Source organism: Varanus komodoensis, unplaced genomic scaffold (genome assembly GCF_004798865.1).
Source record: "Varanus komodoensis strain SLA01 unplaced genomic scaffold, ASM479886v1 scaffold120, whole genome shotgun sequence".
Lineage (NCBI taxonomy): Eukaryota > Metazoa > Chordata > Lepidosauria > Squamata > Varanidae > Varanus > Varanus komodoensis.
The window spans coordinates 594370-666458 of record NW_025335350.1 but is presented as its reverse complement, the minus strand read 5'-3'; the positions used below and the strand labels follow the sequence as shown (position 1 = coordinate 666458).

Sequence of the window (72089 nt, the reverse complement as noted above, 5' to 3'; positions counted from 1 at the left end):
TTAATCAGAGAGTGATTAATATGGCTCTGGCCAATACTCTAGAGGCCTTCTTGAGATTTCTCTTGAAACAAATAAACTGCAAAATCAAGGGCAATATCAGGAGATGACATGCCTTGTTCCTGAGAAACTGGCTGTGTGCAACACCTGCAGTGCTCTTGAGGACCTGGGCTGAGGCTCAGGTCAGGCAGAGAGATGCAGGGACTGTGCCCATGTGAAATTTAGAAAAGCCCCCTTTGGCTCAGATAAGAGTGCATCTGTGGGACTGCAGGGTCAGAGATTTCTGGTGGAGCTGGGTCTGCGGGTGAGAAGAGTGGGCACATAGGGCATATGGGAACCAAGGCAAGGTATCCCAAGGCTGGCGCTCCTGCTGCTTCTGTGGTTTCTGAGATGCAGAAGACAAAATGTATTGAGAACTTGTTTATAGAAGGAGCATCCAATTATTATCAGCCAGGAGACTACCTGATCAGTGGGTTTGTTTCCTCACAATATTTTATGCATTACCAACCCTATGTCTTTGATGAGTCACCAGCCAAACAGAGGAATAGGTAAGACATGATGCTTAAATGCTCCCCAACCTGCACTCTAGTTTTCCCTCTCTCCAGAAGACAGCCCTTAGTTCTGGTCCCTGGTCATTCCCTTGGAATTCCTGCACTTTATTTTACCCTCTTGTCCATTCTGAAGGAAAATTGGGAGCATGCAGAATAGCAGGCCCACACATGTCTGGTCACTGCTTGCATGGTTTCAACCTCAGGGAGAAACATTTGCTTGCTTTAATCAGGATGGAAGAACCCAGGCTGGAGCAAAGGTAGCTTTTCTTTGGGGTTGCCCAAATCACATTACCCATCTCATGGCTCCCTTTGCCACATCTGCATCACTGCCTATTACACAGCAGCAAATCAATAAAATAGGATGTCTCTGTGTTTTAGCTCTTCTAAATGAGGTAGCATGAAAACCATTGTGAACTATCTGTGGAGAAGTCAGAGAGGGTGAAGGCCAGTCAAGATTCCTTGGCATGAGGATGGGGATGTTTCCTTCAATTATTTCCACTTGCCATCAGGGGAGGAGAGGAGATATTTCTTCTCAAGTCCTTCCCTGACATACCCTTCCGGAAAAGATCAGCCAGATGAATCCATCTCTATCACTACTGTGGTAAAGATGAGAAAATCATATTTTTTTTCTGTTGGAGAGGAAAATGAATGTTAAAGCCTATACTTCTTGGGTGAAATGCAGATCTTTCCTCTACGCTCTTCTGCAGCAGTAGTTTGAATTAACTTTGTGTCTGTGAGTGTTCTACAGTAGGTGCAAAGTGATTTCTGTGACTCCTTCAGGGACTGTGGCACACCACCAGTTGGGACTTCTCATCTAGTTTTCAGCATCCCAAGAAAACATGAATATAATGAGAGCCATGATGCATGGGACCAATAGTCCTTAAAGATCAGCATTTAGTGTATGCAGTAGGAACCCAGTGCCAGTAGGAATCCCAAAAATAGTAAGGAGAGGAGAAAAACCTATCCACTTCTTTTTCCAGCTAGTGGTGTTCATATGATTCAGCCACTTATAGGGATGTGTGAGCAACTGGGGTGGGGGGATCCATCATATACCTTGGGCTTGGCTCCCCACACTCCAACTTGCTTTGCTGAAGCCCAGAGTCCAACTTGCTGGTGAGTGTGCCCAGCATTTGTGAGGAACTCTCCAGGAATTGAGCCACACATGTTGAGCAAGCAGCACCCCCTCACACACAAAGTGCAGTTGCCCTTTGAGTGGCAGCATCTGATACTGAAGAAGGCAAGTGGTTGGAGGCTCACAGGAAATGCAGCCCCATGACTGCTGGCAGCATGCCCCTCACAGGCCAGGAGTAGCTCCCTTTAAATGGGCACAACTAAGATGGAAACTTGCATAAGTGGGTGTCTACAAGCATTCATGGACTTCTTCTCAGGTCCACATAGTTGCATAGACACATAGCAAGTCAGAAGGGGTATGCTGGACTATCTCATTTGATCCCCAACTCCAGACAGCTCCACTCTTGTAATCCTCAACATGTGGATGTTCAATGCTTCCTTGAACACCCTCACTAATGGGTCCTCAACCACCTCCCTTGGAAGCCCATTTCCTATCCTGGGGTCCTAACCATCAGCAAGTACTTCCTGAAATCCAACCTGAAGCCTGGTTCCTTGACCTTTGGCCAATTGGAACACATCCTGCCCCCACTGCAGGAAAGAACAGGTAACAGCCCTCCTCCACATGAAAATCTGGTGACATACCTATGAGTCACAAAAAGATCCCTCAGAGTCTTCTCTTCTCCAGGCTGAAAAGATCCAGTTCCCTCAATCTCTCCTCATAAGTCATCCATCCCAACCTGGTTACCATCCTTGTGACCCAGCATTGAACCAATTCTAACCTAGCTATGTCTCTCCTAGAATGTGAACTGCAGAACTGGACTCAATACTCCAGTTTTGAGTGGACCAGAGTCATGTAGAATGGTATTACCACCTCCCCAGATCTGGAAGCCACTTTTCTGGCCTATACATCCAAGGATGGTGTTTGCCTTCTTAACTGCCATGTCACACAGCAGGCTCATGTTCAGCCTTCAGTTGACTAGCACCCCAATATCCCTTTCACAAGTGCAGTTCTCCAACTACTTGTCCCCTAACCTGTACTTATGACACCCATTCCTATGCCCCAAGTGCAAGACCTTGCACATATCTGCATTGAACACCATCCTGTTTTTCCTTGACCAATTCTATAGTGTGTCCAGATCCTTTTGCATCTGGAGTATCTGCTCCTCAGTTGTGGCCACTGCCCCCTTTTTGTATCAGGTGCAAATTGGATCAGCAGACTGGTCTCCCCCTCTTCCAGGTCACTGATGAAAAGATTGAACAGGATCAGTCCCAGGACTGAGCCCTGGGGGACTTGATTCAGCACCAGCTGCCATCCTGAAAATTCCCCACAGATATTCCCCCTCTGGTTGCTCTCTGTTAGCCATGTCCTAATCCTTTGGACTAGGTGCATTAATCTTTCTCAAAGTTCATCAGTTTCTTAACCAGGATATCATGCATTACTTTGTCAAAGGCCTTGCTCAGATACAGGTAAACCACAACCTCCTGGAAGACCACGCTGAGCCCAAGAGGAAGCCTGCAAATGCTTTGAGGATGGATTCTGGGAAGTCTCATTCTGGGTTGGTCTCATCCCAACCCCAGCCTTTGATAACAGAGGCAACAAACAGCAATCAGAACTGGTCTTATTCACTGGACTTATTCACTCCTTAAACCAGGAGTTTGACCTGTTGAAGCCATCTAAGTTAGTGACCCTGACTAGGGTTTGCATGAACCCATTTGAAATCTACCCCTCTAAAACCTGTTGACTCCTTAACGTCCTTGGCCCACTCTTGAAAAGTAAGGTGAGTCGGGAGGAAATCTGCTGCTGTCAGTGGTGGGCATGGAAGAATGGTACTGATTGTGCAACACATGGGACTCTATTCCTGTGGAACATCTTGCAAATGCGGGGTGTGCTCATCGGGAGCTCTGACTCTGAGCTGATATGAAGAGATAATGAATCAGGGAAGCCAAAACCAAGGAATACAATGAATTTTCTGCACAGCCCTAGCCACAGCATTAGCGTCTGGTGCAAGTGAATTCCAGTATGTGAATGAACCCTTCTCTTCATCCATCCAGAATTTTCATCATAAAATGATTTATTTATTTATTAAAACTTTTGTATGCCGTCTCTTATGCATGACATCTCAGAACAGCTTACAATCCTTAAAATCAAAATACAATAAACAACCATATCTATAAATAAATAACAGAATGCCAATAAAAATTTAAATCAAAATCCAAAGTGACTGATAAGATGTTAAAATACTATTTTTTAAAATGATGATTGAATAAAAAGGTTTTGATCTGGTGCCAAAAAGCATATAAACTTGGTGCCAGGCAAACCTCTCTGGGGAGCACATTTCACAATCTGGACTCCACTGAAGAGATATAGCCCAGTTTCTGTAATTCTTGCATTGCAGCTTCCTTCTTCTGGGGTACTGGGACATATTATCCTTCTTATTTTCCATCCATGAGATAAACCAGAACCACAGCCTCTTAACCAACATCAGCCTGGGCTATGACATCTGTGAGAGTCATTTTGATGCCAGGATGGCTTCCTATGCCATGCTAGGTCTGCCTGCTGGTAGGGGAAGCCACCTTCCCAACTTCAGCTGTGGGAAGAAGAAGAACCTGCTGACCATTCTTGAAGGAATTGAATCAGACATCTCCACTCTTATTTCAGCCATCTTGGGCATTTACAAGATTCCTCAGGTAGGCCCTGGGAGGGGAAGAAAGGCCAGGTACACCCACATGCAGCTGGCACTGACTTATCTCAGTCCTCTTCCCAAAGCATAGTTGCCCACTGAGAAAGCATGTCCTCTACTGAAGGTGTTACATCTGGAAACTGGTGCTTTGAAATGGGAGGCAGTTACAAACTGACAAAAAAAATGCCCTTGAAATACAGAAAACCAGCAAAAGCCTTATTGAAGGGATGCCACCATTTCAAGTTGTTCCATACAGCTGAGTGCACATGTGGAAAGCATGTAGCAAGGGAACAAGTTTCCTCACACAGAATGAAAAGTTGCAAGAGTTCGATCAAAATGTATTATGGTCCTAATACAGTATGACAATGTGAAAAATACCTTGATGAAAACTTAGAGAAAAACTAGAATTTAGAAAAGTTGTGAACTGAAAATGTGGCCCTAGCCATTTCAAGTTCCTTCTTGGTCAGGGGGCTACAACAAATCTGTAAAGGAAAATCCTGTAGGGATCAAAGTCTGAGCTTCTGGAATGTCCACAAGGTAGTATTTTGAAAGGGAAACCATTTCACCACTTGGCCTGAGCTTGGAGGGATAAATTGTTTGTTGGATACATAAACAAATCCAGCTATATCTCTCACAGGGTATTCCTTCTGGGGAACAAGGGAACTGTGCAACCAGGATAACTTCCATGAGGTTTCTCACTAGCTTCCTGCTTTTGAAAAAGGGAAAGAGGGAAAGTTCTGATTTCCCCTCCCCCCTCCTCCTTCCAACTGCTGTCCCCTCTCCTCCCCTCAGAAGACTGACACATCCTTGAGAAAGTAGGTGATTCTTGAGAAATTTTGACCTTTGCTTCTTCCTGCACTTCTACTTCACTTGTGATGGCTTTGGTTGGAAATTTCATGTTCATATGCTTCTGAAGTTCATCCAGATTACAAGAAAGTGCAAACTACGAGTCTTTTCATCTCTTCTTTAGGTCAGTTATGGCTTGGATAACCCTGTTCTGTAGGATCATACACAGTTCCCATTCATGTACCAGTTGGCCCCAAAGGAAGAAACCCAAGACTTGGGCATCATCCAACTGGCTGTGAGGTTTGGTTGGACGTGGATTGGCCTTTTTGCCCCAGAAACTGAGAGTGGGGAAAAGTTTGTGAGGTCAATGATCCCATTGATGAACAGTCATGGAATCTGCATTGCCTTCACAAAAAGGATACCATGGGAAAATGTAGTCAGAATGTCTCAAAATGTGCTCCATGCTTCATGGGAACAAGTGAACGTAGCTGTTTTCTGTGCAGACTCTCACTATGGCTGCAGTCCTATTCTCGCCATGCAAGAGATACTTTTAAGGGAACAAATTGGAGGAAAGGTCTGGATCACAACCACTGTGAAAGACATTAACATGAATTTTATGTTGCAACCTGGTATCTTTCAGTTTTTCCATGGTTCTTTGTCCTTCATTATGAAGAGCCCCCAAAAGGCAAGATTTGATCCTGGAAATCCATATTCTAATGCTACTATATGGTTTTGGAATACTGCTTTTCACTGTTTCTATTCAGAGCATATATTTTCCTTGAAAAGATGGTCAAGTTACAGAGAAAAGGAGAATCTGAATATACTCCCCCAGGAAGAGGTGGAAAGAGTCTTTTCACAAGACAGCTTTCTTACTTACAACACTGTCCGAATCATAGCCCGTGCCTTAAACACTGCATCTTCATCCCAATTCAAGAGAACATTGACGGTTGGAAGAGGAGACAGACTGCAAGGGCAGAAGCTGCAGCCTTGGCAGGTACCCTCCTTCTGGTTTCATGGCAAATGGCAAAAGATTAAGAGTTCAGTTGGGCAAATCCATGTTACAGGACTTCATCTTGACTATTGCATGGCAGCACAGAAGATGAAATCAATCCCACTCTCTTGCCTTTGCTCTCCTGCCCTCAAAATGCTCTCTGGGCAAGGATTCTAAAATATCCTGGGAGCATTTGCACTTTCCTTGGAACCCCTCAGGTGCACAGTGTCCTGTTTCCTGAAATTACTTTTAAAGTATCAAAAGTGCCTTGGCATGGAAGCTGATGTCTCTTGGGACCAACATCCTGGGGTCTCCAACACCAGATCCAAGACAATCTCCTTCAGCTCAGGCAGGGAGTCTGTTGGGAAAAAGGGTGCACAGTACACCAACAGAATCCCTAATCTGTCTGGATTGCCCAGCACCAGGTGCAAACACTCAAGACCTATACTTAAGTGGACAGGAAGCCTTGTGAGGGAGATTGTATCTCCATGAATTAGGGCTACAACTATACCAGATACCTAGGTGGTCACAACTTAATCCAGCTCTCCCTGCTTTTCCTACCCAGTTGGTCTGAAGCAGCTTATACACTTTTGGGAAAATAACCATGAACTGCAAAATCTTACCCAATTGAAAAATCATGACCCCACATCCTGGATCAAAGATTCATGGAAAAAGTTCACCCAGCTCTTTAACACAAGTCCAGCTTGTGATGCTTCAGTGGAGGTCCAAGCATCTGCCAGCTGTGGCTTTCTGTGGTCATTCCTTGTTGTCTGAGGAATATAAAGCCAGATTAGGTGCAGTAAGATTGTCCTCACTGGCAACTCTCTATCTGCTGACTGCCACTTCATGGCCTTCCAATTGTGGAAAAGACCATCCTCACAGGGTTTCCCTCAGTCAGGGGAGTATTGCTTGAACTATCTGTTTGATTCACAGAACTTTGGGGCATAAGGTGGGCCTCAGAGCAGTGCCTATATACTGTGGATGTTCTGATAATGAAAAAAGACTGCAAAATAGCATGTGGGTTTCTCTTGCACGGTGGCATTTTCCCTAATGGAACAATGGGGTGCATTGCATACACACCACTCAAAAGTGAGTTGCCTGCAATTTAGATCCCTAGAGCAGGGCAGGCATTTCATCTTCTGAGAATCTGCATACTGTCTTGCAAAATGTTAGGTCTGAAAGAGATAGCCTTGAAGATTGTGATCAGATGGAACTGGTGTCTGTAGCTCTGCTTCTCAAATTAATTTTCACTGTGTGTGTTGAGGGGTCATGTTGAGCCTTCGTAAAATGACATAAGAAAACAATATGGTGATCAGTGGTCTTTGGGGGAGCATAACAGGAACCTGGAGGGACCAGGGCAGGGTGCTGGATCATTGTGCAAGGGGAATTTCTCTACACAAAGTCACTGATTCTGCTCATCTGCAAACTGCTAAGGGAGAAAAGAAAGGCAATCAGCTCTGAAACACCTATGATGGCCATCTACTTTGAATGCAGATAGGATGTGGTTCAGCTTCAGGTCATTGAAGATCAGATCAAGTATGGCTAAAACATTAAACCTCCTTACATGTTATCTGGTTGTCTCTCTGCCACTCTAGTTCCATCCTTTCTTAAGGGAAATCTGGCAATCTAACACTACCATGGAAAGACTGCATTTGGATGTGCATGAACATCTGGAAGCTGACTTTGATATTTTGAATTAGGTGCTGTTTCCCAATCGTAGTCCTGGAATGGTTACTATTGGGAATTGGACAGGAGGGACATTCTCAGGGAAACAGCTCAGCATCAGCTCAGAAGCCATGGTGTGGCCCAAAAATTTGAACAAGGTGGAGAAAATAATTTGTGTCCTAGTATGGCTCATGGTGTGTGTTAAGATGTATTAATCTGTGAGATAGTACATGCAAGGCATCCACTGCCATTCAGTGCACACTTTTCTAGGGAAGGAAGGACTCTTCGATGTAATGGGTCTTTTAGTGATGTAATCACGGGCAGGATGGCCTTGCAAAGGGAAGTTGCTCTCAGGAGCATGGACTGGGGAGCATTTTGGTCTACCTACCCTTCCTGTTTGGGGGTTTCCTTCTGGTGTCTCAAAGCTCATAAGGCTGCAAAACATTCAGTCTAACCCAAACTTCTGAAGAAATCAGTCTTCAACCTCTAGAAACATAGACCTGGTATAGCCAAGAACTAACAAAAGTGGAGTCAAATATTAATCTGTACAGAGAAGAAAAATGAAAGGATGACTTGGAATGAAGTAACACGATCACATGGAAGAGGGGAAAGGGCCATGTGGGGCTAGGCCTTCCAGCCAATGTCGGAGAACAGAGGTGTTCTCAACTACTGCTGTGGCGTCTCATCATATCCAGCTTCTGGTTCTTTGGTCACTTGCCTGCGGGGTGCCACAGAATACCTTCTCACTCCAGTGCTACTTCACTGCTCTGTTCAGCTGCTGGGGTGACATCTGAGAATTCTAGAGCAAGGTGTCACTAGGCTGCTGCAGATAGATGGCTCCATTTCTGGATGCCACCAGAATCAGGAGATGGTAGTTATGCTCAGCTCCTGTCTCTGGGTGCTCCAAATATGGCCAATAAAGTGCAAAAGCAGGACTGCAGCTGATCATCAAGAAAATACAAATCATGACTACAGAACTACAGAACCATATTGTTAACAAGGAAGAAACTGAAACTGTGACACATTTCACATACCTCAGCTCACTCATCAGTTCAAAGGGGGATGGTAGCCAAGAAATTGGAAGAAGGCTGAGACTTGGAAGATGAGCAATGAAGAAATGAGAGATTACCAAGTGGAAGAATAAGTGACTGGAGAGCAAAGCCAAGATCATCCGCACTATTGTATTCCCAGTCACGATGTATGGGTGTGAAAGCAGGACAGTGACGAAGAAGATGAATGAGTTTGAAAGGTGGTGTTTGGGTAGAACTTTCTTAATTGACTCAAAGGACAGAAAGACAAATAAGTGGGTTCTGGATCAAAGCGAGAAGGAACTTCCCTTGGAACCAAAAATGATTCATGCTTTGGACACATCATGAGAAGGCAAGGCACATGGGAGAAGGCAATAATGCTACTGAAAATGAAGTAAGGAGAACAAAAGGAACATCAAGTATGAGGTGTCTGAATACAGGAAGGAAGCCACAGGCTTTTTCTTAGAAAAGCGGAACAGGGATGCCATGGATACAGCTTTAAATAAGGTTGCCGTAAGTCAGAGATGACTTGAGAGAAGGTAACAACATCAAAAGGTCCCTAATTCTTAGAGAAGTTCCCCAAAGTCTCCTGTATTGCTTTGTTGTTGTTGTTTAGTCACAAAGTTGTGTCCAACTCTTCACAACCTCATGGACAACAGCCCCCTAGGCTTTCCAGTCCTCCATCATCCCCTGGAATCCACCCAACCATCCAACCCAACCCAACACCCCAGTGATCCCATCCAGCTGCCTCAACCTCTCCCATCCCCTTCTTTTGCCTTGAATCGTTCCCATCTTCAATGTCTTCTCCAATGAGTCTTTCCTTCTCATTAGGTGGCCAAACTATCTGAACTTCAGCTTCAAGGTCTGTCCTTCTAAAGAACAGTCAGTGTTGCTTTGTATTGCTTACTCCTTGCTATTCTTTAAGGGCAACAATGCTCAAGACAGAATATCCGATGGATTAATCAATGTGCTGCCTGGCTCACCTTTTACTTCCAGGACCTGGGCGCTGAGAAACCACCAACAGCACTTTTCTGAGTCTGAAGGTAGAGTTTACCTTCCATGGCCTAATATATTGAAGGCTTTTCTGCTTCCCCAGGAAACTGTGCTTGGACCCAAAAGAGCACATGTCCTGCAGTGCATGAGCCACAGAATAGAGAGCATTGTAGATGTTGTGGCTGTGACTCAACATGCTCATTTCCAGCTTGTGGAAAGGCAGTGCCTTGAGATTCTCCTTCCCACTGCACTTTCTTGCTCCCCATGGAGAACTGTGACCTGAATTCGGAAACTTACAGCAAAAGACATTTTCCCACCAGACATGGAGAAAGACGTCTCCCTGGGGTCAGCGGGGACATAAAGCCAAAAAGGCAGCTTTGAATTCTGCTAAATCCTTTCTGTGGAGCCTGAATTGCAAAGCACCATGCAAGGTATTTATAAATGCCCCTGCCAAAGGTGTTCCAGCCACAGACAGTTCCCAATGGGAAGTCAGGACCCACACTTTCCCAAATGATCTTTTCATTTTTGACTCATGAGCAGCCAACAGCTTTATTAATTGCATGATAAGTACAGACTCTCCAAAGACAATAATCACTTGAGGCCCAAGCCAAGAACGAGTAACAGACCCCTTTATAAATAGCTGATGATTCCTGTCTAATCAATGCATTGACAGTATCAGTGAAGCCACACAGATGTCCTTCTGCTTCAACATCAGTGTCAGTGTCTGGATGAAGTTTTCACCACTCTCATCACTGGAAGAAAACAGCCCAACCCAGTTCCAGTGGAAACGTAGCAGAAGCTGGACTAAGCCAACATACTGAGGAATTTCATTGGGATTGATCTGGTTGAAGGAAGGAAAGAGGCTCTTCTCTCCCTTACCACGGTTCAACAAGCCATAACCGACCTGAAAGAAAGAATTTCCTGTCTGTCTGTTGCACCAGAATTTTAGGACACCATCAAGACTAGCAGGCTTTCTGTGGCATCTGCCTGATGCAGTCTAGAACTGAATTTAGAGGTGCAAGGTTCCATCCAAAGGGAAAATACCAAATGTACCTCTGCAATGTCTTGTAAACTCCCATTCTCATATTAGCCCTGACATAACATACTGTGCATGTTTTGTAGGATTTCTAGTTCAGAAATATGACTCCTTCTTCACATGCTGCTGCATTTGTTATTTCTAGTAAGACATCTCCTATACAAGAGACCCACTGCTGGATGGGATTCATTCTACAAGATTCACCCATCTGGGCAACCATCAACATGTGTTTGTGGCAGAAGGCACCCAACTCCCATCCTCTAGAATTCAGGCAATACACCCATGGCACTGAAAAAAATTTTCTTTCCAGCCTAGTGTAACTGAGTTCTTCAGCTCCCCCACTTTGTTCCCCACACAATCCCCCATACCTGTGGGATCTTGTAGTTGCTCATCAAGGATGTGATCTGCCAGGAAGACCTGGTGTCGAGACCTCCAATAATAGAGAGCAGTTTCTCCTTCCTGTCACATTTATACTGTGGAAATATCCATCCCCGTGTGGAAAGCAAAGACAGATTGTTCCAGTACATCAGCAAGGCATCGTCCTTGTGCTGATAGAGGCAGAACCCAAGTGTTATGTTGGGGAGGAGTGTCCGATCCTTGTTGATCTCAGTGATGGTGAATGCAAATGCCAGGAAGTACTGATAGTTCCTAAATATTTATTTATTTATTTATTTATTTATTTATTTCGATTTATATCCTGCCTTTTTCCTACAAAGGGCTCAAGACAGCTTACATCTCCTCCTCCATCTTATCTCCACAACAACAACCCTGTGAGGTAGATTGAGCTGAGAGTCTGTGACTGGCCCAAAATCACCCAATTGGCTCCATGGCCAAGTGGGGACTAGAACCCAGGTCATCTGTGTCCCAGTCCCATGCTCTTAACCACTACACCACACTGGTTCTACATGGTGCTACAAAGAAGAGAGAGAGGTTAGCAAGTGGCCTGGATCCCATGGTAGAGATGGGAACTGGAGGCTTGTGAAGCCTGTGTGGTTCAACTATCTTTGAACAAACCTTCTAGACCTAAGAGAACTCCAGGTACAATTCACATGGAAGTTTTGGTTCTCATGTTGCTGCTCTGAGACACGTTCTGGATTTAGGCTTTGCAGAAGAAGATCTAAGATTCTTTCTGGGTCTCACACCTTGAGTCCCCAGAAACCACACACACCTATCCTCCCCATCATTTAGCTAAGAATGATGGGAACTACACCCCTGACATATGTGGGATTTCAAGATTGCAAACCATACCATGATGTGACAGCTTTCAAGACTGCATGATCTACTGAAATCCTATAGGCCACCAGGACAACCCCCAGGCAGAGCATGGTACTGAACAGGCAGGGCTGAATCAAAGTACAGCAGTTTGAGATCACGAGGGCTGCTTGAGCTGAAACTGAACCCACAAGCCTTGGACACACAGCAGGGCTGGTGGAAGTCATTTCTCTGCTTTTGTTGCACCACTAATGTTTGTTGATCCACCACATTTCATGCAGTGCTCCAGCGGGCGAGCCACGTCCAGTTTCTCACCACTGGCAGAGATGTGCAGGGCCAAGGCATGGATGGAAGAGGAAACATTCCTTTGCAAAACCCCATAGTAAACATGAAAGAAAATCCACAATCTGGGGTGCCTCTGCTTCTTGAGAAACTCCACAAAAAGGAGGGAGAAAAAAGCCCCCATTTCGCCATCCTACTGTCAGGTCAAACCCAGTGATAAGAAGACTCTGAGAGTCAAAATGGAGATTATGAGCATGGGCAGCACTGAGGAAGCATATTCCTGAAGAAGCCCTCTCTCCTGAAAGCTCAGCAAGCTACATCTAGGCCAGCATCCCCTTGCAGAAACTTACTTTGGAAGAAGGTAGTTCTCTAATGGGACTGAGCTGCAAAAGTCTCTGGTGTTCTTATACTGGTAAGTACCAAGCGATAAATTTACACCCACAATGAGGTCTCTGGGCCTGTAATACTCTTCTGCTCCACTAGACTTCTCCAGGAAGCAGTTGGTCCTCAGCATGCCCTGGTAGGCCTGCAGCAGGATCCAGAACAGAAGCAAGAGCAGCAAAGACAACAGTGCCTTGGAAACCTTCTTTCCTAGGACAATGAGACAAAAGAGGAAACCTGGGGAAGCACTGACTTTACATGACACAGCAAGGAAATTAGAATATAGCAAGATCACCAAACACCACTCAAGGTTACACAGAATGGCTCAGGGAGCACTTGCATGACCTTGTTGTGTCAGGATTTCTTCATTATAGACTGTCTACACAGAGGTCCCTGGAGGATTCCTTGAGAATTAGCCTCATTTGGATAATTTCAGGGTATTAAAACAGCAAAAAACATCTGAGCCCTTCCTTGGAAAGGAAGGCAGGGAAAAATAGGTTTTCATCACCCTTTCCTGCTGCAGGGCCTTGTGGGTGTGATTTTGGTTCTGACCTTTGACCTGTGTGAAACTGTGTGACTAAATTGATGTACTGCTAGGAGGAAAGTTCCTTGGCCTGGGTTTATAGTTGGGAAGGGGAGGATTGGGTGTTTGGCTGTATCAGTGCAGGGCTAGGCAAGAAAGTATTCCTGGATGAAATGGCAACACACAGCTTGATGGCCAGGGACAACTGGAGATGCTGAGCTCAGTGTCTGGGGTCAGTCATAAGCTGAATAATGTACAGTCCACTGAACCTGAACCCTGGAGTGGGATGTCCTGAGGGTACCTGGTTCTCAGGTCCAGGAGCTGGACTCCTTCCCTTATCAGGATGGGAGTTGTGCTCCCCTAAAAGATGATGTTCATGGGCTTGGAGTTCTCCTACATCCCTGTGCTTGACATCACAAATGACTGTGATGGCTCAGAGTATCTTCAGAACCTCTGACTACTTCACCAACTGTGGCCTCTTCCAGCCAGGGATAGCTTGGCCACAGTAGTAGTGGTGCTTACAACCTCAAGACTGGATTGTGGTGAAGTGTAAGGTCGCCCTTCAGGCCATTCCAGAACTCAGAGCTCATGCAAAAGGCAGCAGCTCCCTGGTTGTCAATAGATGCCTACTTTACATGCCCCTTCTCTCCTGAAGGAGCTGCACAGGTTGTCTCTCCACTGCCAGGACAGACGTAGGATTCTGGCACTACTATGCAAAGCCCTGAACACCTTCAAGAGAGGTAAGTTGGAGAGATCATTTTCTCTTGTGCTAGCCTGCCTGGACACAGATGTCCTGCACTACATTCTTCTTGGGGTTTGGGGCACCTGGACTTGTGGGCTTATGGTACAAATGGAGCCTTTCAGGAGAAGAGCCTTCCATGAGGTGGCCCAATTTTGTTAACATTCCTGCCTTTAGTGGTTGTTCAGGCACTCACTCCATGCTGTCTCTGGAACCTGCTGAAGACATCTTTGTTCCAAGCCACATGCATCATTTCCACCAACCCCAGCAGCAGTTCAGGAGATGGCTCAGTGAATACAGACATGCTATGTACCCATATATATTTTATGAATGGCAGAATATATTAGTTTCATTAGAGGAAAATTATGCAGAGACTTCCATAAGACATGGGGAGATATGGCACTGCAGGACGGACAAGCCAGTATGAGAATAGCATTGTGTCCTCATTGTGTTGTCCAATCAAGCTGTTCCAAGTGGTTTGAGTCCTTTTTACATCTTGCCCCCAAATAATTTAATTATTTTTTATATATAACACTCATTTTATCTGCCTTTCAGGTTATTTTAAATGATCTAATATAATGAATGTTTAATGATATGCCCCCTCTTATATCTTCTTATCTTATCCTACTTTAGCTTGTTTTATTTTACTTATTGCATTCATTGCCTTTATTCCTGATTGTTGCTTGCTATATTTTATTGTGATGTGGATTGAATGTGTTGTTTTAGTTGCTATATCATATGCCATGAACTTCCCAAAGAACCTGTGGGGATGGCATACAAATCAAAGAATGCATAAATACGTAACAACAGGTATCTAAATATCCATAAACTTGTTCATTGGTATATTACATCCGAAAAACACCTGTCTGAACTAGGAGGTCATCAGGTCCTCCACCACTGAGGTCTCGCAGATGGTGGTTTAGCCTTCCCTTTTGGTAACATTTATCTTTTAGCTTTCAAAAGGTTGATGTAGACCTTGTACTATGTTCCTGGCAATGGGCAGAGTTAAGACAATGCCTAATCACAACTACACATCACAGTCCAAAACTGCTAGTTCCCACTGAAAACCTCTTTCTAAAGTGACATGTGATGGAGACAGGTATCAAAACTCATTTTCACAGCTAAAATCAGCAGTGTTTGCTATCATTGGATGGATGGATGGATGGATGGACCAGTTGCTTGCTTTCTTGCTTGTCATGTTGCCTCACAGATGAAGTACTCTAGATAATGACCAACAGTAAGGGATATAGTGAAATACAGAATGAAGCAATAGAACCTCATAAATAAAAAAATATCCACAGTTTAAAAATATTATTATTAGTAGTATTATCATTATTATTAGAACATTTCTATGCCACCCCTTGCCGAGGCCTCAGGGTGGCTTACAACACAATACAATACAATACAATACAAAAATAACAATATAAAATTAAAATTAATAATATAAAATAAATAAAAAATATAAACGATATAAAAGGGGTTAGAAAAGTTAAAAGAAAAGAAAAGAAAAGAAAAGAAAAGAAAAGAAAAGAAAAGACGTCGCCCTGGCCGGATAAATAAGTAAATATTGTTAACAATTAAAATGACGTTTAAATAAAAAAGGTCTTCACCTGGCGCCGAAAAACAAATAATGACAACGCCAGTCAGACCTCTCTGGGGAGCATATTCCATAGATTGGGCGCCACCGCAGAGAAAACCCTCCTCCGAGTACCTACCCTCCTAATTTCTTTCACAGAGGGTTCCCGGAGAAGGGCCTCTCCCGCAGATCTCAAGGGGCAGTCGGGCATATATGGATGTAAGCACTCCTTCAGGTAACCAGGTCCCAAGCCGTTTAGGGCTTTATAGGTCATAACCAACACCTTGAATTGGGCCCAGACTTCAATGGGAAGCCAGTGAAGCTGTCAGAGGACTGGAGTCATGTGAACATAACGCCCCGTCCCCATCAGCAACCTGGCTTTTAAACCCACAATTCATGCACCTAAACATCTAAAACCAGTCCATGCTGCCAGTCATGCTGAAAAGCAGCTGCCCCCATGCCACCCCATGTCCTTTTTCCTAAAACTGCTTAGCATAACATGAATCTAACAAAGAGACAAATGCATACCAAACCAATGGATGACAGAATAGATTTATTTTCAGATGAAACAAAAATGATACCTCGAGTCTTGATAAATGTGATAAAGAAATGGAATGTATACACCATGAAATTCAGATGCTAATCTTTTCTCATCATGGTATGGGGCCTCAGGAGAATATGGTAGCATTTCAGGAGGAAGATGCAATCCAGAACACCAGCCCCAGAAGCCAGGATGGAGATTTCCATGGCCCCCATGAACTTCCATTTGGTGCTCAGGCAGGTGGGCACAAAGGACACCCACTCACTATAAAACACCAGTATGCTGAAGGTTATGAACTTGGATTTGTTGAAGCTGTCAGGCAGTTTCCTAGCTCAGGAAGCCACTCAGGAGACCCATGTAGCCCCCCAAAACGCATGAAATATGTTGACAGAGCCTTCACTGTATTCCACAACAATCTCCCTAGTTAGGGAATGTGAGTCCAAATTTGGGAATGGGGGAGAGATGAGCAGCCAGCTAACACAGATAATCAGTTGAATGGGGGGACAGGTCAGAACAACCAAGTTAGACAGTTGCTTCTCCAAGAGTTTACTTGCCATGTTTCACAGCTTTGGTGGCTATGAAGGCCACAGCCACCAAGACTGTTTTGCCAACATGGAAGTAATAGCAAGAGAGAAGGTGATGCCAAAACCAGCTTGTTAGAGGTGTCAGGTGACATTTGTGGATTGGCCAACCAACATGAAGGGGCAGAGGAAGCAGAAAAGGAGGGAGATGAGGAGGATGTAGGTAAGGGCGCACTGTTGGCATTGATGATGAGTCTATTAGGATGTTTCATGAAGCCTGCAAGCCCAAGAAATGAGATCAGAGGAAGAGAGCAAAGGAAGCTAAAATATGCCCCATGTCACTCCATAGGAAAGGAAGTGCAACTTCTTGGAGATAAAGTGGTTCAAAAGAAGGAGAGAATCATTCTCTGGCTGGGGATGAGGCCAGAGCAGAAGCATAAAAACGAGGTGGCAGCAATCTTGACAGACTTCTGCAATTCAAGTTTCCCGTTAGAAAATGGGGAACACCAGCAGAGTTTCTCATGTGCGCTCCTGGAATTGAAAGCAAAGGCAGAAAGCATCTGATCTGGAGCTCCTTTGCAGAAACATGCAAAAATAGCTATGAAGAATTCCGATGATGAGACTGAGATATCAAAGTCTTGTAGTATAGAAATAGAGGGAAAGGGGGTAGCCCTCCAGGGCACCTAAAAGGTCCACTGTTTGCCTCAACACCACCGCCCCAACATGTCTTCATGCTCCCTCCCAAGCTTGCCTCATATTGATCTCTCTTCATGTTGGAGGCCAGAAGAGCAAAGCCAGAAGGGCAGAGGAACAGGAAAGCACCCCAGTCTATAGGAGATCCCATGTTTTTGTATGACTCCATCAGCAAGTCACAGGAAATTGAGTGGATTAATTAATGCCTAGAAACAGCAAAGTTATTCTTGGAAATATTCAAGAGAAGAATTTCCATTTTGAAGGAAGTGGTGACAGTTATTCAACGTTCTTAGTGGAATAATCCAGCTTGGACACGCTGATGATGACCAGGAAAATGACAATCATACTGAATATATGCATGAGCTTTTTCCTCTTGCAAAGAATCTGAGGCAGCATACCGAGATCTATTTCAGTTAGGGTGCCACAAGGAAATCCTAACACTGTAAAACACCAGGCTGCTGAGTTATTAGTTGGTCCTTTTGCCTCAGGAAAATAGACAATTAATTCTGATCTCCTACAGTCCTTCAATATTCACATGCATTCTGTTGACAGAATAACCCTCTCCGGATTCGGAAAATTGCTTAGCACATTTAATGCATCAAGGCAAACAGATACAAGCACAAAAAACATGAATCAATGCAAGATTGGAATTTCCTGTTTATTTTTCAACAAAACCAACCTGGCTACATGAATAGCAGCCTTGTTAGCTAAGGGACAGAGGTGCAATATACTGGGCTGCGCAAGAATTAACCAGAAATGTACTGAAGTAGAGGACCTCTGCCTTATGCTTTTCTTTGTAGATTGTCCCTGCAATTGAGATCTGGCCTCAGGAGAATAATGTAACATTTGGGGAGGAAGATGCAACCCAGCAGAGAAGCAGCAGAGGCCAAGATGGAGAAGATCTCCACAGCCACCATGTCTTTTCCCTTGGTGCTCAGGTAGGTGGGCACAAAGGACACCCACACACTGCAGAAGACCAGCATGCTGAAGGTGATGAACTTGGTTTCGTTGAAACTGTCAGGCAGTTTCCTTGCTGGGAAAGCTACTGTGAAGCAGGTGAGAGCAAGGAAGCCCATGTAGCTCAAGAGAAGGTAAAACATGGTGATGGAACCTTGATTACATTCTATAATGATCTCTCCAGCCAGAGAATAGAAATCCAGACTTGGGAATGGGGGCACAGTCAGCAGCCAGACAGCACTGAGGATGACTTGGAGGAGCACACAGGCCAAGACAACAGAAGCTGTCAGTCGTCTCCCCAAGAGTTTTCTTGTCATGTTCCCTGGTTTTGTGGCCGTGAAGGCCAGAACCACCATAATGGTTTTTGCCAACACACAGGAAACAGCAAGAGAAAAGGCAATGCCAAAAGCAGGTTGTTGGAGTACACAAGTGACCTTTGTAGGTTGACCGATGAAAAGGAAGGAGCAGAGGAAGCACAGGAGGAGAGAGATGAGGAGGACATAGGTCAGGTCTCGGTTGTTGGCTTTGACAATGGGTGTGTCATGGTGCTTAATGAAGGTTGCTAACACCACACATGTGAGCAGAGAGCAAAAAAGAGCTAGAGAAACTAATACAATACCAAGTGTCTCTTGATAGGAAAGGAAGTGGAACTTCTTGGGGATACACTGATCTTGATTCCTGTGTGGTTGTTGATCTGGTGGGCATGGAGCACAGTGAGCTGCATCTGGAATGAAGAAAAGCTACTGAAATGTACCAAAGTTGATTGAAACTATTGTTCTGTGTGGACTAGTCAAGCTCTAAAAAGTATATTCTCAAGCTTTTATGAGTGCATAAGCTTCTGGTTTTCAACTGTAATGATAAAAAGAACCAAGAGAAACATGGCCAAGGAATGCAGGGTTCAAAGAGTGGGCATGAAAAAAAATGCAATCTAATGCAGACTATTGATCCACAGAGTCCTCAAATGTACAGGAAAAAGATTCTGTGGGAGTTGGGCAACTCCTGTACTTGTTCATGACCTTTCCTTGGGGAGATCCTTTGGAATTGGGGGTACCTGTAGAGGTAGAAACCATTCCTTCGGCACAACGGTCACATGTGTAACAGCAAACTGGCTTCCCCTCTGGAACTCTTTTTCTGTAGCCTGGAGAGCAGTGCTCCACACATCTTGCAACTGGCATTTTCTGTAAATAAAAGAGACAAAACTATGCTACTTAGGGGAGATATGCCTGGAAGGGCTTCATCTTCCTTGACAGATTTTCCTTTACAAGAGCTTTGTAAATGTGTGAAGGAGAGAATCACTTAACCACATGTTTTCAGTGACTGTTCAGAAACCAGTCTGAGGCTGGAATAGGAGGCTTGGAAGATGACTTCTACTAGTTAGGTATTGGTGCATCTTGCCCAACCTTGTCTCGACTGACTGGTGGCAAATCTCAAGGGATTCTGGCATAAGGCTTGTTTTAGACTTAGCTGAAAACTCTGCAACAGAAGACTTGGTATAATTCACATGTATGCACTTTACTGTATGTATGAACTCATTCCACATGCTAGCAAATTAATGCTCAAAATCCTACTAGCTTGGCCTCAGCAGTATGTGGAACAGGACCTCCCAAAAGTACAGGGAGGATTTTGAAGAGACAGAGGAACTAGAGATCAAATTGTCAACATACTCTGGATCATGGAGAAATCTGGGGAATTCCAGAAAAACTAAGATCATGGCATCCGGTCCTCTCACTTCCTGGCAAATAGATGGGGAAGAAATGAAGGAAGTGACAGATTTTATTTTCTTGCACTTCAAGATCACTGCAGATTGTGACTGCAGCCAAGAAATTAAAAGATGCTTGCTCCTGGGGAGGAAAGCTATGGCAAATCTAGACAGCATACTAAAAAGTAGAGACATCACCCTGCCAACAAAAGTGTCTATAGTCAAGGCTATGGTTTTCCCAGTTGCCATGTATGACTGTGAAAGTTGAACCATAAGGAAGGCTGAGCACTGAAGACTTGAGTCCTTTGAATTGTGGTGCTGGAGAAGATTCCTGAGAGTCCCTTGAACTGCAGAGAGATTAAACCACTCAATTGTAAAGGAAATTAACCCTGACTGATCTTTAGACAATTCATCACTGACTGCCAAATACTGAAAATGAAACTCAAGTACTTTGGCCACCAAATGAGATGGAACAACTCACAGGAGAAGACCCTGATGCTGGGAACAATTGCTAGCAAAAGAAGAAAGGGATGGTGGAGGATGAGCTGGCTGGACTGGGTCACTGGGGCAGTTGGTGTGAGTTGGGTGGACTCCGAGGGATGGTGGAGGACAGGAAAGCCTGGAGAAATGTTGTCTATGGGGTCGTGATGGGTTGGGTACAGCTTTGTGATTAACAAAGAACTGTAGTGCAGAAAGCCCAAACTCATTTCCATACCACAGACTGAATAGCTAACTAAATATGCAGAATTTACTCTCAAAGACAGAACTTACACGCATGTGTTTCACCATCACCACAGCCCACCTTTGTGGTCCACACAATTCCCGCTGAGTGAATGGAGAACACTTGTCCTGGGGGCGCACCCAGATCAACTGATCCAACTTTCATGGTGTACAAAGAGCTGTTAGGGAAAAGTACCCAGTTCAGGATATCATATCTCTTCTCATTTCCAGTGAAATAAACTTCCTCTCCAGCGCTATTGTTAAACCGAACATTGGTCAAAGAAGCGAGAACCTGAAAGAGGACAGAGACTCAGACAATGTGGTAATGGTTAGTGGGTGGTGTTACCCTCTTACCTGATCCACCTTAGCTAAAGTTCAGTGCCCAGCTAGTGTATTCATATGCTAGCATATTTTCATAGCTATGCAGGAACTGCTTTAAGTGACGATTGTTTGAACATGCTTGCCCAGCTGCTCTTTGCTCACTACAACACTCCCTATAATCATGCAGTGGGAGATGCAGCAAGGTCATTCCAAGGAGAAAATGACCAACATCCTTTAGTGGCCTTTCAAGAAGGGCAAAAGGAAGGAGCACATGGCTGCTGTTCCCTTCTGGAGATCATTATTTGATGAGTATGGTAATGAGATGGAGGGGCCCAGCCTGATTCCTTCTTTCCCAATCTACATTTTTGCAAATATATCAGTATTCCAAAAGCACAGTTTGTCTATCTTCATTTTGCTCAGTTTTGAATAAATATTTGGAGAGATTATGTCCATGGAAGGGCAGCCATGAGGACTTCTTCTCTTGTGTCTTTGCAATTGGAAAACATGACTTCTCCAATGTTGGCCCTATCCTTGCTGAAGAGCACCTCTAAGAAGCCATGCAGGACGCTTTCAGAGGTTTGCCAAGCCTGCATGAGGACCTCACCTTCTTTTTTTATAATAAGTTTTGTTCAAAATTATAGTCCTAAAAACAAAGAAAAATTAAAAACAACATCAATCATCAAAAACATCAGGCCTGCTGGGTCAGCCCCCAGATTTTTTTCCATTTACGATAACTTAGAACTGTATTTAAATCTATATGAAATCCTGTTTCTCTAGCCGATAATAAAAAGAGTCCCAAGTAGAAATAAGTATCTTCTTTCTCCTTTAATGACAAAGTCAATCTATCCATTTCTGCACAATCTATCCAAGATCTTTTTTAGGATCAGTTCATCTCTGGGTGGTTCTTCACTTTTCCAGTGTTGAGCAAATGCAATCCTTGCTGCAGAAATTACATGTAAAATCAAGTACATTTCTTGTTTTCTAATATCATCAGGTAAAATGCCTAATAAGAAAACTTCAGGTCTAAAAGCTAAAGATTTTTTGTAACAATTTTTCAAGCCATTTATGTATTTTAATCCAATACTTATTCACTTTATCGCAAGTCCACCACATATGATAGAAGGTACCCGTTTTATGTTTACATTCCCAACATCCATTTGACTTATTTGGAAACATCTTAGCTAATCTATTTGAAGACAGATACCATCTATAAAGCATTTTATACAAGTTTTCTTTATACGAAGTTGCTAATGTCACCTTAATATTTCTCTCCCACAGTTTTTGCCATTTTTCTAATTCAATATTATATCCAAAGTTTTGTGCCCATGTTATCATAGTTTCCTTAACCTGTTCATCTTCAATTTTCCTATCGAGTAAGATATTATATAGCCTTTTAATCATTTTCTCTTCTGATTTAAGCATCACCTGATCAAATGCTGTTAAATCCTTATAAAAGCCCTACGTTATTTAGTCTTTAACATATCTTGATTGTATCTGCACCTTATGCCACCAAGATCCATGTTCTTGTGTGTCTTGATTCAATTTCAATCCTCCATCCTTATCCAGAATGTCATCATATCTTATGATCCTTTCAAAGTTCAGTGCATTTGGATATACAAAAGCTTCCATAGGTGAAAGCCATCTTGGTAATTTATTATACAATTTTGTCCTTAACATTTCCCACACTGACATTAATGATTTCCTAATATAGTGACTTAAAAAAGAGCCATGTAGCTTAGCCTTTTCATTCCACATATAAGCATGCCAGCCCATTTGCAAATCATGCCCTTCAAGATACAAGATTCTCTTATTTCTTAAAGTTATCCATTTATTTATGTATTTATTTAAAAAATTTCTATGCCGCCCCATCTCAACAAAGCCTCGGGGCAGCTCACAACACATAAATACTAAAATTATACAATAAATAAGGCAATAAATAACACCCCCCCAGTGCATTCTCAGCTTAAAAAAAAGAAAAACCTAGTTAATATATAATTAACAGTTAAAATAAGTTTTAAATAAAAAGGTCTTAGCCTGGCGCCAAAAAACAAATAACGATGGCGCCAGGTGGACCTCTCTGGGGAGCACATTCCATAAATGGGGCTCCAACACAGAGAAAGCCCTCCTCCGGGTGCTCATGCTCCTAATCTCATTCACAGAGGATTCCCGGAGAACGGCATCTGCTGCTGACCTCAAGGGGTGGGAGAGCATACATGGGTGCAAGCGTTCCTTTAGATAACCAGGTCCCAAGCCATTCAGGGCTTTATAGGTCATAAAGAATACCTTGAATTGGGCCCAGACTTCAATCGGGAGCCAGTGGAGCTGACCGAGAACTGGGGTTATATGAGAACAACGCCCAGTCCCCGTCAGAAACCTGGCAGCTCTATTCTGCACCAAATGAAGTATCCGGACCGTCTTCAAGGGTAGCCCCACGTACAGTGTGTTACAGAAATCTAATCGGGAAGTTACCAGCGCGTGTGTCACTGTCGCCAGACAGTCATGCTCTAGGAAGGGACGCAGCTGATGTATCAGCCGAAGCTGAATGAAAGTGCTCCTCGCCACCGCCATCACCTGAGCTTCCAAAGACAGCTCAGGGTCGAGAAGCACTCCTAAGCTGCGAACCCTGTCCCTCAGAGGGAGTGCAACCCCATTTAAGACAAGGCCAAAGTCCCCCATCCCAAGGTCTGATCCACCCACCAACAGGACCTCCGTCTTGTCTGGATTGAGCTTCAGTTTATTGGCCCTCATCCAGCCCATTACCTCAGCCCACACCTCCTGATGACCTCTCCCAGTGGTTTCATGTAGATGTTAAACAGCAAAGGGGACAAAATGGACCCCTACGGTACTCCATGGCATAGCTGCCATGGTGCAGAGCCATAGTCCCCCAGCACCACCTTCTGGAATCAGCCGTTGAGATAGGAGCAGAACCACTGCAAAGCAGTGCCTCCGACCCCCAATCCCGCCAGCCTATCCAGAAGGATACCATGGTCGATGGTATCAAAAGCCGCTGAGAGGTCCAGGAGAACCGACAGGGACGCACTCCCCCTGTCTTTCTCCCTGCACAGGTCATCATACAGGGCAACCAAGGCAGATTCAATGCCATACCCGGGTCTGAAGCCGGACTGAAATGGGTCCAGATAATCACTTTCATCCAAGAGTGCTTGAAGTTGTCCCGCCACCACCCGCTCTAGCACCTGGATGAGGAACGGGATGTTGGCCACCAGTCTATACTTGGCGGCCACCTCTGGATCCAGGGATGCCTTCTTTAGGACTGGCCAGACTACCGCCTCCTTTAAAGGGGCAGGTACCCGGCCGTCTATTAAAGAGGCATTGACCACTTCCAGGATCCAGGTCACACTCCTGTCCTTGGCTTTCTTAAATAGCCAAGATGGGCATGGGTCTAGTAAGCAAGTGGTAGGTCGTACTTGTCCAAGCACCTTGTCCACATCATCAGGCCGCAACAACTAAAATTCATCCATTAATTGTGGACTTAACGGCGTCAATGGCGTCTCCCCAGTAGAATCTGATCCAATAGCCGAGTCAAGCTCGTGGCAAATCTGAGTGATTTTCTCCCTCAAATGCTTGGCAAAGATGTCACAGCGGGCCTTCGAGGGTGGCACAAGATGTATCTTTGGGCCTGGATGTATTAGTCCCTGCACCACCCGGAAGAGTTCCGCCGGACGGCATTATGAGGAGGCAATGGAAACGGAGAAGAATTTCTTCTTCGCCATCCTCACTGCCACAGCATAGGCCTGATAATGGGTTCTCAAGAGTGTTTGATCAGAATCACCCCTTGATGTCCTCCACCTACACTCTAGCCGTCTCCCAATGTCCTTCATCACCCGTAATTCAGGCGTATACCATGGAAATGAATGGGCTCTGCCTGGCTGGAGAGGACGCTTGGGAGCGATCATGTCAATAGCCCTGGTCATCTCCTCATTCCGCAGTTCAACCAGGGCATTGACAGGAGCACCAACCTTGCCAACCGGAAAATTGCTGGCTGGAGGAATAACCAGAAAGAGGGACAAATGTTAACCATCTGTCCCTGCTTCTTCTATGCAGACCCATTAGACCCCCAATGGCGTAACGCCCATTGCACATCACCACCCCAATGGCGGCGGCCCCACGTTCCCCAGGCAACATCCTAATAAGCACAAGAATGCACCAATTAAAACAATCTAAAACCAGCAATTAAAACCAATTAAAACATGGCCCCTGGCCAGCTCAGCCCCCTGCTCGGCCCCCAAATGGCTCCCAAATGGTGGCGACCACCCTTTGGCCACCGCCCTTCGGCCGCTGGCCCCACTCGTCGCCGGAGCTTTATGGGCTGCAGGGTCCTCCCTGAGCTCCGCCCCTTCCCGGGGCGTCTCTCACCCACACAGGGGAAGCAGGCCGGAGCCGGGTCCTGGATCCTGGGCCGGTGGTCCTGGGCTCTGGCAGGGCGGCGTGGCAGCTGGCGGCCGCAGGCAGTGTTGCAGCAGAGTGGCAATGCGATGGTCTGGGCAGCGCGGAAGGAGGTGGGCCCCGTCTGGCGCCCCACGTTTTAGCCACGTTAAAGCAGAAGCTTGATAGTACAGCATCCAATCAGGGAGACCAAAGCCCCAATTCAATTTAGCCTCCTGAAGTATTTTTAGTTTTATTCACGGTTTCTTCTTTCTCCATATAAATCTTGAAATTTGAAAATTTAAATCATCAAAAATTTTCAATCAATTTTTATGGGAATCATTTGGAATAGAAACAAAAGCTTTGGTAATTTATTCATTTTAACTAGTGCTATTCTTCCCAGCAAGGATAAATGCAAATTAGCACATTTTTCAAAATCATGCCTAATATTCCTCAATATTTTATCATAATTGTCTTCTTTCAGAGTGGTACACTTAGCTGCAAGATAAGTTCCCAAACATTTAACCTTTTTAACAATCTGCAAGTCTACTTGTTCCAGCAGAGTTTTTCTCTCGTCCTGTATAAATTTTTTTACTAACAATTTCATCTTTTCTCTATTTATTTTCATCCCAGTAACCTCGCCATATTCTTCAATCCTTTGTAGGAGTTTAGGCATTGTTACAAAGGGTTCCTCCGTTATGAAAACTAGATCATCTGCAAATGCTTGCAGTTTATAGCTTTCAAGGACCTCACCTCCCATGGCTGAATGTTCCAAAGCCTCTTGCCTTCCCCCTTCACTGAACCTTTTCGTCCTGATAAGGACAGGGCATGCAGAGCATGTGCCACAGTGTAGACAGCATTGTACATGCGGTGGCTATGTCTGTCCATGCTGAAGCTGAGCCAGTAGGAATTTGGATCTGTGTGCAGCTCCTTTCCTGTGCATTTTCTCACCCACGATGGAAGGGACATGCCTGGTTTCAGGAAGTAACAGGAAAATGCAATTTCCCACCAAACCTGGAGAAAGACATCTCCTTGAGGTTGGAATGGATCCAAAGCCAAGAAAAAATCCTTGTATCCCAGCACTTCCCTTCTGTGCACTCTCAACTGCAGAGCACCATGCAGTATGTGTAAGTCCCACATGTCTTCATTGGAATTTCCAGCAATAAATTCTGAATGGGATGTCAGGATCCAGACTTTCAGTAATGGCATCTTTGTTTGACTGCTGAAACCCAAGCGCTTTACTAGTTGCTGTGATGCACTGGAGTCTCCAAAGAAAATAATTACTTCTGCCTCCAACCAGACATGTGGAATAATTCCTGAGTCTACTTCATGCTGATGTGTGACATCCGTTGTCTTGAATATTTCGGTGAAGGCCACACAGATGTCCTTCTCCTGAAGCATTGGTATCAAAGTCTGGAGGAAATGTTCACCACGATCATTATTCTGAACAACCAGTCCCACCCAGTTCCAGTGAAAATGGAAGAGCAGCTGGACCAAGCCCACATACAGAGGACGTTCTGAGGGATTAATGTGGAAGAAGGAAGGAAATTCCCTCCTTTCTCTCTGACCCTGTTGGAGTAAGCTGTATCCAAGCTGAAAGATGGAATTTATGGTTAATCTCATTTGCCAAGATATGGTGACATTTAGAAGAGCAAGAAGACTAAGGTATTTTCTTGGCACAAACTTTCCTGGAGAATTACACTCAGTTTATCTCTCTCTCTCTCTCTCTCTCTCTCTCTCTCTCTCTCTCTCTCTCTCACACACACACACACACACACACACAGAGAGAGAGAGAGAGAGAGAGAGAGAGAGAGTCAAATAAACACACATTCATACACAGCCAGGAATATCTAAGCAGATTGGATTCCCCAGGCTCTTCTGTCCAGGCTTTAGCTGGCTTTGCACTGTCCTCTGCAAGCAGCATCTCTGTTCCAAGCCCAATGCAGCCACTGCTGACTGCACCTGGTGGAAAAGCATCTTCGTGAGCAGGGCTGCCAGGAATGTGACTAACATGTCCCCTTTTCCACATCCTGCAGCTTCAATTTGTTCCCCTGCAATGTGGAAGATTCCCAGTTGAACAGCCAAGGCTCTGTGATCTTCTGGAGATTTCGTCTCAGCTTGGCTTTGCTGGACTGTCCAGAACCAAGAGGAAGTTGACCCAGTGCAATGAAGAAGTTTCTTCATATTCTAGAACTGTGATTGCTCCTATGCATACAGGGGGCTTTCTGACTATAGTCCTTCCATGAAGACAATGCCTGAGTTAACTCCACTTTGTGTTAAAAGAAAGGAAGACACTTTAAACAGACACAGAGTTATTGTGCTTTAAACAAAGTCTGAATGTGTCCCCATCCAGACTCTAGATTTTCGCGTCCTAAGACATGTAGCTGAAATGCCATCCAGATGATCTGGGAGAAAGAAAGAAATCTTCCATGGACCCTGCTGGATCAGTCCAGGTTTGACTGAACAAGTGTCACTTTACAGTGGTCAACCAATTACTTACAAAAAGCCCATCTGGAAGATGACTGCCAATGTACTGGAGCCACAGAACTGATTCACATGAGCACACTCATTTTAAGCCTTTTCTATCTGTGCAAGGGAAAAACCATGGGTGTGCATGCAACCAGCTCTGGTCCTGCTCCACTTTTGATTCCAAACTCCCTGTGTTCTTACAAGTGCAGGGCATATTGTGAGAAGTCAGGACTCCCAGGACAAGACAATCCTACTAGGGAAAGTTTATAGTAGAAGAAGTGGAAGGCCAAGTATGGGCAGGATGGATTCCCTGTAGGAAGCCCCAGGCATGGATTTACTGGTGCTGCACAGGACTATCATGGACAGAACATTTTGGGGCATTCACTCAGAGAGTGGCCATACTTGAGTGTACAGGAGAAGAACACATTTACTCTATATTATTGGAAAGAGATGGATCTTTCATCTCAGCGATGTTTGAATACAGCAATCGTTCAGGCATACCTATTAGGATCTGTTAGAACAAATCCCCTTACCTGAGGGATCTTGAAGATGCTCATGAAATATGCAATCTCCCTTGACGAGATGGAGTCAAGACCCCCCAAAACAGAGATGAGTTTCTCTTTCCTGTCACACTTAAAATTTGGGTACATTTGGCCCCGACTGGAAAGCAGAGAGAGACTGTTCAGATGCATGAATATGGCTAGATCCATGTGTTCATAGAGGCGGAAGCCAAGTGTTGTGTTGGGCAGAAGAGTTGGATCCTTGTTGATCTCTGTGATGGCAAACACCAAGGCCAAGAAGTGCTGGTAGTTCCATATTAAGCTTCTGCAATGGTAAGAGCAAAATTAGAAGATGGTAGATAGTTCTCAGAAAAAGGACAAGAAGCAGAGGGTTGAAAGGTCCATCCAATGAACCAAACTTAAAGAAATACCCATCTTTCAGGACCACTGATGTCTACATGATGGATATGCAGAGAAACTCAGCCTGTATTGTCAACACACTGATACAAATCTTACTTGATGCTTTTCATGAGATAAACTGAAGAGCCCAACTGGATCACAGATTGCAAGCACAGTCCAATATTGTGCATGGTATGTTCCATCCAGTCATCTCCAATGGATGCAGACTGTATGAATGCAAGTCCTCCTAAGATCCCTATCCATGAGAGCACTGCTCAGTTCATGATTGGTCCCACTGCTCCTAAAATGCAGTCTTTGCAGGTCATTGTCTTAGATTCTGCTACAGAAATGGAGGAGGGGAAGTGTTGGAAGTCACAGCTGAGTTTCCGTGACCAAAGGAAATCTCTGAGAAGCAGACAGGTTCAAGTTCTGGGGGGAAATGTAGTGAGGAGCTTAGACAGAGTGGGTGGACTCAACCTTATTACTCAAATCAGCTATGAGATTCTGAGGTCCCACCAAGCACAAGGCTTTTGGGGCAAGTTATCCACAAGCAGCATCAGCCCCCTTGAAGGTGGAGTCATTGTTCTGTGGTTGGGAAGGGTGGAGAGGTAGTCAGGGTGAAATCAACATTGTGTTGCTGAGTCACTTGCCCTAATGGGCAGTTTTCTAACTATGCTTGGGTCTTTTGTCACTGACTTCCACTATGCTCTTCTATCCCAAAGTGTGCCTAGCCAGTTGGATTCAGCACAATCAAAGCCTGTGTTAGAAAACCAGCTCATGATAAGCTGGTCCAGGAGATCCAGATGAACCGTCACCATTCCTTTCCTAGTGAGGTTTGCTTGGGGCAGGGAGCAGGAAACATTTCTTCATCATTAATAGAGCAGCAGCATGAAAACAAATAGGGGGTTAGCTCTGTCTTTGCCACTTGTAACCACCCCAACCCCACCTTCCAAGAATGAAGCCTAAGAATTCTAAGAAGTCTAAAAATGAAGACATTCCTGACTCTCAGTATCAGATGAGGCTCTTCATGATGAGCCTCTGAGAATGAAATACAAAACTTGGACATTGCTTTGAATGAGCAGCAAGCGCAATGCATCCCCCTGGAAGAAAACATCTAATCAGAGAGCCATGCAGACAACCTTCTCTCCCAGATCCCACTTGTAGAAACCTACTCTGGAATGGAAAAGAGCTGAAATTGCACTGCTTTATGAAAATCTTCTCCCTTTCTGTACGAATAGCTGGCGAGTGGTAAATTCCCACCAACAAGGAAGTCTCCTGGCCTGTAATTTTCTGTTCCCTGTGTGAACAGACGTGTCGCAGCACACCTGGTCCTCTGCATCATCTGGGTGGACTGGGTAGACTGCAGCAGGAGGCAAAGCAGTAGCGAGAGCAGCAAAATCATCAGTGGCACAGGGAGGTCTTTTCCTCCAAGGACAGTGATAAAGGGAGGAAGGATTCAATCATAAGAGATGGGCAGGTGGCATCCAATTGGAAACAGCAACAGGGAAGGGCACCCGAGGTAGCTATATTCCATGTGGTTTCTCCAGGATTTCACTACTCTTGGCTTGCTGGATTGAAATCTATGGAGAATTCTTCAAGAAGTTCCATGATTTGCCTAACTGCTGGGTTGTGAAACAATTATTGGCCAAGAGCTGAGGAGGCAGAAAAACAAGTTTCATCACCGGTAGCTTCTTGGCAGGACTTTTCAGTGCTTGCCCTCTGACCTTCATCACACTAAGCGCCACAATGCAGTGTGGTGAGCAGGATCAGGCCAACCTTTGTAATCAATATTCCTGGCTCAGGAAGGAATCGTGGCTCCTGGTTACAGCAGCACGGTGCTGTTACAGGATGAACTGCCTGCTCTCTCTGAGGTTGGAGCAACTGAGGCTCATGATAAGCTGAGGCTGGAGCATCATTCAGGACCTGTCTGAAGTCCACCTGCCAGGACAGATGCAGGTGACTGATAGGTGCATTCATTTGGCATGCTGCTCAATTTGCTTGTCAGGGATACACTCCCCTGCAAAGAGGTGTTTGTTTAAGCTTTCATGTATTATTTACCTATTTGGAGCCTTTTATCTCACCCCTTCAAAGTCTAGGATGGAGATACAAAGCAGTAGTGGCAAGATACAATACAATATAGATCTAATAAAAAACAAATTCAGTGACAAGCTCATTGGGGCAAGCTCTCAGAATCCTGTACACTAAATGATTTTCACTTCAGGACTGGCCAGCTGGTCTTCTCTCTCAGGGAAGACTCATATCTAGACCCTCTGTCCAAATGGAGAGCATTCCTCCTCCTGGTAGTTAAAACTAGGCTCTTGAAATCCTAGTGGAGTACATGGTGTGGGTTAAAGGGGCACATTACTTGCAGTCACATTCATTTTACAGGCCTAATTAACCATGGTGTAATGAAGCATTCTGACATGTACTGGGGTGCTAAGCCCTATGGGGGTATATAGGTTCAAAGCTGCACCTCAGTGCAGATTCAGAAGCATGCAGGAAGCCAGTGCAGACTTAGTCCTAGAGATCTCAGGTATTATCCTGCCTTCCACCCTTGGCACAAGCTGCAGCTTCTGAACCATCTCCAGGAACAATCTCATGCAGAGCACTTTTCTGGAATCTCTCTTAGAACTGATTCTGAGCCAGGCTCTCTATGTCCAAAGAAGGGCATAGCTGGGCCACAAACTGGATCTGGCAGAAGGTGCCCATGCCACTCAATCTACCTGGGCCTCAAGTGACAGAAATGACCCAGAGCAAATCCCTCAGCTGTGAACTTGCTCTTTCAAGGAGAGTGCAGGTGCATCTAGAAGAGGTTTACCACCTTTCTCCCCATCAGAGGACCCCCCCCCCACAGTAAAAAGCATCTCAGTCCTCCATGGATTGTGTTTCAGGCCATACCTCTCATCCGGTGCATTGTCTCAGTCAGGTACCAGTGTAGCACATCTGCAGCATCACCTGCTCAATGCGGAACTGAGAAACAGAGCAGTGTGTCATCAGCATATGATGTTAACACACTCTAAATCTCAGGAAGGCCCACTCTGCAGTTTCATGTGGATGCGAATTAGCTTGAGAGAGAAGACAAACTCCCAAGAAGCCCCATATTGGAGCATCCAAGCAGCTGATATGTTAAGATTGTCCCACGGTTGAGAAGGGGTAGAGTCCATGAAGCCCTCACTTGTGCCAGATGGCCTTGGCATGGATGTTGCTGTGCCTCAGGACCAAACAACCAACCATACCTCTGCCAAGCTTGAGAGGGAGATATTGCAAACCCTTCAGTTCCCATAGTTGGATGTGCAGGGACCGTGGAGGGGAAAGATTGGATTTTGTAGGGCAAGGCAACATCCCTTCCCTGACCTTCAGGTTTTCCATGATGCTGAATTATCTACTTCCTCTTTGTCCACCCAGATTTCAGTAACTCATGCCAGATCAATTGTCCATATTGCTGCTGAATGTATGCCAATGTATTTAAGCTCTGCTGGATTGTTCCTGGTTAACGTTTCAGCATTTTATTTAATGAGACCATACATAGAAAAGACAACCCCCTGCTTTTGTTTCTTACTTTACTTGATGACCCTCAGCTAGATACTCCTCCTTATTGATGTTCTACTTATGTGGCTTTGATGCCACACCAACCAGGATTTTTTTTCCTTATTTAAATAAAAGATTTAATCAAATATAAGGAACAGTTTGCAAACAAGTAAAACTGTGAATTATGCAATCCAAAATTTTAATTCCTGTCAAAACTATTCCTGTCAAAAATGATGCCCCCATCTTACTTATGTATGTACAGCCATTCAGAAATTGCTTTTCCTTATACCTGTCCAGTTAGAAATGGTCCATTCTGGACAGCAATCACATCTATAGCAGCAAACTGAATTCCCTCAGAAACGTTACTGTCCTGGAGAGCACCTCTCAACACACCTGGCCAAGGGCATCTTCTGAATAGGTAAGAGATAAAGCAGGTAAGATATCCAATGAGGACAGTTGCACAAAACTTATTTACTCAGCAGGGGTCCCCAGTACTTGGTGAATAAGATGGTCCATTAAGAAATGCCAGATTCCTCCAATCATTTTTTTTTTAAAGAATTTTATTAAAGTTTTAAACTAATACTAAAAACATCAATCATCACATGCATCGGACTTACTGGGTCAGCCCCTTATTACATATCTTTTAACATTCTATAAGCATATTCAGATCCATTTATAATAACTAAAAAACATTTTTAGATCTAAACCAAGTTCCGTTTCTCCAGCCAATACAAAAAAGAAGTTCCAAATCTGATAGAAGTCACTATCTTCTTTCTCCTTCAGCGATAAGGTCAGTCCATCCATTTCTTACAAAGTCCTGTTTTTCTTGACCAATATTAAAGGAAAGAATCTCCAAATTTGGTGAAAGTCATTATCTTCTTTCTTATTCTGTGGTAAATTCAATCTAATCATTTCTACACAATTCTAGAGCTTTTCATTTTTCTAGTAATAGACAAACTCCTCACTTCAATAATTACACATAAAATCAGATACATTTCTTGTTTACTAGTACTCTAATCCAATATCACTTCTTTAAAGACAGCTTAGCTAATCTGTTTGACGACAACTATTACCTATAATATCTCTTAAACAAGTTTTCTTTGAACTAATTTATTAAAGTTTCATCTAACTTAAACATCATTTAATCAAATATAATTAACTCCTTATAAGAACCCAACTCTACAATCTTTAACATATCTCGCTTATAAAAAAGAATAATCTTAATACAGCTTCTCCTACACCAACAGTAATCATTTTCTAGTATAGTAACTCAAGGACAAAAGAATCATGTAACTTAGCCTTTCAATATCACATATAAGCATGCCAACCCACTTAAATTGTTCATTTTTAAGATAAAAAATTCTCTTATTTTTCCTTATGTCATGAACAAAGAAATACTCAACTCCCTGTTCTTACATTTCTTAGTTCAGTTTAGATCGTATCTTATAATCTCTTCATAAAGGTAAAGGTTTCCCCTTGACATTAGGTCCAGTCATGCCTGACTCTAGGGTTGGTGCTCATCTCCGTTTCCTAGCCGAGGGAGCCAGCGTTTGTCCGCAGACAGTCTCCGTGGTCATGTGGCTGGCATGACTAAACACTGAAGTGCACGGAATGCTATTACCTGCCCACCGAAGTGGTACCTTTTTATCTACTTGCATTTGCATGCTTTCAAACTGCAAGGTTGGCAGGAGCTGGGACAGAGCAACGGGAACTCACCCCATTGTGCAGATTCGAACCGGTGACCTTTCGATCAACCAGCCCAGCAGCACAGAGGTTTAAACCACTGTGCCACCTGCACTCCCAATCTCTTCATAATTCAATGCAATTTAAATGTAGAGAAGCTTCCACATAGAAATCATGTAACTTAGCCTTTCCATACTACAATAAACATGCCAACCCATTTATATTATTCCTTTTTAGATAACAGATTCTCTCATTTCTTCTTTACACCTTTGCCCCATCTCTCTTGTTTTGATAGAGCTTGTTGAAGATCAATATTCTTCAATTTTACACCTCTGCCTCATCTCTCCTGCTTTGGTAATACTTGTTGAAAGTCAGTACTCTTCAATGTCTGTATTTCAATATTCACTATTTCTTGCTTTATTTTCAGTAGATGTAGCATTTGTTGTAAGTCAATATTTACTCGCAATGGCTGTGTTTCTTGCTGCAAATCAACATTCACTGTTTCTTCTTCCTCAGAATAATATGTAGTTAGATCAGGATCCATCCATCCTTCAGTAAAAAATGTTCCTTCTTTTGGTAGACAAAATTGGTTCTCTCTCACTAGTATAACATGATAGAGTATTTATTAGTTTTGCTAATTTTGTTTCTTTATCCACTGTTTCAAATTTTTCATATGCTTGTTGTGTTTTTTGTATATTCTGTTCCATTTTAAATTGTACACCAACCAAAACCACCTTAAAAGAAGTATCAAGTTTATCAAAACGTTCTTTTTGTTCAATTGGAAAGATTTCCTGTTGTATCAACATCACCTCTTGGGATATTTGTAAAGCTGTTACAGATTCCTGTATTGCCAAGAGTATCATCTTTAGCTCTTTCATAGTTGCAATAATTCTAATAGCCACAGGATGGCAGCAAAGGGCTATTACAACTTTCTTTTTCCTCTAGATCACTTGGGAACATTAGCTTGGCAAATGTCCAAAAGCTTTGGCACAATCCCAGAAGCAGAGGGGGAAAAAATGGCCACTCAACACCGTTGTGGGGGGGGGGATCCTCCTTCCATCAAGGGGGCTTTTCTTTCTTCTTTATGCCAATTAACAACAGATATAGTTTTTATACAGGTAGTATTGCAAAAAGAAAATAAGAATGCTCACCCAAAAAGTCATCACAGTAGAGAGGAAAACACCACACAATATGAAAAATATCCTGGCAAGTGTCCAGTTAGTCTTGGCAGAAGTCCAAACAGATATCCAAAATGATCGCTCTAATTTTTAACCTTCTATCACTTAATTGCACAATGATTATTTATTTTAATTCTTCACCCTTAGAGAGGTTAGAGGAAAAAAAAATTTTCTTTGGCTTCAACTCAGACAGAAGCCTCAACTCTCTCTCCATATCAGTTGCCACTTAAAACTCCATCAGGAGGGCTTTTTCTTTTTTCTTTATGCCAATTAGAAACAGATGTAAATTTTCCACAGGTAGTATTGTAAAAAGAAATAAGAAATAAAAATGCTTACCCAGCAGTACCGATGCTTATCTGGTTAATAGTCCTAAGCTAATTTTTCATCAGATGTCGAGGATTTGAAGGAGCTAGAAAAAAGCTCCCCTGTGTTGTCCGGTTGAGAAATGCCTGAATTTCTCCCAGTGGATGTGGGGTTGCCATCCCACACCAACCAGAAGAGTGCCCAGACAATCTATCTTCACCCCGACAGGGCTTAGATGAACCTCCCATGACTCACTGCCAAACAATACCGGCATGATAACAGAAGCTCTATTAATCACAGCCGTCCCATCCTGATGCCATCTTGAATCCAAGATTCCTCCAATCATAAGAGCATAAGAAGGACCATGTGGGATCAGAGGAAAGCTTTGCCAAGGTTGCCATTCTGTCACTTTTTTCCAGCATAAGAGGATCTTGGTGATCCACAAAGCAGGAAGGGAATCACTCTTTTCTCCAGGTTGAGCCAGCATGTCTATTTAGAGAACCCAGGGTTGTCCTTGGATTGGTTACAGTTTTTGCATAAGTCCTGATGACATATGACTTGGGTGACAAAAAAACCCAAAGCAAAACCCAATCTCTTTGAGTATGAGTCATAGGCTTTGGAATAATGGTGTGAGTGTTAGTTTCCAGAAAGGTTTAAATGAAATGCTAGCCATTTTGAAGCAGGGCATTTAGTGTTGTAAAACATGGTAGAATGAACATGAATATCATGATAATTCTACGTGCTTTGTATTTTTAAGTAGTAAAATTAAGAAGTAATGGGGGGCATGATATCAAAGAATTTAATTAGACTTACTAAGAAAAAGTGGCAAATCATCATTTAATAAAAATTGTATAAGGAAGAAAGGCACCTATTCAGGACCAGGTATAAATATAGAGGGATGGAAGCAAAATGATGCAGCTTCACCTTCATTATTATTTTATTAATACAATGGACATCTCATAATTCCAGACACCAAAAAAAGTAAATACCACTAAGGGTTTCTTGCTACACAGTTTAGACAATGCATGTCTGAAAGGGCAAAATTTGTAAATCATACCACCATTTTCAAGCTATAGTATGTCAGCATGGCTAGGTAATAGCATGTAAGCAGGTATTTTTAGTAGTGGCACCCACTCTTTGAAACTGTCCTACACTGTCGAGATCCGGCTCGACAATTGGTGCGAGAGAGTTCAGAGAGAGAAATAAAACACTGCAGACGAGAGATAAAGTTTCAAAGCATGCTTGGTTGGTTGTTCGGGAGAACAAAGAAGATCTTCGCAGAAAATTCCTTACTGCGTCAACACAAGCAGCCCTTTTTATTATTTCACAGATTGATACATTTATACTTGCGTAATCCAATAGCCATCGAGTAAAGCAGTGAACACCCTAGTTGATTGTGCGCAAGTGCAGGATTCACAAAGGCTTATTGATTGCTTATGCGCAGGCGCGGGTAACAGGAAGCGTACTTGTTGCTATATGTGGTCACAAGCCTTATATGGTTACACAGGTGAAGTACAATGCTATTAGCTGAGTAAGTTGCAATACTGCTGGCTGGTAAATCACATTACTATTGGCTGAGCGTAGCGTGCCTAGCTACAGCATGAATGCTGCGAGGCGGGGATGAATTCCCACACTACACGTGATTTAAGAGGCAGAAACTGTGTTCACTTTCAAACATTGCTTAAAAAGATGGTTGTTCATAGAGGCTCCCTTGATCTGTTGTGAGTTTCATCTTCCCTTAATGCTGTTCTTTCCTTAAAGTTTTGGAGAATGAAACATTTGTACTGGGCTATAAACATTCGGTATCCATATGAATGTGTTAAAAAGGAGTACAGAAGTATAGAAAGCTGTCATGATGAGGTATTTGGAATGCTGAACTGGGGTCCTACTCAGTCCAGCATCTGGTTCCCTCTAAGCCATGAAGCTCTCTGAGTGACTTGAGGACAGTCACTCCCTCTAAACCTGATGTTTATTTATTTATTTATTAAAACATTTCTATGCTGCCCCATTTGCCGAAGCCTCGGGGCGGCTCACAACATAAAATATAATACATAAAAAAAATTAACAATATAAAATAAGTCACCCTGGCCAGATAAAAAAAGCAAATGATATTAACAATTAAAATGACGTTTAAATAAAAAGGTCTTTGCCCGGCACCGAAAAACAAATAACGACGGCGCCAGGCGGACCTCTCTGGGGAGCGCATTCCATAGATTGGGCGCCACCGCAGAGAAAGCCCTCCTCCGAGTACCTACCCTCCTAATTTCTTTCAGGTAGGGTTCCCGGAGAAGGGCCTCTCCCACAGATCTCAAGGGGCGGGCGGGCAGCTGGGCATATATGGATGTAAGCGCTCCTTCAGGTTACCAGGACCCAAGCCATTTAGGGCTTTATAGGTCATCACCAACACCTTGAATTGGGCCCGGACTTCTATGGGAAGCCAGTGAAGCTGACGGAGGACTGGAGTCATGTGAACATAATGCCCAGTCCCCGTCAGCAGCCTGGCAGCACTATTTTGAAACAATTGAAGTATCCGGACTGTCTTCAAAGGTAGCCCCACATAGAGCACGTTACAGAAGTCAAGACAAGAAGTCACCAGCGCGTGTGTCACTGTTGCCAGGCAGTCGTACTCCAGATAGGGGCGCAGCTGATGAATCAGCCGAAGCTGAAGGAAAGCGCTCTTCGCCACTGCTGTCACCTGAGCTTCCAATGAAAGCTCTGGGTCGAAGAGCACTCCCAGGCTGCGGACCTTGTCCCTAAGAGGGAGTGCAACCCCATTGAGGACTAAGTTCAATTCACCCTCTCCGAAGCCCAATCCGCCAAACAATAGGACCTCCGTCTTGTCTGGATTGAGATTCAGTTTATTGGCCCACATCCAGCCCATTACCTCAGCCAGGCACCGGTTCAGTACAGACACTGCCTCACCTGGATTACTGGAAAATGAGAGGTAAAGCTGGTAAAGCGTACTGATGATTCCGCAGCCCCCACCTCCTGATGACCTCTCCCAGCGGTTTCATGTAGATGTTGAACAGCAAAGGGGACAAAATGGACCCCTGCGGTACTCCATGGCATAGCTGCCATGGTGCAGAGCCATAGTCCCCCAGGACCACCTTCTGGAATCGGCCATTGAGATAGGAGCGGAACCACTGCAAAGCAGTGCCTCCGACCACCAATCCCGCTAGCCTATCCAGAAGGATACCATGGTCGATGGTATCAAAAGCCTCTGAGGGGTCCAGGAGAACCAACAGGGACGCACTCCCCCTGTCCTTCTCCTTGCACAGGTCATTGTACAGGGCGACCAAGGAAGATTAATTACCGTACCCGCGTCTGAAGCCAGACTGAAATGGGTCCAGATAATCAGTTTCATCCAAGAGAGCTTGGAGTTGTCCCGCCACCACCTGCTCTAACGCCTTGCCCAGAAAAGGGATGTCTCCCCAGAAACCTCTGATTCACTAGTGGTATCTAGCTCATGATGAATCTGAGTGATTTTCTCCCTGAAATGCATGGCAAAGTCATCACAGCGGGCCTTTGAGGGTGGAACCGGATCTTCCGTAGGACCCGGGCGAACCAGGCCTTGTACCACTCGAAAAAGCTCAGCTGGATGGCATTTTGAGGAGGCAATGGAAACGGAAAAAAACCTCTTTTTCGCCGCCCTCACCGCCACAGCATAGGCCCAATAGTGGGCTCTCAAGTGTGTTCAGTCAGATTCATCCCTTGATCTCCTCCACCTACACTCTAGCCATCTCCCAACATGCTTCATCGCCTGCAATTCAGGTGTATACCAAGGGGAAGAGTGGGCTCTGCCTGATGGGAGAGGACACTTAGGAGCAATGGTGTCCACAGCCCTGGTCATCTCCCCGTTCACAGTTCGGCCAGAGCCTCGACAGGAGCACCAGTCTTGTCAGCCGGAAACTCCCCCAGGGCCTTCAAGAATCCTTCCGGATCCATCCGGCTCCGGGGGTGGGCCCACACAATCGGTCCACACCCTGGCAGAGGGAGAGGTCGCTCTCAAGCACAAACCTCACCAGGAAGTGATCTGACCATGACAGGGGAGTCAAACATAAATTCCTCACCCTCAGACCACCCTCTTCCTGCCCCTTCAAGAAAACCAGGTCCAGAGTGTGTCCACGTTCATGGATCATTCTGGTGACATTTTGAGACAGCCCCATGGCCGTCATGGAGGCCATGAAGTCCCGAGCCGCCCCGGTCAGACCAGTCTCGGCATGGAGATTGAAGTCCCCCAGGACCAACTTCCTGGGGGTCCTCCACATCAGGTCCGAGATGATCTCCATCAGCTCAGGCAGGGAGACTGTTGGGCAGAAGGGTGCACGGTACACCAAGAGAATCCCCAACCTGTCTCCGTCGCCCAACACCAAGTAGAGGCCCTCCAGCCCTGGTCTCAAAGGGACCGGAAGTCCCATGAGAGAGATGGAGGCTTGGTAAACCAAAGTGACCCCCCCTCCCCTCCGGGAGTGAACAGTGCTGAACCAGATACCCGGGTGGGTACATTTGAGAGAGGGTGACATTCCCCCCTTCACCCAGGTGTCCGTTATGCAAGCCAGGTTGGCCCCCTCATCCACAATCAAGTCATGGATGAGGGAAGATTTATTGTTGACCAACCTGGCATTGAGCAACAGCACCATCAGGCCCGATGTTTATTTCAAGGTGGTTGTGAGAACAACCCGGAGATTTGGAGAGCCTTGCAAGCTGCCTTGATTTCCTTGGAAGAGGAAACAAAGGTAGGAAAGGAATTAAAGAAATACAATAACAACCCCTGCATAGTCTGATGTTGGGAAAGGGTAGTGGCCCAGTTAGAGGGTTGGCGTGCAGGGAGGAGGAATGCTCAGATCAAAAAGGCCTCTCCCAAAGGAATGGCCCACACTCACACTCATAAGCAGAGTTCCTGGAGGTGAATCCAAGGTGAGATTCAATGAACCACTCTGTGCATGCTCGGAGATGCATTTTAGGTGTTTGTACTTGTGGAAAAGACATGGTCAATAAAGAACAATTTGTAAGACAGGTCTTTGTGTTTACATCCATGAAAAGAGGAACCCCAGCATAGGATAGGAAGAGAATGACCAGCTTTGAGAATCAGCCTTTTGTAGGCAGGTGCCCTCCACATGTGTCAGACTACAATACCCATGGGGCAGTGGGGTGAACAACTGCCAAAACTGCTTACGTAGCAACTGATCAGCAACTCCAGAATTTGCAGCTTGCAGAATTCAACTCAAGTTGTTTAATAATATAAAACAGGGATGCATCTTATTAAGAATAGGTAAGAAAGAGACATTCAGCAAATATTGAAAGTGTAAACTTTGTTAAACAGAAATGCCCATGTTTTTAATCATTTATGCATAGCTTTCTCTCCAGCAGTGATAACTTCGAGGTGCATTATGCTGAAAATGGGATCATTTGGAAATACAAGAACACCAGTAAGTATGTCATATTATGATACTAATACAGCAGATAGAAAAGGAGAGTAAAAAGAAATTGCAGCTCTTGTGCTGGACATCCTTCAATGATTCCTCAGAGAATATTCATGTGCAGATGTAGGCAGAAAGAAGATCTCCAGATGTTTTGGTCATTAGCTCCCAGCAGTCCTGACTCTTGGCTGTGTGAATAGAGAGTGCACTAATAGAAATCCAAAGCAAATGGAGATAGAACTTTTCCCACTTCCGCAATAGTGATAAACTTCCCGATTACCTTTTCCTTATGAGATGATCCCTAGTGTTTAGATTGGGCCTCAGCAAAATAATGTAGCATTTGGGGAGAAATATGCATCCCAGGAGGCCAGCCCCGGAGGCCAGGATGGAAAAGATCTCCACAGCCACCATAGTCTTCCCCTTGGTGCTCAGGTAGGTGGGTACAAAGGAAATCCAAACATTGCAAAACACCAGCATACTGAAGGTGATAAACTTGGCTTCATTAAAGCTGTCAGGTAAGTTCCTTGCTAGGAAAGCCACTTTGAAGCTGATGAGGGACAGGGAGCTCAGGTAACCCAGGTCAGTGTAAAACATCGCAGAGGAACCTTCATAGCATTGCACAATGATCTCCCTGGCCAGGGAGTGGAAGTCTAAGTTTGGGAATGGGGGAGAGGTCAGCAGCCAGACAGCACAGATCACAGCCTGAGAAGGGGGCCAGATAAGACAATTGAGGTTGTCAGAGGTCTCCCCAAGTGCTTCCTTGCAATATTACCAGGCTTGGTGGCCATGAAGGCCAGCATCACTGTGACCGTCTTTGCTAAAATGGAAGCTATCACAACAGAAAAGATCACACCAAAAGTCACCTGTTGGAGAAGACAGGAGGCCTTCATAGGCCTGCCGATGAAGAGGAAGGAGCAGTGGAAGCAAAGGAGAAGGGAACCAAGGAGGATGTAGGTGAGACTGCGATTGTTGGCCCTGACAATAGGTGTCTCATGATATTTAATGAAAGTCAAAAGAACCAGGAGTGTGATTAATGACAAGAAAAACCCAAGAGAAGCTAAAGTGAGCCCCAGTGTCTCTTGATAAGAAAGGAAGTGGATCTTCTTGAGGATACACTGATCCTGGTTCTCATTTGGATGTTGATCTTCTGGGCACTGAACACAGAGAGCTGCATCTGGAACAAGTAACTGCCATTGTCGTATCTCAAGGGACATGTGCATACTGTTCTTTATTTTACCAGTGTGCTCTACATCTCAAGAGCGGCAGGTGAAACACCCAGTACTGGCCATGGATCTCAAGTTACACAACTAACTTCTGATGCTCCTTGCCAACTGTTCAGCAGCTTTTTTTCTTCTTCTACTCCAGTTTTTAAGGATATTTTTTAATCACACATACCTCCTCTTAGTTTACTTCCTCCCTTAAGGAGTTCAACACACTTTTCTTGTTCTGAAATGTTTACTCCAATTAGAAATGGAAAGACTTAAACCTGCCATGCTATGCTCATTTAACTTAAAGCAGTCAGACACCAATACAGTTGTACTCTTCCATTCACTGATCCTGCAATCAAGAAGGAATGAAATTCTCAAACCCATCATGATTCTGATAGCAGAAGCAAGAAAGCAAGCATCTGCAAACTTCTTCCACTTATCAAAAATAAAGTGCATAAGTATGAGTTCCTTTTGATTTTGTGCAAAGGCAATATGTTACTTAAGTGTTGCACTATGAATTATATTTTCTGTAACAAAACTGAGCTGGCAAAATTTTGCAAAGAGCATAATAACTATACGTATGCACATACGCATTTACACAGACACACCACACACACACACACACCACTTCTGGATTGAATGATCATTTATGAACAGGTTGCCTGTGATTTCTCAAGGCATGGGGTGGGGCAGTGCAGGGTTTTTCTTTCAAAGCAGTGTCCCTAGAATAGGGCAAAATCCTCTAAAAGATGTGATTCAGTCACTGGCCTGTGTTTATAAGCGTGCAAAGATGATACACATGACTTAATCTAGATGGGCTTGATTTGATGTACTGTGGTACTGGGAGCTTGGGAGAAAATGTGTGTCCAGTCTTGGAGTCTTCCATTGTCAGAGAGAGCATTTTCATAGAGAGCCAGTGGTGGTTACAGTGCTGGACAGGGACTGGGAAGATTTGGGCTCTAGTCCCCCCTCTGCCGTGAAGTGCTGCACTGACATCAAACCAGTCATTGACTCCTAGTAGAACAACCTCCCAGGGTTGTGTTGAGGATAAAAGGAGAGGAGGAGGGCCCAACATGCCATCATGGGTCCCTTGGAAGAAAGACAGGATCTCTGTATGAATACAGATACAGAAACCTGAAAATGCATCAACAAATCATAATGACTGAACAGGATCGGGTTCTTTGGAGCCTTTGTATGCTCTTCCACACAAGCAGACCTACCTACAAGCAAACCAGCTCAACAGACAAGTAAACTCCTTGAATTTGATTCGTTTTGGCTTGCTTCCATTTCTTATTACTTCAATGGAATTATTCCATTTTAATTCATAGTGCTAGTCAAGCCACTATTAAACACCTAACCATGTTTTAAAAAATACTGGAAATTTTCTTTGTCCAAGGTCTACTCCTGGTGCTCTTCCCCCTCTCACCAACTTGTGAAAGCAAAAGCAGTTGGAAACATTGAGATACCTGTCTGATTAGCAACAGTCCCTTCTGGACAACGGACACATTCATAGCAGCAAACTGGTTTTCCCTCTGGAACCCTTCTGCTCTGCCCTGGAGCACAGCTCTCCACACACCTGGCCAAAGGAATAGACTAAAAGGGAAAAGATAAATTCTTAAGATTTCTTCATGGACTTAATTTTTCAGGAACCAAACAGGTCTCTGAAGAAGCCCAGAAATTTCTGTCTGAATGTGAATTTCTCATCAGAGTTGGAGGAATAAATACCAAACCAGAAAACTACACATGTGGCCTGAAAGTCAAAACATTCAGGAAACCAAAGTGCAAGTTCTTTTCCTGATCCAGCAGGGAATAGTTTGGTTGCAAAGCACGGTCACTTCATGCTTTCTCTAATTCTCCCACAACCACTTGAACATTTGCTCAGCCCCCATCTTGGTAGCCCACACAATGGCATCAGAGTTCAGCATGAAGTCTTGTCCTGGAGAAGCCCCTGAATCTGTCTATCCAACCTTCAGAGAAGAAGAAGACTTGTTGGGGAAGAAGACTCGGTTGACAATGTCATAGCTAACAGGTCTTTCACTGTCTTTGGTCAAGGAGATCTCCTCTCCAGCACTGTTGTTAAACCAGATGCCTCTCAGGGGGCCAAGGACCTGCAATGAAAGGGGCACCAAGGAAGCAATCTGTCCAATCAAGAATGAGAAGCAATTGGGGTTCTGGAACACACACAGAGAAATGTAAATTTTGGAGATTCCCTTTTCTGCAGTTCCTTTAAGTGCTTGGAAAGTTTAAAAAACTGGCCAGTTTGGGTACCAAAAGTTCAAAGGGACTGCAGCAATGCCTCAATATTTTCACTTGCACTGGCCCCTTGGCTTGGCCAGTTGCTTCTTCCACAGTGAAGCAGAGAGAAATTGGGTTGCATGTTGTGGAATATGTAAAGATGACCAAGAAAACATCCCATGGGCCAAACTGAGTCCCTTGACAAGCCACTGGGGAACTGTGTTACCTGTTCCATCTTTCCTTATTGTGAGAGAAACAAATCTGAGTGAAGGAAGATACCTGCCATGGCTGGACATTCAGAAGCCTCTCATCAGCACTCACCACGCCATGTTTGGATGCAGAGGTGGAAATGGCATGTAATCCATGGGCCACAGATTGTACACCCTGTAGCTGTGACTGGCCATCATGTGTCCAAACACCATATCTGGCAGGTCTCCTATCTTCTCCTCCCCTGTGCAGTTTCTTTTCCAGTATCGAGATATTTGCCCTGATTTCATAAACTGACAGTTAAATACAAGTTTCCACCAGTCCTGGAGGAAGACGTCACCCTGCGGTTGATATGGATCCAAACTTTGGAGGAAGTCTTCAAAGCCTGGCACATCTCCTGTGTGGACTCTGAAGGACAGAGTGCCATGGAAGTGTATCAGATCCCCCCACTCAATGGACAAACCCAAGGCAGAAAATTCACATTGGGAAGTCAGCACCCAGACTGTCCCTGAGGAGCCACTGCTCTCTTTTGGATGGGAATAGAGTGGTCCTGTTAGCAGCTTCATAATAATTGAGTCCCCTGAGATAATGACCACATCGGGATTCCAATGGAAAGGCTCAAGTCCAAAGAGGGAAATCATGTTTTCAAAAAAGACTGATGCAATGTCCAGTAGTAAGTCATCTTGTACAATCCTTTCAATGAACTCTACACAGATATCATTTTGGGTAAGGATTGGACTTAGAATCTGGATGCAATTTTCCCCTATGTCATCATCTGAAGTGATGAGCCCAATCCAGTTCCAGCAGAAATGCAGGAGCAACTGGACTAAGCTGTAGCACTGAGACACTTCATTAGAATCAATGCAATAGAAGGAAGAAAGGGTATTTTCCTCAGTCAGAACAGGATGGAGTGAACCATAACCAAGCTGTAGGAAGACAAGGATTTTCAAAGGAGGCTTTCTCTTCAGCAATTATGCTACCCTGCAGTATGATCCACCTCAACATAGTGCCCTTTCAATGTCTTGGGATAAAATTCCCATCATCCCCAGATATCTGGGCTGAAATGGAGTTCATGGAAAGAAGGGCCTGGGAGAATTCTGGTTTGTATCCATTCTATTGCAGAGAGATTATCATGGATAAAAATGGGGAAACATGGTCCAGGGCTGGATTCTGAGCAATTGGCTGGCAGCACATTGTTATTGGAACATGAGGCTGCTGGGAGCTCCTAGTCCAGTTCCCTGCATGATCAGCAGCAGTACACCAATGTACATCTGCTTCTCAGCTACACAAGCAGGACACTGCTGTTCCATTCACACTGCACATGTCTTTCCCCACAGGGAGCTGTCTGTCCAGGAGCTGTATCAACGGAAAGCTGGATGGATGCAGCATGGCTTTTCTCGTGGTTCTCAAAGTTTAGCCAGTTCAAGTGGTGATCATGGCCAAAATTGTCACATGAGTAGCCAAAAGACAAGGACCACTTCAAGGAAGCCCTCCTGTTCAAACCAGAGGAGAGCTTTCAAAACTAATGGTCCAAAGCCTCTTTAGTATTGGCTGGAAAAAGGGACTTGACTTAGCGTTAAAGATGTTTTTAAGTTATTATAAATGGATTTGAATATGACTATAGAATGTTGAAAGACATGTAGTAGGGGGCTGACCCAGTATGTCTGATGCATTCGATGATTGATGTTTTTAGTATTCATTTTTAAAATTTTAATAAAAATTTAAAAGGGATTTGACACAAAACTAATGGTCCAAAGTCATTAAATGAATAGAGAAGTGAATCAGCCATTCACAGAACCTGCATTGAATTTGAAGGCGAGTTTTCTCTTCATCCCTCACAACACAGAGATTTCTCAGTAATGCCTCTGCCTCCTTCTGCAACTAACTCTCATGCATCTCCCATATCTTCCCAACTTAATCTGTTTACCTGGGGTATCTTGTAGAGGCCCCAGATGGGTGCCATCACTCTTGAAGATCTGGCACTGAGGCCTCCAATGACAGAGAGCAGCATCCTCTGCCCACCACAGTAATAGTTGGGGACCACCTGCTCCCGAGACGAGAGCAGGGACAAGCTGGCTTGGAAGGTTCTTCTTGCATTCTCATTGTTTTCATAGATACGGAAGCCCAGTGTGAGATTGGGTAGGAGTCCCACATTCTCATTAAGCTCACGGATGGCAAATGCCAAGGCCAGAAAATGTTGGTAATTCTTCGGCACTGGTAAGTTGCTGTAATGACAGAGATATTGCTGGATGTGGATTGCCCAGTGTCCAAATACAATCCCTGAACTCTTGACAGGTTTGAAAGAGGGTCAGGTAAATTCTGCCTGCTCAGAAAGAACAACTGGGGGTCACAGTGGAAAAGAATCTAGCTGTTGTCTGGAGCCCTACACAGACAGTGTTGCTACACTTTGGAAAACAGTGGGCTCATTCTGCTGGGTTTGGACAGGCCCTTGCCACAGTGAATGTAGTGGCTTCCAAGGCAAAAGGAATGCTGTAATTTTCAAGGCTCTTGATTCCAACCTGGGAAACTGCCATCGTCAGCATTAGCAGAGATGTAGGCATGACATACAGGTATGTGAGGTGGTGTCATACCAAGGTGGGTTGTGACCATTTTCCCCCTGTAGTGGAGAGCAGGATGCGTTCCAATGGAGCAAAGTTCAGAGAACCATGGTTCAAGCTGGATGCCAGGACACACCTCCTGATGGTTAGGACCCCTAGAATATGGAATGGGCTTCCACAGGAGGAGGTGTTTAAGGATAAGCTGGACATGCACATGGTAGGCATGTCATGAGTGGATCCAGCTGGAGCTGGGGGTCATACTAGATGGCCTGGGAGACTCCCTTCTGATTTGCTCTGTTTCTATGTTTCTATGAAGGAATAGTACTCCTGAGTAAAACCAGAGCAGCCCTGTTTCTGCTCTGAGACCCTTCCTAAGAAACTTACATATCATAGGAGTGACCATAGTTTTGGGGAGGATTTTTAAAGCTTTGGCTCAAAGGTACAGCACTAACAAGGGGTAGATTCCCACCAACAATGAGATCCCCCAGCTGGTGATAATCTTCCTGGACTTGGAAAGGCCTAGTCAGGAGGCATGCGGTCTTCAGACCTATGTTGGCAGTCTGGGACAAGAGTCAAAGTAGCAATAGCATCCAAACCATCAGCAGCCTCCAGAGGACTTCTCCTAGGTTCAATATTGCATTGCTGCTGAAGTGTATCAGTCTGCAAAGGTTTCTGCCAGAACAGGAGAGGGACACAATCAATGCTGTGCAGGTAGAAGAATGGCTTTTGCTTGTACCAGACCGCCTTCAAGCATTCAAGGGTGTGTGAATCTACAGCATGTTTTAGTCCAGATTTCTTTGCTCTTGACTTGGTGGGTGGAAACCGCAGTAGTTCTGCATGCTGTGCATTCTTCCAAGGGAAGAAAAACAATGTATGCATGCAGATGAGTTCGCTTTGCATTTCAGAAGGGGAAAAAACATGTTGATATGTCTCTTTGCTTGTCCCTAGGGCAGACAGCTTCAAGACATTTGGTCTTAGTTCTTTGGTCCTGGCCTTGAGCCTGTGTGAAGCTGAATCCCCTGTGTCTAGACTGAATCCAACTCTGCCATAGAATCCGTGTCATCTTAGGTTAGAGTTGGAGAATATCAAGCATGCCAGTTTCCAGAGAAGGCCATGCCCTTTTCCATGGCCCCGCCCTTTTCTCCTGAACTGCCAACCGATTCCATAGATTTCTGCAGTTTTTCCTCCATAGTGCAAGGTTGAAACACCTCTCCTATGGTTTCTTTCCTGACACTGAGAGCTTTCCAGCTGCAATAGGCTGGCATTTGTATGACTTTGTACCCATCTCATTTTCGTTTTGGCCATACATACCACTGGAATGTGCCCCCTAAGAATGTTTCTGAAATTCAGTTGAACCGTCAGGCTAAAAGAAGTTTCCCACCATTACCTTGGCCTTTGGGGTCTCTTAAATCACCCTCCACAGGGTCATATTCAGCTCCAACACTTACTCCTGTCATTCAAAAGCCAGCCCAAGTTAGGACCAGAGGACTGATTGGGCTGAAATGAGAGGAGAAATATTGTATAGAATGAAATAGAAATATAGTATAGAATAGAACACTTTTAAGAGAAATATTTGTGCTTTGCTGCCAGATTTGGTTTTGGATTGCATGGATACCATTGTATTATTCAATAAACAGCCTCTTATTCCCAGGTAATATGTTACACAGTTCTTCCTTTTATCAGCCTATCATCCAGTTTTGACATTCTTGAACCCCACAGGAGTCCAACCCCAGCAACTCCAGAATGACTGGGAAAACCCTGAGTAGAAATACAACCGCCGTGGTCAGAGTAGTTACTGCAACATTCCTCTGTAGCTGCATGGTAGATTAAAATAATCCCCAGGGAGTATGTATTACCATTGAGCCATCCAATTCAAATGTGCTATTAAAAGCCAGTTGACTGGGAAAGAGCCAGTGCTTCAACAGTGAACAGAGGCCCAACAGTGGACACTGTTTGAGAGTTAGCTCTGCATAGTATTTCTGAAGTAATTGTATTAGCCTTCCAAAGAGATATCCTTCAGAGGAAACTACTAGCAGGGCATGTGTCAAAGTGCTGGCCTCTTTACCTTTCTATCTTTCTTATGAATTGACCTCTGCAACTAATGTTGGGCCTCAGAGCAATTACACAAATTAGCACTAAGCATTTGCACTAAGATCAACTGGCTGTTAAAGAGCCAGTTGACTGCTTTCAGTATCATTGGACACGTGAATGATTCTAAATTAGCAAGCAAATAAATACAAAGCTAAAAGCACTGAGCTGAGGCAAGCAGAGATGCTAATCCCAAGGCCACACTCCCTTGGTGGGCAGGCAGTCCCTGTGAACAACCAAGAAGTACGTTTGTTGGGAAGGGACTTGGAGCAGGGGAGTTTCTCAGACACAGAAGAAGTGGGCACAGTTCTTGAACCCATGGCATGACATTAGCAGAAGTGTGGTCCAATGAGACAATCAGTGTGCAGAGGCCAGGTGTGCCCATTTTCAGAAGGCCTATTCTAAAGAAATGGCATCCAGGCATGCCTGTAAGGAGAGTTCCTGGAGGCGAATGCTAGTTTGGGGTGAACAAAGAGCTCTGTGCATGTTCAGTGATCCTTCTGGGTATTTGTGCATCTGCAAAATGCTTTGGTCAAGAAAGAACATTTTTGCAAGAGAGGTCTGTGGCTTTAAATGTGAGAAGGGAGGAACTCCAGCCCATGACAAGAGGTAGTGTAACTCCCTTTCTTGGTAAACCTGAACTCTAGGCCCAAGGTGTGAATATGAAAGATGTTTGCATATTGCACTTGTAAGTCCACTTATCTTCAGAGATGTAGCTTCCTGTAGACATGTCCTATCACCAAAGGGGGGCTGCATGCACCCTGATGATGTCCTGTGCCCTCCTGTCATCTCCAACATATAGCAACCCTATGAGTGAAAGCCTTCCAAGAGGACCTGCCCATGGCAGGACTTCTTAGCTGTTCTACACTGAAGGCTGTGTATCCCCTTATAGAAACATAGAAACAGAGCAAGTCAGAAGGGGTCTCCAGGGCCATCCAGTCTGACCCCTGGCTCCAGCCAGCTCCACTCACAACATGCCCACCATGTGCATGTGCAGTTTATCTTTGAACACCCGCACCACTGGGGCCTCAACAACATCCTGTGAAAGCCCATTTCATACCCTCGGGGTCCGAACTGTCAGTAAGTGCTTCCTGGCATCTAAATGGAACCTTATGGAGTCCATCCATCTTTCCTTTGGCCTTCCTTTTCTTTTCAGCTTTCAGCGTTCCCTACCATGATTGTATTCTCAAAGTCTTGGCTTCTCATGATATACCCACAGCTTCTGCAATCCTAAAATGAATTTTACTCTTCCCTCCCCTAATGGAAATAATATTAACACCATTTCCAAATTTTGTGGGGCTGCAGTTCCAGTTAAAACTTCTAGGGTGCATCTGCTTATCTAATTACTCATGTTTACAGTTTAAGAAATGGGTTTGAAAGAGAAGGTGCATGAGCTGGCCTACCTCTAAAACCCAGCCAGGTCCTAGCCCAGCTGAGAGGCCCTTTTCTCATGCTGAGATGGGCAGTAAGGAGACACAAAAATCTCCTTTTGGGATTCTTTGTTCAATAAGGACAGAGAGAGTCTGGGCCATCCTACCGAACCCTAGTTTAATGTCATTTTTTGACTGGCTCACCTCCCTGTCGAGATCCAGCTCGACAATTGGTGCGAGAGAGTTCAGAGAGAGAAATAAAACACTGCAGACAAAGAATAAGTTTTAAAGCATGCTTGGTTGGTTGTTCATGAGAACAAAGAAGATCTTTGCAGAAAAATCTCTTCGCAGAAAAATCCCCTGCTGCGTCAACACAAGCAGCCCTTTTTATTATTTCACAGATTGATACATTTATACTTGCGTAATCCAATAGCCATCGAGTAAAGCAGTGAACACCCTAGTTGATTGTGCGCAAGCGCAGGATTCACAAAGGCTTATTGATTGCTTATGCGCAGGCGCGGGTAACAGGAAGCGTACTTATTGCTATATATGGTCACAAGCCTTATATGGTTACACAGGTGAAGTACAATGCTATTAGCTGAGTAAGTTGCAATACTATTGGCTGGTAAATTACAATACTATTGGCTGAGCGTAACGTGCCTAGCTACAGCATGAATGCTGCGAGGCAGGGATGAATTCCCACACCTCCCAAATGGACAGAGGGAACACTGTGAACATAATGGACCTCCACTTTAGAAAAGCTTTTAAAATAATGCTGCAAGACATTCTGATAAGCAAATAAGCAAGAAATGGACTTGATAGAAGAGCTATTAGGTGAATCGCAAACTCATCGAGAATTGCTCGTGTTATAATTCCAGGGTGCCAAAATAACCAGAGCTTTGTGGCACTGGACTTGCTCTGTACTCCAGATGAAGCACAGCATGTCTCAATTTGCTTTGCTCTGTTCTAATTATAAACAGAGCAGACTGATTTGAAGCCACAGTGGGTTAAGGTGCATCTGAACCCAGATGTCAACTTCACTGTGGACTTTGGCAATTGCCCCCACCCACACTCCCTTCAGCACTCCACCCATCAAGGACAAAGTCAGCAGGAGCCTGTCCCATTTGATTCTTGGACTGGGAAGATGCAAGTTGTACTCCCCATGTGGCCATGGACATGCCAAGGGTATCTTTGGCCAGTCACAGACTCCCAGCCACATCTATATTACAATAGTTGTGAGCAGGGAGTGCAGGGGAGGAAAACCTCATGAGCCAGCTTGGCTACCATGCAAAAGGAAGGTCAGTGAGAAACTAAAGCAATAACAAGAACAGCAATAATAGGAGGAGGTGCAATTGGTTCTCAGAAGTCTGCTGAAAAAAGAGATGTGGAAGTGTTGCCTGATTATTTCCTTTATAGTAGCAAACCAATTCCCAAAACACTCAGGGTGGTTCACAACAGTTAAAGAGACAAAAATACAGCAAGATGAAAAATGTAAAACTCAAAACCTTGACACTCCAACTAAAAGCAAAATTGAAAAAAAAAAAAAAGGATCATTGCAAAGATCTAAGACTACAAGGCAATGCTGAAAACAGCAAAGGCAAAAAAACTTTATATGCTTAGAAGAATATCAAAGTCTTCACATGGAACTGAAACGTCATGAGTTGGTGAGGATCTATAGGGGGTGCATTCCACTATCTGGGGGCCACTACTGAAAAGGTCATGCTGTTAGCTGGAATCCAGAGACTCACTCCCAGCATAAAAACTGATCACAATCAGATGATATCTTTCCTTTTGATCATGAGATATTCCTTTTTATTCAGCTCGGGCCTCAGGACAATAATGTAACATTTGGGGAGAAGGATGCAGCCCAGCAATACAGAACTGGAGGCCAAGATGGAGAAGACCTGCACGACCACCATGTACTTCCCCTTGGTGCTCAGGTAGGTGGGCACAAAGGACACCCAGACACTGCAGAAGACCAGCATGCTGAAGGTGATCAGCTTGGCTTCATTGAAGGCCCCAGGGAGCTTCCTGGCCAGGAAAGCCAAAGTGAAGCACATGGCAGCCAGGAAGCCCATGTAGCCCAGGGCAGTGTAGAACATGGCCACAGAGCCCTCATTGCATTGCAGAATGATCTCTCCAGGCAGAGAATGCATGTCTGAGTCAGGGAAAGGGGGAACCATGCCCACCCAGATGCAGCAGATGACAACCTGGACAGTGGAACAAGAAAGGATAATGGAGCTGGCCAGACTCCTCCCCAGCCACCTCTTCACCCTGTTTCCCGGCTTGGTGGCCAGGAAGGCCAGCACCACAGTGATGGTTTTGGCCAACACAGAAGAAACTGCCACTGAGAAGATGATGCTGAAGGCCGTTTGTCGGAGCAGGCAAGTCGCTTTGCTGGGCTTGCCAATGAAAAGGAAGGAGGACAGGAAGGAGAACAGGAGGGAGACCAGGAGGACATAGGAGAGGTGCCGGTTGTTTGCCTTGACCAGTGGAGTGCCTCGGCATATAATGTAGATCCCTAACACCACAAGTGAGGATAAAGAAGAGATTAGGGCAAAGGAAGATAGGACAATTCCCAAAGGTTCTTCATGGGACAGGAAGATTATCTCCTTGGGGATGCATTGGTCATGGTCCTTGTTTGGGTGCTGATCTTCTGGACACCATCTGCAGTGCTCTGCATCTGTAAAGAAGGAAAGAGACTTCAGCATTGCCACCATCAATGGGATATCCAGAACAACCTGAGTTCTTTTCGTATGTACTGAAGATGGTGATGGGCAGATGTCAGGAAACAAAAACATAGAAACATAGCAACAGACGAGTCAGAAGGGGTCTCCCGGGCCATCTAGTCTGATCTCTGGCATTAGCCGGCTCCACTCACGACATGCCCACCATGTGGACATCTAGCCTATCCTTGAATATCCGCACCGATGGGGCCTCAACGACCTCTTGTGGAAGCCCATTCCACACCCTTGGGGTCCTAACTGTCAGGAAGTGCTTCCTGGCATTTAAATGGAACCTTGGCTCCCTGATCTTTGCTCCATTGGAGTGTGTCCTGCCTTCCTCTGCAGGGGAGAACAGGTCTCTAACCATCTCCATGTGACATCCTCTCACATACCTGTATCTCACCAACATATCCCCTCTGAGTCTCCTCTTCTCCAGGCTGAATAGATGCAGTTCCCTCAGTCTCATCTCATACGACATCCCCTGCAAACTGGCCACCAACCTTGTGGCCCTACGCTGCACTGACTCTAACCTGGCTATATCCTTTCTGTACTGAGGGGACCAAAACTGAACACAATACTCCAGTTGCGGGCGCACCAGAGTTGTGTAGAGTGGTAGTAATACCTCTCTTGATCTAGAAGCCACACTTCTGGCTATGCAACCAAGGGTGGCGTTCGCCCTCTTGACCACCGCATCACACTGCTGACTCATGTTTAGCCTGCAGTCAACCAGTACCCCAAGGTCCCTTTCACAAGTGCTGCTCTCCAGCCACTTGTCACCTAACCTGTACTTATGACAGCTATTCCTATGCCCCAAGTGCAAGACCTTGCACTTATCCACATTGAATGCCATCCTGTTGACTCCTGCCCTCTTCCATAGTCTGTCCAGATCCTTTTGGATCTGGAATACCTGCTCCTCACTTTTGGCCACTGCTCCAGTTTTAGTGTCATCTGCGAATTTGATCAGCAGACTGTTCACCCCTTCTTCCATGTCGTTAATGAAAAGATTAAACAGGATCGGCCCCAGGACAGAGCCCTGGGGGACCCCGCTTGTCACTGGCTGCCATCCCGATGATTCCCCGCTAATGGTTACCTTCTGCTTTCAGTCAGTCAACCATGCCCTAATCCACCGGACAGTGCTTTGGTGTATCCCAACACTCCTCAGTTTCTCCACCGGGATATCATGGGGCACTTTGTCAAAAACCTTGCTGAAATCCAGCCATACCACATCCACTGCATCCCCTCCATCTAGCCATCTCGAAACCTTGTCATAGAATTCCACAAGGTTTGTCTGGCAGGACCTGTTTTTGCGGAAGCCGTGTTGTGTGGCTGTCAGCCTCCCTTCCCTATCTAGCATCACTAGATCTCTCTCTATTATGAACCTTTCCATTGTTTTTCCTACAATGGATGTAAGGCTAACCGGTCTATAATTCCTGTCATTTTTAGTACCCTTTTTGAAAATTGCGACCACTGATGCTACCCTCCAGTCCTCTGGAACTTCACCCGTTCTCCACGAGGTCTCAGAAATGGAGGCCAGCAGGCGTGAGAGAACCCCTGCCAACTCTCTAAGTACTCTCAGGTGTAACCCGTCAGGGTCTGGCACCTGTGTAATGTCCAATGCCGTGAGGAGCCCCTCAACTTCAAGGGGGGGGTGACTCTAATCTGTGCCCCTAAATTCCCAGCCTCATCTAATCTCCTATGCGGATATGTCCCGTCCTGCTCTGGGGAGAACACAGAGGCAAAATAGTCATTTAGCATCTGTGCTGTTCCCTCATATCAGTCACTGGATCTCCTTCCTCCTTATGTAGTGGTCCCACCACTTGTCTCCCCTTCCTCTTCCTATTTACATGCTGAAAGAAGTCCTTTTTGTTGGTCTTGATATTCTTGGCAAGTCTCAGCTCATAATCAGCCTTAGCCTTGCGAAGAATCCTTCTGCAATGGGCCTCCTCCTCCCGGTATACCCTTTTGTCTATTTCCCCCAGTACCCATTTCCTACTGAGCTTCCTCTTTCATCTAATCCCTCTAAGCACCTCCTTTCGCATCCACAGCAATGTGGTCTGGCAGGGCAAAAGGTAATGTTCTCTGGGAAAGGCAATGCACACTGCTAAGAAGTGTCAACATGTGGCTTCTCTCCAAAGCAAGGTCTCAAGGAATCATGTCTCTGTGGGACACTCTGGAGTCCCTCACTTTAGGAAATGAAGAGTCACTCGTGTTCTTGATGGACCAATCATACTCAAGCACGGAGGAGCAAAAGTGTTTAGCGGCACATTGTTCTTAATAATATCTCTCTGGTATTCCTCTTTTTATCTACAGAAGGGCTCAGTGTGATACCTTGGACTACCTGCTAGCTAAAGGCTTTGTCTCAGTTTCATGAGTTCCTAGGGATGTCCATTACCTTGAGGAGTCACAGCAGCAATCCTGCATCATCCCACCTTATTTTTTCTCACTGATGGAATATTTTGTTCAATAATTTTGCCCCTTTCCTTCCAAAGAAGTTCTGTCCATCTGCTGCAAGATCACAGCATATTTCCAAGGTTTCTTTGCATATACAATATAGTGTAGTGGCCAGGAGGGTGGGTCTGGGACTCAGGCAGTCTGGATTCTAGTCCCCGCTCAGCGATGCAGCATACTGGGCAACATTGTGCTATTCATAGATTCTCAGCACAACCTACCTCACTAGATTATTGTTGTGGTGTTAAGAATGAGAGCAGGAAGAAGAGAATTCTATAAGCCATTTGGAGTTCATTGTAAGAAAAAAGGTGGGATAAGCATTTGATAAGAGTCCTCCAACAGGGCCTTTGCCAGTCAAGTGTAAACAATGAAGCATAGCTTGTGGGGTGTCATTTGAACCAGGAAAATAGGGTAGAGGTTATGTATGTAATGTAGATGGACCAGGTTTCTAAGGATGGGCTTGTTTCAATTGTGATGGGCATTACTTGTGGGGCACACATGTGCTGAAGCTGCCTCTAGCTCCCGGGATTGCCCCACAAGCCACGTTTTCAACTCACTTCACAGAAGAAATCATGGAAGTTTTAAAGAATGGAGTCAGGAGGGGTGGGGACTCTCTTGAGGAACAAAGGAACTCCCTTGATCTTTCTGAACCAGCAAGGAGCATTCCTGCCTAGTTTGGGTTTCCAAAGGGAATTCTGTTAAAGCTCCATCATTTTAGCAGTGGATTCCATTGCACAAATGGTTGGGCAGGAAGGACTGCTTGCAGAGTTGAACTGCAGGGGCAAAAGAGTATGGGGAGCTGGATGAACCCAGATTCAAAGAGTATTCCCACCAATATTTAATTTAATATCTGAAAGCCAATTTACCCTGAAGCAGATTTTTGAGCAGTAAGAACATAAAGAGTAGGAGGAGAGCAATACCTCCCAATTACAATACAGGAAAGACTTTTCTAATGTTTAGGAAAGAATGCAATGGCTAGGAAGATGAAGACACTTTCAGGTGGCACTGGGAGGTCTCCAGTATTGGCAACAATTATGCTTTTCTGAGTAGGGCATGAGAAGGGTGGTATAACCAAAAAGACCCCAAAGGTAGAGTTTGGGCAGACTTAGCATTTGCCTAATTCTCAAGGAAACCCCCTTTCCTCTTAGGTCACCCACCTTCCTCAGTGGAGATGGTCGCCACTGCACATGGACTGCAAGCATAGCAGCAAGGTGGCTTCCCTTCCTGGACCTCCTTGACATAGCCAGGACAACAGCTCTCCACACATCTAGAATGAGGCACATTCTGTCAACAAAGAGAACAAGCTTCATGAGAAAAATATTGGGAGCAGTTTTATCAACAGATTTGAATCCTAGATTTAGGAAGGACCCCTATGGCCCTGTCCCAGTGACACCAGTGTTTCATGGATGGGTGCAGTTATTCATTTAGATTCTATTGTGTGCGTGTGTGGGAGGATACCACCTATTGATTTCTCTTCAAAGTGTTGACTACTCAAGTGCTGACAAAGAAGGTGGAGAGATCATCTCTTCTTTGAGAAGCTACTTCATAATCAAGGGGGCCCAACTGAAATGGCTTCTTCTGTCTCATTATCTCTCTCCCTATTCTGTGTTCTTCTTCACCATAAAGGAGGAAAAGGAAGAGAAGAAACAACTGCCAGAAGCCACAGCAAGGGTTGGAAAGTCTCTTGTGCAGAAGAGGACTCTGAATGGATTCATGGACACTGGGTGAAACACTGAAGACTCTTGGGATGAACTGAGGTCAAGTACTTCAGAACACCAATCAAAAGGAATCTTTTGCTCTTATTCAAAAACACGATGAAGGCAGTAGGAAAATATAGGAGAGTTAACAGGGAAAGATGTCACCATCTTCACTTCCTGTAACATCCTGTGAACAAAGCAGGAGGCAGCTGAATCCAAGCCTCATAAAGAAGCACTTTTGCAGTCCAGACTCCATTCACCATGAGGAATCCATCCCTCTCTCACTTGCAGAGTTCTTTGTGTACTCAGCCCTGGAGTAGATAGGAAGCAAAGCAATGAGAAATTGCATGAATGCACCTGGAATCCCTGCCATAAAACTGGCAACCTCCTCCCTTGTCACATGCAGTAGCACAAGCAAAGGTTGCTGCACATGACATGAAAGACGGAAGCTGCTCATGCAGAGGTCACACAGGGCTCATTTCCTGGAGAGCACAAGAGAGCTCTGGGTGCTCTCACAAGAAACTCAGACCCATGGCTGCAAGAAAGTGAACAAGAGTGCAGGGAATTGAGCCCAAGGAATCCAACAGATTCCCACCCCTAAAGGGATTTCTCACACATTCTTGGTGTGGAGTTCAACTGAAGAGCTCTCTTCATGCTGTCTTAGGGAAACCAGAGCAAACATCCCAAGACAAGAATGCTAGGAGGCACTAAATTCTCCCTGGCCTGCACTGCTAGAAGAAGGTTCCTTTGGCAAGGCAATCCTGCATGCATTCACACAAGAACCAGACTCTTTCTGATCAGCGGAATTTTCTATCTCAGGCAAGTGTGCACTGGATCCCCTCAAATGCCTTGTATGTATTATCCCAAAGATTCATACATCTTGACAAACATCACACAGGTTAATTGCTGCACCTTGTTAAAATGCCAGGGCCACACGATGGCTTCCTCCTTGAGGGTGAGTGTTGCATCAGAGGAGGCCTCTCTCTTCACACTTCCAACTGTGACCTGACCACATGTTCTATTGGGAAACAGCACCCAATTCACGATGTCAAAGCTGGCTTTTAGCTCCCCATTTTCATCAAAATAGAGCCCTTCCACAGAAATGTTGGAGATTTGGATTTTTCTTAAGAATACATGAAACTAGAAAGTTGGAGGAGAAGAGAAGAATAGGAAAAGAGCAAGTCAGAAGTGTCCTCTGGGGCCATCTAGTCTGACCTCCAGTTTCCGCTGGCTCCACTCATGTAATACACAGCATGTGGTTGTCCAATATTTCCTTGAAATGATGGGGCCCCCATTACCTGCTCTGGAAGCCTATTACATATCTTAGGGGTCCTAACCATCAGGAAGTACTTCCTGACATCCAACCTGAAACCTAGTACTTGAGCTTTGCCCCATGAAAAGGAGGATGAAAATCATGGAAAGAAGGAGGAACATTCTATATTCTTTCCACCCTAATTCTGAATCCAAATCAGCTGTGAGTCTCGCCAAATCACATCCCAACTGCCAAGGCCATGAGATCCTCCAGTGACAAAAACTGATACCTGTAAGCCCTGGTCTGTGAGAGGGTCCTTCAGGTGAAGAAATACTGTATGGATCAAGGAACCAGCATGGGCAGAGGCAGGACTTGTGCCGCTGGAGTGGGATTTAAATCATGTGGGTTCTGTTCTCCACTCAGCAGCAAAACTCACTTGGGGACTTTGGGCAAGTCATATATTCTCACTTCTTACATAAGATGGTTGTGAGGATATAATGAGGAGGGCCATGAAGTATGCTGCCTTGGACTTCTTGGAGGGAAAGACAGATAGTATTGCTTTATTATTATTGCTATTACTATATTATCTGAACATAACCCCAAGGCTCTCTGACAGGTTACCACAATCAACAAAACAGACAATAATAAGCAATAAAGATATCATAAAATCATTGAAACAGTTTGAAAAATTACAAACAGAAAAAACTATGAATAGCAAATAGTAACATTGTACAAGAGGTAGCAACTAAAACAATTCCAAAGAAAAAGAAATGGAAGAAAGCAAGATGGCTGTCTGAGGAAGCTTTACAAAGAGCTGAGGAAAGAAGGGAAGGGAAAGGCAAGGGAGAAAGAGAAAGATACACCCAACTGAAGGCAGAATTCCAGAGAATAGCTAGAAGAGAAAAGAATGCCTTCTTAAAAGAAATAGAAGAAAACAATAGAATAGGGAGGACCAGAGATCTCTTCAAGAAAATTGGAGATATAAAGGGAACGTTTCATGCAAAGATGGGCATGATAAAGGACCAAAATGGCAGGGACCTAACAGAGGCAGAAGAGATTAAGAAGAGGTGGCAAGATTACACAGACGAACTGTACAAGAAAGAACTTAACATCCCTGATAACCACAATGGGGTGGTCACTGACCTTGAGCCAGACATCCTGGAATGTGAAGTCAAATGGGCCTTAGCAAGTCTGAGCAACAACAAAGCTGGTGGAGGTGACAGCATTCTAGCTGAGCTCTTCAAAATCTTAAATGATGATGCCGTAAGAGTGCTACACTCAATATGCCAGCAAACTTGCAAAACTGAACAGTGGCCACAGGATTGGAAAAGGTCAGTTCACAGCAATCCCACATAAGGGCAATGCAAAAGAATGTTCAAACTACGGGACCATTGCACTCATTTCACTTGCTAGCAGTGAAAGTTATGCTCAAAATCCTACAAGTTCGGCTCCAGCAGTAAGTGGCAAACCGAGAACTACCAGAAGTACTGGCAGGATGAGGCAGAGGAACTAAAGATCAAATTGCCAACATACAGTGGATCATGGAGAAAGCTAGGGAATTCCCAAAAAACATCTACTTCTGCTTCATTGACTATGCTAAAGCCTTTGATTGTGTGGATCACAACAGTTGTGGCAAGTTCTTAAAGAGATGCGAGTACCTGACCATCTTATTTGTCTCTTGAGAAACCTATATGTGGATCAAGAAGCAACAGTGAGAACTGGGCATGAAACCACTGATTGGTTCAATATTGAGAAAGGAGTTTGGAAAGTCTGTATACTGTCGCCCTGCCTATTTAACTTCTATGCAGAGCACATCATGAGAAAGGCAGGCCTAGATGAATCACCAGTTGGAATTAAGATTGCTGGGAGAAATATCAACAACCTCAGATATGCAGATGATACCGCTCTCATGGCAGAAGAAGAACTAAAGTGAAGAGCAACTCAAGAGCCTCTTGATGCGGGTGAAGGAGGAGAGTGCAAAAGTTGGCTTGAAATTCAACATTAAGCAAACTAAGATCATGGCATCCAGTCCTCTCACTTCCTGGCAAATAGATGGGGACAAAATGGAGGTAGTGACAGAGTTTATTGTCCTCGGCTCCAAGTGCACCTCAGATGGGGATTTCAGCCAAGAAATTAACAGACGCTTGCTCCTGGGAGGAAAGCAAATCTAGATAGCATACTAAAAAGCAGAGACATCACCCTGCCAACAAAAGTGCGTATAGTCAAGGCTATGGTTTTCCCAGTTACAATGTATGGCAGTGAAAGTTGGACCATAAGGAAGGCTGAGTGCTGAAGAAATGAGGCCTTTGAATTGTGGTGCTGGCGGAGAATCCTGCAAATCCCTTGTAAAGCAAGACGATCAAACCGGTCAGTCCTAGCGGACATCAATCCTGACTGCTGTTTAGAAGGCCAGATACTGAAGATCAAACTCAAATACTTTGACCACCTAATGAGAAGGAAGGACTCCCTTGAGAACAGCCTAATGCTGGGAAGAATAGATGGCAAAAGATGAAGGGGATGGCAGAGGATGAGGTGGCTAGATGGAGACACTGAAGCAGTTTGTGTGAGCTTGAGTGGACTCTGGGGGATGGTGGAGGACAAGAAGGCCTGGAGGAATGTTGTCCATGGGGTCACGATGGGTCGGACATGACTTTGCGACTAACAACAACAACATAACAAAAACTCTGTCAAACCCCCGGGGTGGGTAATCCCCCTCAAGCCCTTGGGGAGCCACATAGGTTTTTAAAGGGGCCACAGTACAGTACACAGTACAGAGGATGTTGCATAGATTGGCAGCCACCACAGAGAAGGGTTTCCCCCTAGTTGCCTCCCTCAGGGCTTCCCTTGGAGTAAGATCTCAGAGACTGAGTGTGCTGTGTGGATAGATCATACTCCTGGGAGGTGCTTCAACAGGTACTGCAGTGCAAAGCCATGCAAAGCTTTAGAGTTAAAATAGGTTTTTTGGAGGAGATGCATAATGATCTCATGAGCAGGAGAAGCGCTTGCCTTAGAAAGAATCATATGCAGAGCAGACATCATGGAGACCAAACCTTGGTCAGGGACTTCCATGGCCACACTTTCATGCAGCAAGGGAAGTCCATGATGCAGATGTGAGAAGCACACAAAGCTCCATGACATCGGCATCCTAATGACCCTAGGCTCCAGGTCTCCTAATGAGGTTCCCAAAAACATTATGTAGTTATTAAGCACCCCAGTGGAACTGCACAGTTCAGGAACTATGAGGTCGAGTAAGGATCAACCACTGTTACTTTCTGAAGTCAACCCTGTAAGCTGGGGGTGAAATCCTGGAGCACAGGACCTCTAACACCTCCAAAATGTAATCATTTCCTGGGACCAAACTTGCCTTATCATTAGTGCCAGGTTAAGACAGCCCTCTTTCTGGGGCCCTGTAAAGACTTTCCTGGCCATCCAGGGGCCTAACACACTTAGCAATATGCCCTACTTTTATTCTTGTTTGGGACTCCCTGGGATCCTTTTACAAATTTATTTACACCAAAATCAATAAGAAAGGAAAGGGGACATCGGAAAGGCAGGTGCCAAGGGTCAATCCACAAATATACCATGTGACATCAACATTTAAACACATCCATAAAATAGAGAGAATCTCCTTGGCCATAATCCCATCAAAGCAATTCAATTCTCAGTCAGACAAAAGTTGTCCTGTCTATTCCTTTGTCTTCAAAGTAGCATGTACCAACAATTATAAAAACTATATTTCTTTTCTTTCTTTAATTAAATTAATCATAATAAGCTTTCCGTCCTTGAGTAAATTTTTTGACTTGGCTGGGTCTTTTCATTGCTTTTTATTGTCTTCTAATGCTCTTTTAGGCTATTTAAAATTATGTTTAATTCAGTTAATGTTTGTTTCTTTTATTTTTTTGTTTTTATACTTTTCTGTAAACAGCCCAAGGAGCTTCAGCTATGAGCAGCACAGAAATGATTGTTTTAATGGATGTGTAAGAAAGTAAGTAAATAAATATCAGCCTAGGGGGCCGTAAGGCTTAAAGCACCAAAGTCTAATGATAAGCAAGAAGAAATGACATGCTCAAGTCCACTTTTCTCTTACTCTCTGAAGGCCATGCATTGTGAGCAGTTCTGATGCAGAAATCAGATTAAATTGATCCAGACAACTGGTATTTCCCAAACCTTCCTGCAACTGATCTGCCAGCACCTTCTCAAGAACCAATAAGGAAGTTTCAGCAACTAGGTGGTAACTCTCCAAATTCAGGAGGTCTACAAGGGCTTTTTTAAGCACTTGTGGTGATTCCACTTCTTCTAGTGGAGGGACACCATCTTTTTGCCCCTGCCCACTCCTGTTCTCTGCCAGTACATAGTTGTTTGCCATGTTGTGTGAGCTCAGCTCCTAAGCCTTTCTCCATTTCCAGAGATGCTGAGAACAAGAAAAGGAAATACCTGCCATGGCTGCAGCCTTTCATACTCCAGGTTGTCTTGTCCATGCACCCTCAATGTCTTCTTGGATTGGGATGAAGATGCAGCATGTAAAGCATGGGCTACAACTTGGACACTATTGTATATACTGAAGCTGCCTTGAGACAGGGCTCTCTCAATTTCCTCCTGGGACAGCTTCTCCAGTTCCTCTTTCTCTGTGCACATAGTCCAAGTTCTCATGGAGAAAGCATGCTCTGAATAGTAACAAGAAAAGGCATCATCCCAAAAGAAATAGGTATCAGTGGATAGTACAGGATAGTAGCCATGTTTCATCTGTTTTGTGGGTTTGATGATGAAGGACAATGAACCATGAAATAGCAGGAAGTCATCAGGATCCAGGGACAAATTTCCATTTATATCCTCAAAGTTTGTTGTGATCCAGACCTTCACCCCAAAGTGTTCCTTTTCCAGTATGTTGTCTATTGCAAAGCAGCCATAGTAAGAGTCTGCATAGTAAACAGCCACATTGACTTGCCCCCATTCAACAGCTACTTCATGCTGAGACATTCTGAGTATGCTTTTTTGTGGCAGCCTTTTTGTGAAGGCAATGCAGATTGCATGACTGATCATCAAAGGGGTCAGGGCATTCAGGAATCTCTCCCCATTGTCAGTGTCTGGGGCAAAGAGACCGATCCACATCCACCCAAAAAAGTGGAGTAGCTTCACAATGCCCAAGTATTCAGTTTCTTCCTTTGGGGCCATTCGGTAGACAAAAGGAAACTGAGTTTTATCATCAAGGACAGGGTCAATAAAGCCATAACCAATCTACGAAAGGGAGACAGACAGTGGTGTTTTGTTTTCTGTGTTTTTTTTTCCAGTTAAAAATCCAATATATATTACTCCGGTGTCACACCTATATATTTTGCACTGTCACGATAAGTGAGCTCTGAACATTCAGGTTTCACTGCCTGACAGATTTAGCTCTGCTACACGTATGCTGGTAATTATTTGGGTTGTGATGTGTTCTGAATCCCCAGAGCCTCTGAACAAGGGTGATTAGAGACATCCTACAAAGAACAGGAAGAACATGAAAACAAAGGTCACCTCCAAGCTCCTTTGGTTCTTCCAAAAGTGACCATTGAAGTGCCTCCAGGTGGGAGTGGAGGAGGCTGAAGTTTTGCAAGTATGTTTTGTGCTTAAGTGGTGTTGATCACCTGCCCTGGGCAGCTCCAGAGGCCCTCTTCTTTGGCTGCTTGAAGGACCTTGCCAAAGCATCTGGAGGGCTTCTCTCTGTACCAGATGCACTGGTGGGCAAGAAGCATCAGACTTCAGATTCCCTGCTGAGCTCAAAGCAATTTTCTGGCCTTTTAGGAGTGATGCTGAGCAAACCTGGAGTAATCAAGATGCTGTCTGGCAACCACAGAATTCCTATCTTGAACTATTCTAGGGGGTGGCATCTACAGCACTTAAAATCATTCTCTTGGAATTATAGATATTACAAAAACTATTTTGCCTCCATGTTACTACATCCCATTTTCAAATACTATGAATCACCTGGAGCACATGATGCAGAGGACAAATTTCCTCAGTGGGTAAAGCTTCTTTGGAAAGGGAGCGGTAGTGAAACCGTGCTGAGCAAGATTTAGAGGGAGCTGGCCTCTCCTGCCAATTCCTACCTGTGGGATCTTGTAGATGCCCAACATGGCTGATATAAGGATGGAGAGATCAGATTCACTCCCTTCCAAAGTAACCAGTGGGTTCTTCTTTCTTCCACAGCTGTAATTGGGAAGGTGTCTTTCCCCACCAGAAGGCAGGATGAGCATGGCATAGGAAGTCGTTCTGGCATCGAAATGGTTCTCGTAGATGCTGTAGCCCAGGGTGATGTTGGGCAATATTCTGAGATTCTGGTTGACCTCCTGAATGGCAAACAGGAAGGCCAAGATTTTCCAGTATCTCAGAACAAGGAAGCTGTGAAACCAATGGCCTAAAAATATGTGGTCATCCTGTCATCCTACTTAGATTTCTAATAGGTTTACAATATAAAGGACATCAACATGTGAAAAAGTGTATTCAAATAATACCAAGGCAACAATGAAGAACTATTGGAACTATCCATCAAAAGCCAGAATCCAGGTGTGGCGTCCATTGGACTGCTGCGGGACTGAATGAGTTCTCCTGACCAAAGATGGATAACAAGATTGCAGAGAAACTGAAGGAATTGTTTTCCAGAGTTTCAAGTTAGAATGATGGTTCCAGCAAGGCTAAGGACCTGAAGCAAGCAATGAAAATAATAGAACTTTCAATGTGTTTGACCAATTGAAAGCTAACAAGAGACTAGGTACAAATGGCACCTATCCCCAAGTACTCAAAGAAGTGTAAAATGAAATGGTTGACCTAGCAACAGTGTAACACCAAATGGGATTTGGAAATGATAGATTAAATCCTTAACCTGTTCTCTGAGTAGTTAGGTGGTGATCCTAAAAAAAATAATAATAATAACATGGGGAAGCTGCTGGAAGTATACATTCTGCTGAAAATGAATCCGAAACCGACTACTAAAAGTAGAATTTATTGCTTGTAGACTGGGTGGGGAACCACAAAAATTCCTTGAATTTTCAAAGAAATATTGACAAAGCAGTTGTCCCAGACTCCTCAGAAAATGAAGCAAGAGTGGAATGAAAGGAGTGGTCTCCTTCTGGAGAGCCAATGAGCTAAGCAGCCAAAAAGTGGATGAAGAAATGAAAGGACAACTGCCACAATGGAGGGGTACAAATTGTTCAGAATTATTTGAAGTGAGAAATGTGTGACAATATTTTCAGATGACATTAAATTATTTGCACAGTTTAACTTCAGTGATGACCACTGAGGGAAGAGGAGGGGGGGAGAGGAGGAGGAGGTAGAGGCAGAGGCGGGGGCAGATAAATCACAGTTCCACACAGGCACTCATTAGATCTGTCCAGGTACAGATGGATTTGAGATAATTTTTGGATACTGGTGGGCACCACAACAGAACTATCAATTCAGTGGACTGCTACTCTGAATCAGTTCACTTCCATGTTGGATATCACTGCAGAAGGAATTGGGAATGAACTTGCCATTATCTTTCTGCCTATTAACAAATCTATAGTATGATCCCACATCAGTTATTGCATGAAGTTCTGGCAATGGCCCCTTAGAAAGAACATCATAAATGCAGGAAAAAGGCAGGAAAGGGTAACTGAGTGGTCAAGGGAAAAGGCCAATGCCAATATGAGGAGATGTTGCAATATTTGTAACAGTTCATCATGGAAAATCTGTAAGAAAGGGGGGACCTGACAGAGGCACAAAAGAAAGGGAGGAAAACTCTCTCTCTCCCATAGTTACAGAAACTGGGATCATCCTGCGAAACTGATTGGTGGGATATTCGGGATGGATAAAAGGAACTACTTTCAAGGGGCCAGAGTTAAATTATGGAATTCATTTGCACTGGTGGTAGTGCTGGCTGCACATTTGGATACATGAGAGCCAGAGAGACGCATTGGTTTAGGTAGGTGTACTGGCTCTTGTTGAACTTCCCCACTAGGACATGAAGCTCACTGGGTGATTTTGGCCAGTCAAAACTCTCAGCCTAAAGGAGAGGAAGGGATCTCTGTATGCCCCAGCAGGAAATAAATGCAGTGTGATGATTACATTATTCATGTGATGGAGACGGAAACAGAAATGGAGGCAAAGATGGAGACAGATTAATCACTGGTACATGAGAGATGCAGGATGGAGAAGGGTTTTAATGCCTTCCAGTCACGATTGCGCTATGTTGCCTACTACAGCATTCATTCATTCCTTCATTCAGTAGTCCGGCCTATAAACCAAAAGCTCTTTGGGCAGTTTACAACAAATAAATAGAATATAATAACATCTACAATTTAAAAATACAGCCAATAAAACAATTATAGAAACACACACACACCATTAAAATTAACAAAACTGTTAATAATACAAGCAAGTCATCAAATAAAGTAAATATAGCATCAGATCCAAAAATTTAAAAAGGGCATTATGACCATCCAGTGGGAGTGAATTGCATTGCTAGGGTGCTGTGCTGGAAAAGGCCCTCCTCCTCACCATCTTCCCCCTCACGATATTATGAATATATACATCATGTGTTGGAAACACCAGAGAGGAAGGGTGCTATTGGTCTCTGTGCTACTTTTGGGTTTCTCAGTAGCATCTGATTGGCTACAGTGTAAAACGAAAGCAAGGTCCAAGTGTCATTGGTCACAGCTGTACTTCTTTTCATCAAGTGTAAGGATTTTCCAATGGAGAGCAAGGCCAAGATCACCCAAACTATTTTATTCCTGGCCAACATGTACAGTTCTGAAAGCTGGAGGACAGTGCTGCAAATGCACTGGACTGCCAGAAAAATGAACAAGTTTGTCCTAGCCCAAATCCAAGCAGAGCTTTCCCTCAAAGGAAAAATTACTAAACTGAGGCTGTTATACTTTGGGCAGATCATGAGAAAGCAAGTCTCCCTGGAGAAGACAATATTGTTAGAGAAAGTCAATGGCAGAAGAAGAAGAGGAAGCCCACACATGAGATGGAGTGAGATAGTTGAAGTCCCACTGGTGAGGGTGTTCAAGGATAGGCTGGACATGCACATGGTAGGCATGTCATGAGCGGAGCTGGCTGGAGCCGAGAATCAGACTAGATCCCCTGGGAGGCCCCTTCTGACTCACTCTGTTTCTATGTTTCTATGACTCCACACAGTAAGCCAGGGCTGTAAGATTCTAAGTGGAGCAAGGCTTTTACAGAGGGAACACTTTGAAGGATGTTGATAAATCAGAAACTGCTTGATGACATGGAATAACAACATAAGAACAACATTATGCAGAAAAGCAGAGTGCAAATCCTTGGATCAGTATCATATTCCAACAATTCTTGAAGCAATTGCAGAAAGTATTTCACCTCTGCAATGAACACACAGCATCCAGCTGGAGATTGTCTTGAATAGTTCATCTCAAACTAATCTTGCAAACAGTGATAGCAGACAGACCTGCCTCTCACCAAGGAAACAGAGTAGTTCTTTCATTCATTTCAAGCCCTGGATTTGTCCTTGCATCCATAAAACAAAATTGTGGCCCTTTCACTTAGTTGATATTTTCCCACACAGTATGTCAAAAATGGACAGCAAATATAAATAAATAAATAACCCCCCCAAAAGCACCACCTCTTCCTTTCCAAAATATTTAGGGCTCATGGCTTTAACTAACACCAAGATTATCAAGCCAAGGTAATATGTCTAAGTATCCACCCTTCACAACTTCTGAAATTGTCCACTATGCATTTCATTCTACCTACTTAGGAAAAGCTGGAGCCAAATTCATCCATCTACATTTGCTACTTCGTAATGAGCACCTAATCAGGCTGCAGGGCTGAGGCCACACAAAGAAAGAGCTGCCATGGCTCCAGCCTGGGTCTTCTCATGGGGTTTGAAGCAAGTAGCCCTCTCTTGCTCAGCTTCAAAGCAGACAAGCAATGGCCAGCCATAAGCAAGCATGTGAGGTTGGATGCTGCCCTTGAGTTCACAGAGCTCACAATTTTTTTCCATTCACAAGAGCAAATAAGGTCAAAAGATAGAGAGGGAATTCCTAAGGACGATGAGGGGGACATAAACATGGGTGGTCTCCACATGTTGGAGAGAACTCCAGTGCAGATGGAGAACCACTGAATCCGCATTACTCACCATTCAACCCTGCTCAAGGGGGACTTCAAAAAGTCATAGGGCTGCTGGTGCTGGAAAAACTGGGAAGAAATGACTCCACTCAGCAGGTAGTCTCCTGGGTGGTGATACAGGAGTGCTCCATCACCCAGGAGGTTCCAGGGACACTCCTCTCTCTCACAGGTTGTGTGAGGCAGCAGCAGGAGGAGCAGGAGCAGCAACATTGCAGCTTTGCTGGGCTGCGGGAGATCCCTGGTGTCAGCTGCTGCTCTCACCTGCATCTCAGTTCATCCAGAGAAGCCAGGAAGCTCTTGCCACATGTCTTTGCTCTGGCTCTCAGCTGGTGTGGAAAGTGAAGAAACACCTCTGCACTATGCTGAATCCCGAGCAAAGCAGAGCTCTGAGAAACTCCCAGAGACCCCTTCCCTCTTTCTCCCTGCCTGCACTAATGCTCATCCCAAGCCCTCAGTACCATCACAGCTGTTTTATGCACCGAGCTTCTCAGCACAGTGCAGATACTTGCCTGGCCTGGGTCTTGATTTTGAGGTTTCATTGATTAGTCACAACAGCAATCTCATAAATGACTTGAGGGCTTTGGTAGCAATAAAAGTACATTACTGTATTTGTGAGCATCCCAAGGGATGGAAGCATCTGCTCCTGGCCCATTCTTTGCCCTCATTCTTCAGGGCAAGAAGAACAACATGTTTGTGAGGCCTCTAGGATGTGGTTCCATCTTTTAGAAATGAAGAGGGGAAGCAAATTTGGGCCTGACCTGTGTTGGAGCACCTCTAGTAAAAAAGCCTGGAGAAAGAACATCTTTGGAGACAGCTCCCTGTCATGCCTGATGCCTCAACAGAGGCGGCACCTCACGAGGAAGAGTCAAATGCCCAAAGAGAGAATCAGACATCAGAACAGGAGGACTTATACTTGAGGCCCTGTGACCAATCGACCCTTCCACAACCTGGCTTAAGGGTAACTGAACAGAGTTTTGCAGCGCCCGATGTTTACTTTTCTGTGGGAAATAGGTCCAAATGGCTCTTTGAGAGTTAAAGATTGCCGACCCCTGGTCTAGGCCCTTGCCTGCTTTGGTCCTCTTCCCTCCTTCTCATGCACCATTCCACCCAACCCAGATGTTCCTTCCCCGACAGGCAATCTTGCACAGCTGTGCACTCACCCCTTCTCCTGGACATTGCATTCTCTGTGTTGTACTCCCCAAACAGACTCCCTGCCATGCCCTGTTGTCTTCAGCCCTGCTCCATTGAGGGTCCCAGGAAAATGGGTGAGCCCCTCTACCTCCTCACAACATCTTACTTGTTTTTATTTTATTCTATTTTTAATTTTTAACATTCATATTTTATATGCTAAGGCCTATGTAGAATGCAAATAAAGATAGACTCGACTTTCAGGGGCACAAGGGTCACCTTGACACCACCCATGCCAGGACTTCTGCAGCCTCCATGAACATGTTTTGCATACAGCATGAGATGCTCCCATTGACATTCTTGAGTGGAAAGATGTCTCAAGGGAATTCCCTCAAGGTTTGGGGAGAAGTGGCAGGAATCACTATGATTGCAGTAGTACTGAAGGGCAGAAGCCTCAGCACTGCAACTTCCTGGACTAAATGCAGCTCCAAAAGCAATGCAGGGAGGGGGAAAAATCAAAGGAAGTGTTGAGCCACCATTGGATCCAGGAAGGGATCCTCTTGAGGATGGGCCTGAATGGTGTCTCATCCTTACCATCTGGGCCAGGAAGGACAGGCTAAGGAACCAAGTCTCTCCACTGCACAGGAAGCCTTGTGCCACCAAAATCATGCAGAAGCCCACCCAGGAGGAGATCTGTGAATCATCCTCTGCTTCCTTCATGGGGAAGAGCATGTGATGTGCAGGTCCTTGTTCATCCTCTGCCTGAATTCTGTGTGGACATTTTGTGCAGAGAGTCAAGAGGGAGCCAGGGAGCACCTTTCACATTGTGGCAGAGGAGGACCTTTCCCTGCCCTGCTCCCTCTCCAATGCACACCAGGCACAGATGCTTCTGTGGTAATTCTAGAGCATCCAAGCCAAACTAGGGAAGTTTCATGGCCTGGCATTAAAGGGGGGTGGGTGGGTCAAGAGGCCCCAGAGAGCAGAGATGGCCACCCTCTTTGGTCCCCCTCTCAGCAAGTGTCATCATAGGGTGACCACCAAGTCTTCTGGTCCAAAGCAAGGTGTGAAGCCCAAATGAAGTGGACACAGACCAGAACGTTATGGGAAATTCAATTAGATGCAAGTCTGTTAAAATGATTCCAAAGACTGTACCTGGGCAGGAGATCCCAAAGCCATAAGTTTTCATATAAAAGTGGCACTTGTGGATCAAATTAGTGGAAACTTGGTGATCATTGTGACCATCAGGAGGCCTTCAATTCTGTCAAATTTCAGACTGATAGTATTCATATTGCCACATGTGGAGGGACTTTTGGTTATTGGCCTGATTAGACCTTGAAGTGCATCATTCCACTGCCTTGAGAAGATTTATGAGCTCCATCCTGTGTAAACAGCATCTTTCTCAGTGGATTTATCCCAGCAGAGGAGAAAAGACTGAAAATTATTGATTTAAAGATTAAAAGGGGGGAAAAAGTTTTACTTACTAAGTGCTTTTGTAATTTGACCTGGACATTAAAGATAATATTGTCAAGATGAACATTGAAAAACTTGTGAGTAATGGAGAACTTCATAGGTAAAGCTGAAGGAAGAAGGCAGATTGTGGCATTGTTTTTGACTGACAGAGTGAGAGAGCATTCTGCTTAAAGGGCTCCCTCTGCTGGATGTTTGATGAATGTCAAAAAAATCCAGTGAGATATAAGGAAGCTGTCAGATCTATGTTTAACTAGAATTATATCTTCAGTGTCTGAAGAGCAAAGGAGCTCAAGAAAGCTGGAGAGATGGCAGGACCTGAGAAGATGATGAAAGACTTTAGAAAAATGCTAGTAACTGGCATCAAAGAACTAGGAGACAAGAGCAACAGGGTGAAAGAATATTTGAAATGGCTAGAAAAAAAGATGCAAGTCAAAACTAAATCAACACAGGAGATCATTATGCAGACTGTTACTCCAATGAAAGCAGAGAATCAAAAATGGTAGATCGGCGGGAGAGGCCCTTCTCCGGGAGCCCTCCGTGAAAGAAATTAGGAGGGTGGCTACTCGGAGGAGGGCTTTCTCAGCAGTGGCGCCTAAGTTATGGAATGCGCTCCCCAGAGAGGGCCGCCTGGCGCTGTCGTTATTGGTTTTTCAGCGCCAGGCGAAGACCTTTTTATTCAAGCAGCATTTTAAATGTTAATATTATTGAATTTTTCTGGCCAGGGCGGCTTATTTTATATTGTATATTCGTGCTTTA

The 72089-nt window shown here is 44.6% G+C and overlaps 2 protein-coding genes and 1 pseudogene across 2 annotated transcripts; all 3 read right to left on the bottom strand.

Annotated features, from left to right (window-relative positions):
* Window positions 1-18049: 18049 nt before the first annotated feature.
* On the bottom strand, window positions 18050-19294 carry LOC123019369 (vomeronasal type-2 receptor 26-like). Its single transcript, XM_044422195.1, has 2 exons — window positions 19276-19294; window positions 18050-18918 (listed from the first exon to the last, which is right to left on the bottom strand). The coding sequence occupies exons 1-2, from the start codon at window positions 19292-19294 to the stop codon at window positions 18050-18052; spliced, it is 888 nt and encodes a 295-aa protein (XP_044278130.1).
* Window positions 19295-41103: 21809 nt separating this feature from the next.
* Window positions 41104-44505, bottom strand: LOC123019368 (annotated as a pseudogene).
* A 7760-nt stretch (window positions 44506-52265) lies between these two features.
* On the bottom strand, window positions 52266-53165 carry LOC123019367 (vomeronasal type-2 receptor 26-like; the record flags this gene model as incomplete). Its single annotated transcript, XM_044422194.1, has 1 exon — window positions 52266-53165. A coding segment is annotated over one exon (900 nt), but the record flags the coding sequence as incomplete, so codon positions are not given.
* Window positions 53166-72089: the final 18924 nt, after the last annotated feature.